Source organism: Lactuca serriola, chromosome 6 (genome assembly GCF_051521515.1).
Source record: "Lactuca serriola cultivar US96UC23 chromosome 6, Lser_US96UC23_V15, whole genome shotgun sequence".
NCBI lineage: Eukaryota > Viridiplantae > Streptophyta > Magnoliopsida > Asterales > Asteraceae > Lactuca > Lactuca serriola.
The window spans coordinates 85,515,221-85,587,309 of record NC_136413.1 but is presented as its reverse complement, the minus strand read 5'-3'; the positions used below and the strand labels follow the sequence as shown (position 1 = coordinate 85,587,309).

At 39.5% G+C, this 72,089-nt stretch overlaps 2 protein-coding genes across 5 annotated transcripts; both read right to left on the bottom strand.

Moving 5' to 3' along the window:
- Positions 1 to 32,728: 32,728 nt before the first annotated feature.
- On the bottom strand, positions 32,729 to 36,340 carry LOC145059463 (uncharacterized). 4 transcript variants are annotated; one of them, XM_079007311.1, is made up of 7 exons: positions 35,339 to 36,340; positions 35,136 to 35,213; positions 34,476 to 34,561; positions 34,293 to 34,395; positions 34,151 to 34,206; positions 33,830 to 33,970; positions 32,729 to 32,928 (listed from the first exon to the last, which is right to left on the bottom strand). In XM_079007311.1, exons 1-6 carry the CDS (start codon positions 35,350 to 35,352, stop codon positions 33,951 to 33,953), a joined length of 357 nt encoding a protein of 118 aa, XP_078863437.1. In that variant the 5' UTR covers positions 35,353 to 36,340; the 3' UTR covers positions 32,729 to 32,928; positions 33,830 to 33,950. The 4 variants fall into 4 exon arrangements, 2 of the variants coding, with proteins under 2 accessions (XP_078863437.1, XP_078863438.1); XR_013686785.1 differs by lacking the exon at positions 34,151 to 34,206 and having other exon boundaries at positions 34,511 to 34,561; XR_013686786.1 differs by lacking the exons at positions 34,151 to 34,206; positions 35,136 to 35,213; positions 35,339 to 36,340 and adding an exon at positions 34,650 to 35,121 and having other exon boundaries at positions 34,511 to 34,561.
- Positions 36,341 to 52,724: 16,384 nt separating this feature from the next.
- On the bottom strand, positions 52,725 to 53,105 carry LOC145059977 (cysteine proteinase inhibitor B-like). Its single transcript, XM_079007726.1, has one exon. The coding sequence runs from the start codon at positions 53,103 to 53,105 to the stop codon at positions 52,725 to 52,727; it is 381 nt and encodes a 126-aa protein (XP_078863852.1).
- Between the last annotated feature and the right edge of the window lie 18,984 nt (positions 53,106 to 72,089).

Genomic DNA, 72,089 nt, shown 5'->3' with positions numbered 1-72,089 from the left:
ACTCGTGATAAACTCCATGAAGTGATTCCAATGAGCGCAGGTTGAATCCAATACTCAGAACTTATGAGCACTCATGAGTGTTGTAGCCCTTTGTCCAACACCTTAGACCTCTACAATCCAACCCATGAAAGTCTTAATTCATATCTACTTCCAACATATGACTGACTGTGGATGGTTTGAATAACTTAGTCATTCCGGAAGAATAACCTAGTTTATTCGGAAAGTCAAAACATGCAAAATGAAACACAATAATAATTGAATTCAATATGGTATCAAAACCTATGAACATAAATAAAACACCTTTTATTTATCACCATATGATTACACATTATTCATTATATACTGTTTTAGCTATCAACTTTATTCTTGAATTTAAAACAATAGTCCGTTGTCCCATGCTCCAAGCACGTACACTATGTTTTCTAAACACTAGTCATGTCACACACCAAGTATGCATACCATGTTTGTCTATGATCTTTACTTTGTGAAATAGATCAATTGAACATAACTCCAACGATCCTCTTTCACAGTCCCAAATCCTTACTGCAAATGCAAGAATTCCAAATTCATGCCTTTTACTGAAGTATGTTAGATTCTAAACTTATATGCATTGATCCTCTTGTAATGATTATGCAAAAAGTCAGAAAGACTTGACAACAACCATTACAGAGCATTCCAAAGGAGATTAGCTCCTTGGAAACATCCTTCTTGCATTAAGTCTCCTAATCTTACACAGATTGGATAATTTCTAACTTTGAAACATTTCCAGATTCCATTTTGACTATCACTTCTGAACAAGAGTTGCCTCCTTACAGATTATGTCAATATGGTCCTTCCAGAATTATCACTATACTTTCAACTGTCCTTGAGCAACCAATCTTTGGTAAACCTTAGATTGTCCTCGACAATTGTTTAATCCTTTTAGTCATATCCAGTTCTAAACCTTTTCCCTTCTTAATGCCCCAGGCATTTGGGAAATTTTAGAAAGGATGAATATAGCATATGTAATCGATCCTATATCCGAAGCATATGGGACACGATTCATGATGTCTCACATAAAGACCAAACCAGTCTTTTGCTATAATATTTCCATTTCTATTTGCCAAGTTCTCATAATTCAGATTATGAAAAGGGATGCCGTAATCATAATCGAATTTTAGAACGCAAATAATGGACCCATATACAGAATTTCCTTATGTTGAGCCATTCCAACATGAAATTCATATATATATCCTTGACTAAATACGATTAATACCTCAATCTAAGCTTTTAGATTTGAGATGAAGTATAATTTCCTCTCCCTTAATTATAGCAAAACAACTCTTTCCCAATTGAAACTTTTGATTTCTATAATTAACATTGCTAACTTGCAACCTTTATCATAATTATCATGCTCCCACTAACATGATGATTATTAGCATAACACTTATGCTCCCACTAGCTTTGATATGTACTTAGAAATTAGCTGACTTTCTTACCAAAGTTCAGATTTCTAATACTAGATTGTTTTGATAAAACTTTATCAAAATCATACACCTCTTTTAGATAGCTCACATGTGTGTCTAAACAATTTTTAAGAACTATGAAAAGGGATACCGTAATCATAGTCTCAATTGTTTAGACCTTTGCCACTTCTCACAAGTCCATGTTAGTGTGCCGGTAAACCACACACGCTCCACTAACGACTTTGAGAATGCAAATATCACAATTGCTATCTAGCTAAAATCTACTTAGTGAAAGTGTTTCCTCACCATCAGTTTCATGAATCGGAGAGAAACCTTATGACACTTAGATTTAATGGTGTATGTGTTCTTATCCATGTGAATTGTCAAAATCATAGTTGCAGGACAAGGATAATGACAAATCCAAACTCACATGGACTGAAATCAATCTTAATTTCTTGCCACCTGGCAGCTCAAGGGCCTGCCATTGCTTCCAAGTTGTTATGCACCCAATTGAAAACTCTAAGAAATCATATGCAAAGCCAACTTTAATTGGAATGGGCACAGAATATGTCAATACGATAGGTTATGAACCTCAAGTCGTGTGCTAGTGAAGAACTTCAGGTTTTATTCTTGATTACTTCTTGAGACTTTCAAGACCTTTTAGACTCCCACTGTCCTCTTGACATATAAGACTCCCTTATCAAACATCCAAGAGATAGTTTGGATTCTAATCAAGACAAACACTTCACAAAATTGGCCTTAGTTGGTCTTTGTTTTATCCAAAACATCACAACTTACCAATATCAGATGTAGAAGAGTAGAAAGCTTTTACTCTTACATTTGATAAGTGTTTTAAACCTTCTCTAAGACATGTCACTCAAGTTACCATCTTGGACTATGACTCTAAGACTTATATTGGAACGAAGTATGACTCATCTTCTTGATTTAACCATTTCAACAATTCAAGATTCCTCTTCTTAGTCATAAGAATGCACTAAGATTCCCTTAGAGAAATAATTGTGCTATGGTTTCTTAATCATTAAGATGATCACACAACTGATACTAAAGTACTCTCCCATCTGTTCAGATTTGAGAAACTTTTATCTTTCTGCCTAAGTTGATTCTTCTTATTCGCTCTGCCTTACATTGGAACCTTTTCCAATGTCTCAGAGTTACACTTAAGCTTGTAAGTATAATCATATTTACTGAGATTTAGTAAACTATGACGAATAGATCGATCTTTTGTGGTGGACTTGACCAATGCACAAGAATGTGTACTCGATCCCTTATTCCTTCACTTGACTCACACATCCATGTGAACAAGTAATTAGTCTTAATTTTCCAATACTTTAAAGTTCTCATTCATCATGCTATACAACTTGCATGATTCCAAGTTCCGGTCCAATTGAAACTTGGGTGATGAGAATTTTTCCTTATTTGGTAAATTTAGACATTACCACAAATGAAAGAATCAATTTCATATTTCCACTCTTGCTATTAATGGAATCATATAAGCAACAATTTCTCCTAAAATGCCATTGCAAGGATATTTTAAAATAAATAAAATCATCATTTTTCCTTTTATTTTAAAAACTTTGCAGAAAAACTATCCTTACAATCCATATGAAAACTTGTTGTTATCTATTCCTAAGCAATAGCTCATATCTTTTAAGAAGTAGCTCAAGAATCCGATCTTCAAACTATGCGATAGAAATCCATCTACGCGATCAGATTCAGCATATTCTTTCTTTAAGTTCCTTCACTTTTCTTTGATTCTTAAAACATCACCATGTGACCCAGTCACATCATGTATCAGGAATCTCAGAATAGAAACTTAACAGAGTTAGATAGTGGACTTTACCTGAAGTAGAGTCAAACTTATTGACTTTAACATCCTTAGGTAAATTTGGCAGCTTCGCAGCCAATGCCCCTTCCTTTGGCAGTATAAACATATGGACCCTTTGATAATGATACACGGGACTATCACAGACTTAGCTTTTCTCTTTACCATTTGGTCAACCCAATTGACTATGGTCGATCCTTTTCCACTGGGAAGAGAGAGCTTTACTAGATATCCAATGTCATCATTGTCAATGTCCATAAAGTTTTAGGAAGTTGATCTTATCAAATAGATAAGATCATTAAGGGTCTTTTCATAGTCTGTTTCATAGGTGTCCCAAAGGAACTCACTATGTGACTTAGAAAGTGATTGAACTACCAACGTTCTCAAGACTTTGACACCCAACTCTCCCGACTTGTCAATATGTGACTACATCTCCAAGATGTGATCACACCTAGACCTTTCCTTGCCAATAGGGATTGAGTGACCTTGAACTTGTGGGTTAGGGATAATAATTGGAGGAGGTGAATGAAGTATGATTTCCATGCGACATCATCTTCATTTAGGAAAGCTTGTTTCAAGAGATTTGGGAAGATCATAAATGTCTAAACCAGACATATTTTGGGAGATATTCAAGATAGTTGATCTAAAGTCCTTAATATAACATCCAATATGAAATATTAAGGTTAGGACCCAACAAACTATTTTATAACTTAGAAGAGGGATGCCGTAATCCAAGCTATAAAATATTTGAAGGTAGGTGAATGACGATTCACCAATTTCCACCAAGATAAATGAAATGTATTATTAGGTTTTAATTGGATTTGAAACTCCTAGATCTTTTGAGATTCATTGAACTATTCAATGGCATGTTTCAATCTCGAGTGTGCCCTTCAGGTTTTGTGACTGGGATGTCGAGGATCACAAAACAAGGTGTGAAGCAACCATGTAAATTACTTGGTACCCTTAAGTGTTTACCCCTCAATCGATGTGCCGGTTAACCACACATGCTCCATCGATACTATGATAAACATTAAATTACCCTTTGCCTACCTTGTTAAATACGAGTTAGTGTGCCGGTTAACCACACAGGCTCCACTAACCGACTTAAACAAAGTGCAAAGTGTAATTTCATGGATTAGCACCTTATTCACATTTTCCTAAGTAACTAAGATTAGGTATTATTAAGAGTTTAGTTACTTAGTATTTATCATTAATACTTTTAATGAAGGGAGAATTACAGTCCTGTCAAACCCGTTTGGCTAACGACCTTCCACCGGTCAAGGAAGCGGTGGGTGAGAGTGGACACCCATTAAACTGCCATTTTATAGGAAGTAACCTTATACCCCCCTTATAGACCGACTTCGTGAATGAGGCCTACTAACGGTAAGACTGACTTGCTCTTATACATATATATGTAAATATTATTAACTTATAATATTATAAAGTATAAGGGTTGAATTTTAACTTTTAAAATTCTAAGGGCTAACATGAAATTAAAGTATTCATAAGTGAAAACTTTTCAAATTCCAAAACTTGAGGGCAAGTTTTGAAACTATTCAAAACTAATTAATTCCATAACTTATGAGTTTAAAGTAGTTTTAATCCAAAAACTCTTCAAGTTCCATAACTTGAGGACAAGTTATGGAAGACTTTAAACTAATAAAAGAATTAACTTTTCTTTATTTTATAACTTATGGAATTAATTAAGGTTACACTTTTTTTATTATTTAATGAAGAGACTCTTGGTCCTCCATAACTTGAGGACAAGTTATGGAGTCATAAAACCATTTAATGAGGACAAGACTCTTCATTTTGTAACCTTTGCCAACTTTTATGAGTTTTATGAAACTTAAATGTGACTTTTCATATAACTTGAGGACAAGTTACAAAAACACATTTTAGAATCAACTCTTAGATTAATTTGGATTGAAAACAACTATTTCACTCAACTTTTCTATTAATCTAAGCAACTCCTAAGAACAAGATAATTCAAATCAAACTTTTCATGTAATTAGTCTAAACCTTAAACTAATACAAAACATGAATCTATTGACAATTATCCTTGAAATTGGATTAGCATGAACATTACCACATCAAAAAACAAGTTTATAAGTCCAAAAACATCTTAGGGTAATGTTCCTAGTCCAATTCTAGCCAAAAAAAGTCGAATTTATGCTGTCTGGGGGTCCAACTCGTCGAGTGCACGAAACAACTCGGCGAGTTGGATGCATTTTTCCTTGGACTCGGCGAGTCTACTGGGCAGACAGCATCAAAACTCGATTTTTCAGCTACTTTTGCAAGTATAACAAGAAAACAAGCCTAGGCTCTGATACCACTTTTGGGTTTTGAGCATTCTAACACTCCTAAGTGTACATGCAACCCTAAATACCTTGGATCTATGTTTTCTCTATTATACATACAAATATGAACATCCAAGGTATTATCCTAATCTAGCATACAAAACAATGAATATAACAAGATAGAATACATACCTCTTTGATGTAGAATGTCTTCATGAAGCTTGAGTGCCAAGTGCCTCAAGTGTGACACCTCAAATGGTTCACACAACACCAAATACACTTGGAATAACTTGAGAGAATTCTACACTTCATGAAAATCGGCTAGCCCTTCTATTACACTCACTAGTGGCCGATTTTGGTCAAGAATAAGATGCATATATAGTTAGGGTTACACCATGTAAACCCTAATTGACATGGCCTTTCATTTCCATGATCCATGGGTACAAAAAAACCATGGAGCATCATATGGGTTTTAGCCCAACTAGATAAACCATGGAGCATTAGCCCACTATATGGGTATGGATGATTTACATAATCAACCCATATATTTAATTAGTCTTCTTTTGATCACTTAATTAATCCTAGATTAATTCTTGATCAATACTAATTAAATAATCTTATTATTCTTATTATTAATATACTAGAACTTATAATATATTAATAACCATAAGTGTCTTATTTCTCTCATTTAGTCTATCCAAGTGCATGATGCCATGCAACCCAAATGGACCATGTCGGGTCGGGTCAAGTCTTACCAATTATAGTTATGGACTTAGACATTAATCCAACAGATTCGTTAACCAATTTCAGGGTCGAGATGAGTAGTTCCATATGAGTAATGACCAGTAGAGGGGGAGTTTCAGGTTCCTAACAACATGTTCTGAGCCATTGTCGATGCCTCGATGTTTCAAGTTGGGAGATGGAATACTCTGAAGGTTCAAGTGGTGCGAGAGGAATATCGGTTGAGAGGTTCCGAAAGAGCAATGCGGTATCTAAGCACGGGGTTGTGAGTATAAGTTCAGTGGATTGGGCAAAACATCGTGAGATTCTGTGTTGGTGTACCAAAGTATCCGGGGGAAGCACATCAACTAGTTGATGTTAAATGAGATTATTAAAGAATGAGGATTGCAGCGAGAAAAGGAGTTGTCGTGTCGATTGCCGTTAGGAGTAGTGACACTTACTTTTGGATGGGTATGTGTGCACCTATCTATGTTGGGCCGTGGAACGTGGGTTAATGGATGCAGCGTGTGGAGCTGACTTGAGGTTGAGACCGTGGGTGGTAAGAGAAAGTGAGGTAAGGCTGCAGGGAACTGCAGCATGCACGAGATAGCAAAGGGGTGTGGTGATATTACGGGGAGCCGTAGTATTCACCAACTAGTCAGCGAGAGGGTGTTGTGATACTGCGGGGAGCCGTAGTACTCACTAGTCAGTGAGAGGGTGTTGTGATACTGCAGGGAGCCGTAGTACTCACTAGTCAGCAAGAGGGTGTTGTGATACTGTAGGGAACCGTAGTACTCACTAGTCAGCGAGAGGATGTTGTGATACTGCGGGGAGCCGTAGTACTCACTAGTCAGCAAGAGGGTGTTGTGATACTGCGGGGAGCCGTAGTACTCACTAGTCAGCGAGAGGGTGTTGTGATACCACGAGGAGCCATAGTACTCACTAGTCAGTAAGAGGGTGTCATGGTGCGGTAGGGAGCCGCGTTATTTGTTGATCAGAGCATGACGCGGGAGAGTTCTTAGGCTTGAGTAGCCTTATTGGATTCAGTATTCGGGAGCCTGGGGGCCAGATCAGGAAAGAGACGGAGGTCTCTATATTTTTCAGGAATCGTTATACTCTGATTTGAGTTGTGGTTGTCGCAACCCAAGGGAATTGGAGAAGAGGTATACGCCCGGGTTGCAGGTCATGAGTCATGAATGGAGTGCTTCATTGGATCGAGCGGTTCCAACTACGGGTCTGACCAAAATCTCGAGTCTGAGTTTGGCTCTGGTGGTGCGTTGGGTAGGCGGAATGAGATTCTGGATTCTAGGGTGGATTCCATGTTGAGGGGAATTGTTTATCATCTGAAGTCTTAGACCTGTGTAGGTCAGTACTCGGGTACGGGAGGTACCGCGATATGCATGGAACTATGAGCAGTAGACGACAAAGGTCGGGGTTGAGTTGATTTTCAGTTGGGGCGTAGCATTCGCTTGGGGTAAAGCGAACTTCGTGACTTGTGTGTCACAATGGGCCGGTGTAGTTATAGGGAGGAGGAAACCATTGAGACGGTTGAGATAGTGCAATGGATGGCCTTTGAGGTCCAACTGATGGGTCGAGATCAGACCTGGTACTCAGTGTTAGAAAGGAGTATCATAGCGGCAGAAGGGTTGGTCTTGTTCCGGTCTTGGGATTTTCGTGAGGATTCAGGAGCCCATAGAAAAGATATCAGTGTAGTACGAGATCCTTTCAGTGGCGCCTTCGGGTTGTTGGATTCAATCTATGTGTGATTAAGGAATGGTTTCGAGGACGAAATCTAATTCAGGTAGGGGAGAATTGTAACATCCTGACATCCGAGGTATGACATTTGGATATATAGGCATGAGTTTGAGTGGGGGACTCGATGAGTTGGCTCCTCAACTCGTCGATTTGGGTCGCAGCTTGGAGGCGTGTCAAACGGATGGACTCGATGAGTCAGGTATCTGACTCGCCGAGTTAGCGCTGTGGACATAAACCCTAAATACTTGGGCCTGACACTTATTTAAAGGCCCTTAAGGCCTCCTATTGCGGATACTCTTTTAGAAGGAAACCCTAAACCGTGTGTGAGAGCTTGGAGTGAAGAAGAAAGCTATTGTGAACCTTTGTGGTCATTTTTGAAAGGAAGAAGTAAACGGCCAAGCTAGAGGATCAAGAAGAGGTGTTGGAGCTACTAAGGTTTCATCCTCAAAGCATCAGGGGAGGTATAAATCTTGATTCCTAACCTTTCCTTAGTGTAGATTTCTCATTTGTGGATCATTAGAGCTTTTCTTCTTCATATCTTTTTGGGCCTTTTTGGATTTGAGAGTTGTGAGGAAGTTTAACCTCAGATCTGGGTCCTAGGAGGTCCCAAACGCCTTATGACCCATGCTTTTCTCAATTTTGTTGAAGCTTTTGGTGTGTACAACCCTTCTAGCTCATGTTTATGGCATGTATTACTCTAGATGCCATGCATGGGCGTAAAGTTAATGACTTTACGTGATTTCTGAGCCCCATGAGTGTAGATCTGGAGTTTGGGAAGAGATCAAGCTCTAAAATCGTCTGTATGTATGAGAGTCTGAATAGACTCGCCGAGTCCAGCTGCTGACTCGGCGAGTAGCCTAGGGTTTGTCCCGAATAGCTGAGTCGCATAATGACTCAATGAGTCGGAGGGTTGACCCGTCGAGTTGGGTCAGACAGAGGGATCCTGAGAGTCGATGAGACTCGACGAGTCACTATATGCACTCGACGAGTTAGGTCAAAAAGGACTGTTGACCAAGTTTGACTTCTGTTGACCTTAGGGTTTGGTCAACACTAGTAATGGAGATTTCAGAGGGACAAAATGGTCTTTTATTCTCTCCAGGAGTTAAGAAGGAAGAGAGAGTGGTCCTTGGGGTATTTGAGTAGGATCAAAGTAATAATTAGAGATGTGTAATCTAAGGGTTTTTTGCAAAATATTTATAAACTTAAGGGTTTTTTCGCAAAAAAAAAAAATTATGGTAACCTGGAAACCTTCTATTACAGGTAAAAAGGGAAAAAACGACAAAAAAAATGACAAGTTTGCGGCATAAACAAACCAAAAATTTATCGCAGGGTAAAACCGACATTTCTGCCAAACTTAAGGTTTTTTATGACATTATCCCTTATACATATTTAATCAAGGGTTAATATCATTTTAATCTTACAAATTTTTCATTTTTGTTTTACTACGTCCTTAATGTTTTTTTGTTTTTTATAATTTAAGGGCATAAACTTGATATTTATGGTTTAAAAAACGTCATTGTTACATCTATGTTGAACTCGGAAATTTTCCTTTTGTCTTCAAAAAATTGTCAAACTTCATTTCTTGTTACATCTTTGTACAAATAAATTGTTTCTAAAAACTAATCTATTACGTTACAAAAATAAACAATAAAACTAATATATTTAATTTATTACATACCATATGAATAAATAAATTATTAAAACCATTTTATAACAAAATAACCAACACAACAACATAACAACACAATGGTCATTGATTAGTTTATGCACATTATATACACCAATATACATATCAAGCAACATTTGTTTTTCTAAGACAACTTTAAATGACAAAATATACATGAAGCTTTTGTCACATAACATAACAAAAAGTTGTCAAAGAAAATATGTATGAACTTATTTTTATACAAAAACAAGTTATCCATATTCTCCAAAAACTAAGATTTCCAAAAATCAAAAATCTAACCAAACTTGCAAGATGGCTCTGATACCAATTGTTGGGTTTTTAGTTCAAAAATAGTTTCATAAACTAGAAAATTATGGCAACGGAAGACTTTAATTTTGAAATAACATAAACATTTTATACCCACCAAGGATCTTCTTGCAAATCATAGAAAGATTAAAATACAAACCAAAGAAGTGGTGAAGAAATAATTGTTGGATTAGTGTCTAAGGCTGTAACTATATTTGGTAAGTAGTTGAACCGATTGTGCATGGTCCTTTTGGGTTGCCTTCACCATAGCAACTTGACAGGATGATTTGTAAAGAGAGAAGAGATATTATTGTTAATATATTGTGAGAATAATATATTAAAGGAATAATAATATTATTTGATTAATATAAGTCATATATTAATTGAGAATTAATTTGGTGACTTAAAGAGGTTAATTGAATAAAGGGGCATAAACTGTCAAATGTGTGATAGTTGTGTTTTGGGCTATGTATCCTTATGGATATAAGGGTGGACGGATTTTAGGGTTAGGAGACCATAAAATCGTCCAAGCCTAATATCTAAGAGGATCTTGGATTGCTTAGGGCCTAAGTTATTCAATTAGGGTTAAGGTGAAACCCGAGTAACTCATAGTATAAATAGATCCCTTGGGTGAGGGAAATCGGCACTCATGCAAGGCAAGAAACCCTAGAGCCGATTTCTCACCCTCCTCTCTTTCTCAATATCATCCTCTTGCTAGTTGGTTTTTGTAAGCCATTAAAGGAGTGACAATTGTGACTCTAAGCTCCTAGAAGAAGAAGTTTCAAGCAAGCAACTTAAGGTATTCTTCTAGATCTGTTTTATATGATATGATTCAATTGTTTACACTAGATCTACAATTGTAAGCCTTGGATACATTGCATGTTCAATTAGAGAAACCTAGATCCAAGCATTAGGGTTTGCATGTGCACATAAGAAAGTTCTTATGGCTCAAACCCATCAACAACAACCTTTTTAGTTCTTTGGGTCCTCTTGGGAGGCTTGGAAGTTGATGAAGAATGTGGAACCTTTGAAACACCAGCAATGACTCAACTTGATGTAGATGCTAATCCAAAACTCTTAAACTCTTAAGCTTGAAGTTCATAACCAATATGAACTTCAAGAGAGCAAAAGATATGCAAGTAATCTTCAATAACTCAAAGCAAAGAAGAGACGGGGAGTCTCCCATGGAGCTCTCGACCATTAGAAGAAAGAATGGGGCAAGAACTTCAAGAATTGAAGCCTCATATTTATAGTGCTTTAAAGTGAAGTTGTTAACCATTAGCCCTTAGTACTTTAAGCAAACTTGTCCACATTGTCATAAGCATGTCTCCCTTGCCTTTAAAGCATGATTAGACAAGTCGTACGCTTCTTCTTTTTATGCAAATCTCGAAAATTGCATAAAGAAGATGAGTCTGTTTATATTTTATAAACTCAAAGTTTATAAGATATAAACTTTGTCTTTTCCAAAAACACAAAAAGCTTAACTAGTCCAAAATGCAGTACATGACTTAATAAATCATACCATATGATATATTATATTACTTGCTAATAGAAATTAATTATTTCCTAGACACAAATAATTCCCAATTTAATTATAAGAGTTTTATTGAATATTTATTAAAATCATTTTCTAATAAATAATCAATTGTATCATGTTGTTGTAAATGTGACCCATTAGTATCATATGTTATTTAGCAATATCACTTTAATATGACTCTTGAGCATACTAGATCTTTCAGTATGACGACACAACGGATCCTGACGCACACATAGACACCTACGAGTGAACCATGACATCCCTTCGGATGGACAAGAGATTCACTTGCACCTACTTTTTGGTCACACTATCGGGAAATGCTAGCAAATGGTTCAAGGCACTACGTCCGGGAAGTATCTCCAACTTCGAACAATTGGGGTACCTTTTCCTCCACAACTTCATGCAATTGAGGAAAGTCAATGGATATGCCAACTTTATCATGGAATACAAGCAAAATGAGGGAAAATCCATTCGGGCATACTATGATCGGTTTACCCTAGCGACCCTGTGCGTCCCTGGCCACGAGGAATTTCTAGTCATGGGCGTCTTCGCCTAGGGGCTACTCCTAGGCCCCCCCTGTCAAGGAAAATGCAAGGAACAGCGCCAAAATCTAGGGACGAGGGAGAAGAACGCAAACAAGCCAATCTAAAAGACGTAGCGAACACCTACCTTAAACAAGAATCATCCAGCTCCTACGAACTTCATAGCCATAATGAGTGAAACGATTGAAGCCATGATAATCATCACATACATTCGAGACACTCATCTCGTACACTCCGCCCGTTCGTCAAGGATGAGCCAAGGATCCATAAGATGGAAGTGCACACGGTGGAAAAAAAAACCCCTCATTGGACAAAAAAAGAGAAAAGCAAATATTGTGAATATCACAAGACCAGAACCCACCACACTAGAGAGTACGTGATCCTCAAAAAACAAGTAGAAGACAAGCAACTGAGTGGAGACTTTACGGATATCGTGAATACACTACGATCAAAGTTTGAAGCCGAACGGAAAGACGGGAGAACCTGGAAGGAGACGAACAAACAATCAATCAAAAAGGAAGAAATCTTCGCAATCGTAAGCCCCAGGAATAGAGTCGGGCGTCAACTACCAACCAATGGCACCGACGGCTTACCCAACAATACTCTCAACATAAGTTTCTCATCGGAAGACCCACGAGCACCCAACTGGGACCCCACATATCCAATCATAATCCTCGCCCACGTACAACAACATCAGATCTAGAGTGTCCTGGTTGACTGAGGTTGCAGCACCGACGTCCTCTACAAGAACTGCCTCGATCGACTCCTGCCATCCTAGAAGAGAAGCCTAAGACAACCAACCCGAGCTCCACTCGTTGGCTTCACGGGACATAAATTATGGCCACTCGGAACCATAAACCTCCCGTTGACACTACTCAGCCATGACGAAAAGGAAAGGGTAACAAGGATAATCGAGTTCTCGGTAGTTAAACACAAGTCAAAAGACAATATGATTTTAAGGCGACCTGCTCACTTCCGGCTACAATCCATCCCATCAACAATACATGGTATAATTAAGTTCAGAACGACAAACAGCTCGACAACAGTGATAGCTCTAAACACACGGGTAAAACCACTCCGGGTGATTGCCACTTGGGCTACTACACATATTGGAATGTATTATGTGATGTTGTGAATTTTATGTATTAAACTAAAAGTGGAATGTATTACTGCATAAGGAAATGTATTATGTGAATTATTGCATTCTTTAAATATGTGAATTATTGCATAACAGATTGTATTATGTGATGTGAATTTTATGCATTAAACTAAAATTGGAATATATTAAGTTGTATATTTTATATAAATTTTGGATTAAAATGAGAATAAAGGTATTCATAAAAATATTAAATTGTGTATTGGTGAATTATTATGTTTTTTAAACTGTGAATATGGTATTTTAAACAGTGGTTTCTTTATACACGATACATTTCTTTTAAAGAAATCTACAATTTAGAAAAAAGAATTGGATTTTTCAATATAAAATTCTATTTTTTAATAAAATTTTGTACATTTTGGTGGGAAAAATAAAAAGTATTACCGAAGAAATATGAGTTACAATGTTTGTTCTATTAAACTGTGAATACGACAAGAAAAATGTCATTGAATTTAACGTTAGTCCGGCTGCTGTCCGACGACGGTATGACAGTTGTCCGACAAGTGGCGAGTAGTTTGTAAACACGAGTATGGAAAAGTTTGGTTAACATAATATAAATGTTGGATTTATACTAAAACTAGGCGAATGCCCACGCGTTGCGTGGGATATAAAAAAATATTTTATATTAAAAATAGTTAAACCATTGTTATTAACAATTAAATAATAATTTCATAAAAAATATAAAAAATGATTTTTAGTATTGTTATTATGTTGAACTATATTATAAGAGATAAGGTTGGAACTTGAAGTTGTTTTGCATATACAAAGTTATATGATTAATATAGAAAAAAAATTAATTTTAAAAAATAAATAAATCATTATTGTTATCTATTAAATAATAGTTTCATATTAAATTAAAACATTTATAGTAAATATTATCATTATGTAGAAAATACGATAACAGAGACATCTTTTTATCTATCTCAAATTTTATCATTGTGTACAACATATGATAATAGAGACAACTTTTTATCTTAAATAGTAAAAAAAAATGTTTTGTATCATAAATATTACCATAATTATGTAGAACATATGATAATAGTGACGTCTTTTATAAGGTTAAAACTTTAAATTGTATTACATACATGGTTGTAAAACTTGGCTAACACAACCAAACACTCGACATGTTACTTAAACTCGGCCTCCAATGGAAGTGAGTTTGCCTAACTCAGCCAGAAGACACTCGAATCCTTATTAAACTCGATCCAAATCTAAAAGATACGATCCAAAATCATTTTCAAATGTATGTGCTGAAAGGAAAATGCTTCCTTTATCGGTCCAAATTGATCAAACTCAGACCGATTCAACTCAATATACCAAACTACATAACAGTTTTTCAACTGAAACTCTGTTTGAACCTAAAAAAATCTTGTTCAAAACCATTTTCGGGATTCTAAAACTTAAATGGACAGTTGCCAATAAAGACAATCTCACCAAAGAATACCCTCAACATCCTAAAAAGGTAGGCACAAGGAAGTTCTCATGGTTTGGTCCCTTTGAAACAATTCACAACCTTTCCTATTTATAGAAGAGGAAACGTTCTCTTGTTTACTCTCACCATCGATGTTGGATGAAGACATTGTAATAAAACATGCTCTCTTGTTAATAAAACATTATTCAACTTATTTAGTAAAACACCGTTTCTCTTGTTTACCCTTTCTTTATTGTTCAATAGTTCCATTTTTCTATAATCTTATAAGTTGCTATCCAAAAAAGTAAGTTCTTATTGAATAACTTTTTGTTCAATTCTAAAATCATAAATTCAGTTAAGTACTTATTATAGAAAGCTTGTTTATATGTATTTTCAAGATTCAAAAGTTCATTATAACAAAAATTCATTTATAAAATATAATCTGCGTATATATTTCGTGCTTTTGATCGAATCGAATTTTCAAACAATTATAATTTTATTTTTAGGTAGATGTTTTTTTTATATTTATATAACATTATGTAGCTTTTTTAAAATATCATTGGAAACAATTTGAAAAATCATGGGAGTTTCAAATGTATGTAGTGAAAGAAAAATGCTTCTTTTATGGTCCAAATAGATCAAACTCGGACCGATTCAACTAAATATACCAAACTACATATTTTTTTTCTAGTGAAACCCAGTTTGTATATATTTCGTGCTTTTGAATCAAAGTGATTTTTCAAACAATTATAATTTTAGGTTTAGGTAGATGCTTTTTTATATTTATATAAAATTATGTAACTTAGTTATAATATTATTAGAAATAATTTGAAAAATCATGGGAGTTTCAAATGTTTGTTGTGAAAGGAAAATGATTCCTTTATCGATTCAAATTGATCCAGCTCCGATTCAACTCAATATACCCAACTACATGATTTTTTTCTAACTAAAACACGGTTTAAACCTGAAAAAATTCGGTTCAAAACCAATTTTGGAATTCTAAAAGTTAACTGGACACTTGCCAATATAGACAATCTCACCAAATAATACCTTCAAAATCCTACAAAGGTAGGCATGAGGAAGTTCTCATGGTTTGGTTTGAAACATTTCACAACCTTTCCTATTTATAGAAGAGAAAACATTCTCTTGTTTACTCTCACCACCGATGTGGGATGAAGACATTGTAATAAAACACCATTTCTTGTTTATAGAACATAATCTAACTTATTTATAATATTATTATAAAGAAATTGAAAAGTCATGGGAGTTTCAAATGAATGTTGTGAAAGGAAGTTAAAAAAAGGGGGGTTTCATGTGACAACCCGAAATTTCCATTCTAAACAAACCATATCAAGCCAATAGAAGTTAGAACAGTTACAGAGAAATTCCAGACTTTAGGTATAAGTTTTACAGTTTTTCAGGATTTACACTTAAGGAGATATCAGGAGAGTGGATGCACTAAGGTTTTGTGCAACACTGTTATTCCAATACTCTATGATATTAGAGTTCATTCCGGGAATAAAATATTTTTCTGCCAAAAATCTCAGGACTATATATAGAAATGTGAACCATATTTATTCATTAGTTACATTTCCAACTAGAGAAAACCTGAATTCTCTCTCACGGATCTTCAGGTTTTTATCCCAAATCGTGATTACTTCTATCTAGTTGTATTATATAGCTTAGATTGTGTTTAGAAACATCAAAATCATGTCAAAACACTAAGATTTGTGAGTTTACCGCCCAAGAACACCTTGGGGAGTAAACTCCATTTTAAGGGCCAAAAGTGTGCCCAATGTCCCTCAAAGCCTTGGAACTCAACCTAGGGACTACCATTACATTTTTAGACCACCAAAACAATTAAGAATCAAGGGTGAAAGTGAGTTCATGTCCAAGGAAGTTCATGGGCCGTGAACTCCATTTTTATGTGCCAAAGTGCCCTAAAAACCCTCCTTAAGCCAAGAGACTAAATGGGACATGTACCTAAATGAGTTTAGGACTAGCTAACACACTTAGAACAATAAGAGTAAGGTGTTCACGTCCCAAGAAGTTCTAGGTCCGTGAACTCCATAAAATGGTGCCAAATGGTGTCATAAACTCTTCTAATGCCTAGTACAAAAGCCTAGTTTAGTTCCTAGTTAATTTAGGGACTTGAAAACACCATAAACATCCTCCTAAGGGAGATTACGGCCGTAATATCCATGGGAATATGGTCCCAGGGTCGTAAACTCCTAAAAGGAGTTATATTATGCCCTAAACTCTTCCCTAGACCAAGCCATTAAGTAGAAATGCTTATTAGGGCCTTATAGAGCATAAAACATCAAATGGTAACCTAAGTATGAGATTACGGCCGTAAAATCATGAGTTTATTACCGTAAACTCATTTGGTAGTGTCTTTAGGGTCGTGAACTCCCTTATGCAGTTTTCCTTGAGCCCTACACACAATAGCTTCCCCTACAAACACTTAGATGCAATCCTAGAGGCTAATAACACTTGATAAAGGTATTTAGCATGTCCTAGGGTGTCTTGACTTGTTTATTAGTTGTTTATAGACTAATTTGTTGCATATATGTGAAAGTATATGTTAACTAGGATCATAGAGTGTGTTCAAGACTTCACTTGACACCTAGCGGTCCTACCTCTTCAGTTCATCCGTATCACTTACTACAGGTGAGTTCATACCCCTTAATCAATTTTTTTAACTATTTTTAAATGTTTTATGGGGGGATACAAGTAGAATCATGCTACTTATTATATCAATCACATGTGATTAATAAGCAGCATTCAAATGATTTTCTACTCATTAGCCGTTTTACCAAACAGTTTCCTTCAAATGATTTTCATAAACACTTTATATGTTTAAAACTCCTTATTACACTGTACATTTTACTCTGTATGTTTTATTTCAAACTTATTTACAATTGTGTTTCAAACAAATGTTTCTTTATACTAAACTATTTTATCAAACCCATGCCTTCAAACCGTTTTATAGATTGACATCAAGTCGATCTTTTCTTAGATGATAATTGTGTTCAAAGGTTTTACAAAACTTATTTTATGCTTTTATATTATAAATTGCATGCCTCTATATGTATGGTTATATAAGAAATGTTTAAAAGACTTAGGAAGGCTATCCACCCTATTTCCTTTTCGCGCTTGAGATGTGGTCTGGTGGGATATCGGGTACTGTCCGAAGGTCATTTAAATATTAGTTATATATCATGTGTACATATATAGTCATAAATGACTTTCCAGTTCATCCAATGCCCTTGGGTAGCAAGGGTATACATCCATGTTCATACGTACCAGTTATATTACTAGTAAGCTACCATATGGGTAGTTTAGGAAGATACTAGAACTATTACTAGAACGCGATACCATACAATGAGTCAGTTCATTCATGAGTCAATACTTGCTAGATAGAGAGAACATACATTACAACTAGTACACACAGTACATTACTATACAATTACATGATTACGTTTACATAGAGATTCTGTTATAAGAATGCCTATATATGTATAGTTATATAAGTAATGTTTAAAACACTTAGGAAGGTTATCCACCTTGTTTCCTTTTCCTCGATTTGGATGTGGTCTGATGGGATATCGGGTACCCGTCCGAAGGTCGTTTAAATATTAGTTATATATCATGTATACATATATGGACATAATAGTTCCTTTCAGTCAATTCATTACCTTTGGGTAGCAAAGGCATACGTTCATATACTTTTACATGATTACGCTTACATGAGTACATATACATAAATACGTTGACAAAATTGTGATCCACTGTATCGGAGCATGCCTTAAATGTCATGGACCGAGTTGTAGCTAGAGTCTCTTGGAGGGAGAGCGTGAGTTTGCGTATAGATCTATACTGGATTGACTATCCTACACCTTGCTGCTAGCTACAGCCGGACCTGCAGGTATGCGGGTGCCAAACATCATTTCTCTTTATGACCATACTTATGTCGTTGTTACCAGTCAATAGTATGGTGCAATTAATCACATGATACCTTAATATAAATCCGATTTAAGGTAGTTAGTACATTAGTAGTTCCTATAATAGAACACTACAGTACTACATAAATTTTCCCTTTACATATATTTAGTGATCTTTTCACTTAAACATTAAATGTAAAAACTATATTTTGTTTATGATAGTTACACTTGGAAAATTACACACTTTTACAAGAAACGAACATTCAGAGCAGTTAGGTCTTGGTAGAAGACTACATTCAGAGCAGTTAGGTCTTGGTAGAAGACTAAATTCATAACAGTTAGGTCTTGGTAGAAGACACCCTTATATAATAGTAGGAATCATAGGGATTCCTAGGGTTTTTCAAACATTTACAGTTGTTTTACAAACATTTTCATACTTACAGTTCATATACACTTTCAATACTTACAATTCATATACATTTTCAATACTTACAATTTATATACATACAAATTCTTACATACAAATTAAGACACTAAAATACTTATGATCTCACCAGCTTCAAAGCTGATACTCGCTTTCAAAATTACTTGTATCCTCAGGTCATCAATAGACAGGTACAGATGCAAGGTTTAGAGAAGATGGAGCCCGTTCAAGACTCATCTTTCATTTTGATTTATGCTTTAGTGTCTATTATAATTTGACAGAACACATTTGTATAATAATTATATTATTAATGAAATGGATGATGTTGTTGCTTGTTTACTACTTTACATTGTTGTGATACTGTACATGACATCCTCCGCCCCAGAACGTTTCCGCCGTTCTTGGTTTTGGGGTGCGACATTTCAAATGCATGAGATTCAAGAAAAAATGCTAGTTTTATAAGTATGTATGATGTCCTTAATGAAAACATTTAATATATAGTTCTTAGGTTGTGTTTGGCGCGCCACAACTAGCTGATAAGCTAGATTATTTTTCGAGTTTTTTATGTTGTCGTGTTTAGTAAGCCAAAAAGTAGCTTATAAGCTAGCTTTTTGAAAAGCTACTTAGATTAACTTTTTATGAGTTTTTTTTTTATAAATTTCCAAATACACCCCTTAATCAATTATAGAAACACATACTCTTACATGTAATTTTATGTAGTTTTATATATTTTAGCTAGCTTTTCAGCTATTAACTAGTTTTTCAGCTACTATGCCAAACATAGCCTTAGTGTTCTTAACCTTTTTAGGTTCTCATTTGAACCTATATATATATATATATATATATATATATATATATATATATATATATATATATATAAGTTCATTTAAGACCATGCTAATTTTGTGAGACCGTGAGACCAAATCTAAAAATAATTTTTAAATGCCAAATAAAAGGAAAAATCCAAAAATTCTTAATTTAATTATTATTTTCGAAACTTTAATTACCTAAAATAATTACCGTTTTTTTTAAATTTACTAAATGAGTGGCTAGGATTGCGTCACGGTCTCACAAAATTAGGCCGTCTCACATGAACCTAAACCTATATATATATATATATATATATATATATATATATATATATATATATATATATATATAAATTGTAACATCCCGAGTTCAGGAGTGCAAGTTCAGGGTTCAAAGTGAAAATGTATAAGGGCAACTCGGCGAGTCCATGGGTGGACTCGGCGAGTAGAGTCGCGACTTTGGTCGCATGTTAAGTGGTCAACTCGGCGAGTCGGCGGCTGGACTCGGCAAGTTGGTGCTGGGCGAGGAAAACCCTAATCTTCAGGGTTTACCCCTATTTAAAGGATGTTATGCCTTCTCTTCAGCCTCTATTTACCCTGAGAGTTCCAGAGAAAATCCAAATCATGAGAAACTCCATTATTGAGAGGATTGAAGCTTGGAAGAGGGAATTTGTGAAGAGAAGTTGGAGGAATTCGAGGATAGCACCAAGAGGGCTTGTGGATCTGAAGTCTACATCAGTTAGGCTCATATTTGGGGTAAGAATCCTCTGTCTTGAACCCTTCTTCCCTTATTGTCATCCATGGTGGTTGTTTTGGGGTTTTGGAGGATTTCATGAGTCATTTCAGGATTAGAAGATGGATCTGAGGATGCTACCTCAAATCTGGAGTAGTGGTGATCCAAAATCGCATAAAGTCCCTGTTGATAAGTGATTGGTGAAGCTATCTTGTCCCAAACCCAAACCCTAAAGTGTAAAATGCCTAGATCTCTTTGGATTCACGTAAAGTGTGATGAATGGGTTGTAGGAGGCTAGATCTACGTTTTGGATCAATTGCATGGCCTGGAAGGTTCTGTTTGGAATGAGATCTAGAGGCACTCGGCGAGTCACAAAGGTGTACTCGGCGAGTTGCTTGAAGATGGACTGGAACTCAGCGAGTTGGAAGAACAATTCGGCGAGTAAGTTGAAGATATCCTTAGACTCGGCGGGTCTGTTCTTGGACTCGGCGAGTCTGGTCGTGAGGTCTAAGTTTCTTCTGGTTGAGCTGTGACTCGGTGAGTCAAGGTATGACTCGGTGAGTTGAGTGAGGAAGGACTCAGAGTTGTTGGACTCGGCGAGTCTCGGGGTGACTCGGCGAGTAGATTCAGTCAGGGGTTGACTTTGACTTTGACCAAGGGTTGACCAGTTGACTTCCAGGGGCATTTTGGTAATTGTTGGATATTGTTTTGAGTTCAGTGTTTTCGTGGTTGGCCAGTGGTGGAGATCGTATCAGTGATCGGAGCAGCTTGGGTTATCTGTTCAGTTGGCAGTTTCGAGGTGAGTTATCCTCACTATATCAACAGGGTCTAAGGCACCAAGGCCGACCCTTTATCAGATTGAGATTCGGGTATTTGTTGTTATGATATTGCTTTGATATTTTGCATCCTGGTAGCTAGGGGTATATGTTAGAGACCTGGTTGAGGTCGGTATCCTGAGATATAGGGTGATGCTATGCTAGTGACCGATTAGGTTGTCATCCTGGTTAGGATGATGATATGTTATGTGATCTGTTTGATCGGTTTGTTGACTGTGAATTGTTATATGATTGTATGTTTATGTCCACATGGTTGTTTGGACTGGAGTTGGGTTGAGGCGGGTCCTGCTTTGTGCTGTAGGCCAAGATACCCAGGGCGGACCGGTTGTCCCGAAGGCCCAACGAGCAGTCCGGATAGGTTGTAGGCCCCAAGAGTGCGGACCAGACGTGCCGAGGCTTGGAGAGTGGACCAGGTCGACTGAAGGCCTGATGCGGGCGGACCAGTCATACTGTAGACTCAGAGAGTGGACCAGGTGGATTGAAGGCCCGATGGGGGCGGACCAATCACACTGCATAATCGATGTATATGGCTAGACTCGGAGGGTGGCCTAGGTGGACTGTTGGCCGGTGCGGCGAACCAGTTACACAGTAGACCCGAAGTGCATGGTTGTTCTGTGATCGGATATGATATGGCATGTTATGCGTGTATGGTATATGCGGTTGGTATTTTGGGGATATCTCACTAAGTTTTCGGGCTTACAGTTGTGGTTTATGTTTTTCAGGTACTTCAGGAGACCGTGGCAAGGCGAAGGCGTGATCGTACCGCTCCTCATGTTTATGTTGTGCTGAGATTCTGGGAATACTCTAAATAAATTGTATTAAAAACTTGTTTGTAATAATTTAATGAAATCGGGTTGTTTTTGAAAAAATTTAAATTGGTTGGAATTTTTCGGTCGTTACAAGTTGGTATCAGAGCCTTGGTTTGAGTGAATTGGAGGAACACTCGTGTGACTCCAGTCTCAAATCGAGGAGGGTTTTCAAAAGAGAATTTAAAACGGTTTTCAAAATGAGTAAAAGGAGGACGTGGAGGTACGTTCAGCCGGAGCCAGGAAGTAACCCAAAATACCATACATGATATTTTTTTTGAGCTTTGATAGAACAACATGCTAGTTCTAGGCTAGGGATCTTCAGGATTTCCTGATAATGTTGCCTGATTTATGATGTCTGTTAGTCTAGGGTTTCTTTGTGGGAGATTTCTAGTGTTCCTCTAGTAGTGAGGGTTGAGCGCTCGTTTTGTATGTTTTCGCTAGGGTGTTGTGGTAGTACTTCATATAAATATGGGTAGGTGTGGAAGGTAGTATGGGCCCGTACTACTGAAAGCACAGGACTCATACGCGTATCAGGGAAACCATGACCTCTAGGGTTGGGTTGAGAGTTGGTTCCCGGGTTAGTGGGAAGTGTCTGAGATTTTGTGGTGTTTTTCTTTCAGTATGGAGATTCCGAGTCATGCTGGGAATGGATCCGGGTCAGGATCGGGAGCAGGAGAGGGAGTTTCGGGCGGGTCAGTACCGCCCGAGGTTATTGGTCAGATGAGCACGTGCGAGTTGGATGCGAGGATTCGTGAGATCCTGCATGATGAGGTTGTTGCATTGTTCCGGGCCGAGTTGCCAGAACTGTTTGGGTCGATCAAGACCGACATGGTTGAGTATTTTGATGAGCGCTATGCAGCTCTCACAGAGACAGCTGCCGCAGCGGCTACATCGGCTGTACCAGCGGCAGGGGGAGGAGTTGGTCGGGGTTTTCAGTATCAGGACTTCGATAATACAAAGCCTCCCACCTTTGACGGAGTTTAGGACCCGATTGTTGCTATGAGATGGTTATCGGACGTGGAGGGGTGTTTCTTCACGTGTTCATTCCCTGCTGATCAGAGGGTGAGGTGTGCTCTGAACCTGTTGAGGCTCGGGGCGAAGGATTGGTGGAGATTGACCACATGGTCATTTTCGGATGCACAGAGGGCTGCGGTTTCATGGGATCAGTTCAGAGAGATGTTTAGCACTCGTTATGTCCCGCGGGTTAAGAGGGAGAGATTGGCTCAGGAATTCCTTGAGCTGAAGCAGGATTCGGAGTCGGTGACGGAGATCACCAGGATGTTCACTGAGAGGGCGATGTTCTGCCCTGAGTTCGCTTCGGAGCAGGCTCAGATGTCTCGATATCTGAGCATGATCAAGAGGGATATCAGACAGTTTGTGTCTACGCAGAGGTGCGAGACCTTGTTGGAGTTGCAGGAGGCCGCCAGGCGGCGTGAGTTAAAGATTGAGTTGCAGTTGCGTGAGCTGAGGCAGGCCCCGGTGCAGTCGCAGCAGGTGCCGAAACGGTCCAAGACCGTTGATTCTAGGGTGGGAGATCTGAGCAGCCACACTTGTGGGAAGTGTGGGAGGGGTCACACTGGAGTTTGTAGGTCCGGTGGTGCATGTCGCGAGTGCAGAAAGGAGGGGCACTATGCGAGGGATTGTCGGTAGACAGCGCTGGTTCGGGATTTGAGGATGTGTTATCATTGTCATCAGGTTTGGCACGTGAGGGTCAACTATCCACAGCTTGCTGCAGGACCGGTGCAGGCTCCAGCACTGGCCACTTGAGGATCACGGGTGGAGGTCAGGGTGGAGCGGAGCCCCCAAGGGCTCAGGGTCGTGCTTTTCAGCTTACAACAGAGGAGGTCAGAGCAGTGTCGGATGCAGCTGCGGGTATGTTTCTTTCTTGATATCTTGTCATCTTGTGATTATTGTGGAGTATTGTTTATCTGTTAGTCTCTTTGTGTGGTTTTCGGTGTGGTATTCGTTGTTCTTTGAGAGTTATGGTTTGGTTATGGGTTAGTAATGGGAATTTCGTTGGTTATCATTCGTGGGGATTATTAGTGGGAATCTGGCGTTGGTCTGAATGCCGGGTAGCATCTGCTTTCTGAGGAGTGGTTAACTGCAGATTGAGTTTCTTTCGCGCGGGATGATTAGTGTGGAAATGTGATTTTTTGCGAAGGTTGCTAGTGCTAGTGGGAATCAGTCCGCGTGTAAGTGTTGGTCTTGTCCAGGGTTGTTTCGGGAGGTCGGGATAGCGACCAGTGGTTGTTAGTCAGTTCCCTAAGTGGGGGAGAATTGGAAAATTCTCCGGAAGGTCGATGGACATGAGAGGTTGTTTAGCTGCTTGGGATTCAGCAGTGGTTTTGTCAGCCAAGAGTTTAGGCTGGGATGAGTAAGTGACAGACGTGCGGGGCGGGATACAGACCTAGGGCATTTGGTTGTGGAGGGCCTGGGATCAGGCCGGGATTGAGTATGTATGATGGAGATAGAGTTCGGAACCCCTAGAGGGCTAGAACAGTATGCATGGTAGGATTTCCCGGAGAGATAACTCGGAATGATGAATGTTAGTTGAGCGGTCCGGAGAGACTGAAGGCCAGTAGGCGTACCAGTCAGGCCGAAGGCTCGAAGAACGGTCCAGCCAGACTAAAGGCACTGGAGGGCGGTCCAGATTGGCTGAAGGTTATGAGAGTGGTCCAGATTGACTGAAGGCCTGGTAAGGCGGTCCAGTCATGCTGAAGACTCTGCAGGTATTGTTAGAGCGGTTCGAGGAAATGGATTGAGTATGTTGCGATGTGTTAGCATTAGAAGGTCTGGCCCCGGGTATTGATCTTGATTAGAGGAGATAGTGCATGGACTCAAGGGTCCTTGCGAGCAGATTCAGAGCATGTGTGCTGCGTGGATAGCGGTTATGCTAAAGGAGTAGTGTAGTGTTGGGCGAGCACTGTAGCACTTGTCATAGTGACAAGGCGGCCAAGTGGATTTTCTTGGTAAAGGAAAGAAAGAGGAGTGTAACTCCAAGAGGGAGTGCAAATTCACAGAAGTGAAAGCAGTAGAGCAGAGTTATGATTAGAGTGATCCAATTATGGTCTTTGAGCAGCATGATTGCGGCAGTGGCATGGAATCACATCCGGATGGGATGTTTGTTGAGGTCGCGGAAGGGATTCCGCGGGTGTAGAGCCAAGAGACTCGGAAGGGATGCAGGGATGGAGTCTTGGACTCCCAGCTTTATACTGATCAAGGAGTTGTGTATGTAATGGTGGTTCATCCGGGGGATGTTTAGAGGTGTCGTCAGTGTGTCGGGTTTTCCCAACCCGAGGGTACTAGGGCTAGTTCAGCATGTGCGTGTGATTGCAAGAAGAGAACTCATGGGAGTTGCTCTGAGACTGAAGGATGTGTCCTTCTGTCAACCTGGAGTGGTTAGAGATGGACTCAAATCGGGATTCTGGTGGTTCATGGTTATTTCTAGCTCATATGGGCCGAGTGATTGTTGTAATTTGGAGCAGTGTTGCATTATGGGTAGTACTCAGTTGATAAGTGTGGTTATCAGAGGTCGAAGCCGGTGGCCGGCTTGAAGCAGTGGTCGGAACACCGCAGGAAGGAAAAGTGAGTTTTGGGTTTCTATGGTTGTGCTTTGAGGAACCTGGCTTGGTTAATGCCAGGTGGTGCGTTGCGGGAGTATTTCTGGAGTTGAGTTATCGCAGGCTTCGAGGACGAAGCCTAATTTAAGTGGGGGAGAATTGTAACATCCCGAGTTCAGGAATGCAAGTTCAGGGTTCAAAGTGAAAATGTATAAGGGCAACTTGGCGAGTCCATGGGTGGACTCGGCGAGTAGAGTCGCGACTTTGGTCGCGTGTTAAGTGGCCAACTCGGCGAGTCGGCGGCTGGACTCGGCGAGTTGGTGTTGGGCGAGGAAAACCCTAATCTTCGGGGTTTGCCCCCTATTTAAAGGATGTTATGCCTTCTCTTCAGCCTCTATTTACCCTGAGAGTTCCAGAGAAAACCCAAATCGTGAGAAACTCCATTATTGAGAGGATTGAAGCTTGGAAGAGGGAATTTGTTAAGAGAAGTTGGAGGAATTCGAGGATAGCACCAAGAGGGCTTGTGGATCTGAAGTCTACATCAGTTAGGCTCATCTTTGGGGTAAGAATCCTCTGTCTTGAACCCTTCTTCCCTTATTGTCATCCATGGTGGTTGTTTTGGGGTTTTTGGAGGATTTTATGAGTCATTTCGGGATTAGAAGATGGATCTGAGGATGCTACCTCAGATCTGGAGTAGTGGTGATCCAAAATCGCATAAAGTCCCTGTTGATAAGTGATTGGTGAAGCTATCTTGTCCCAAACGCAAACCCTAAAGTGTAAAATGTCTAGATCTCTTTGGATTCACGTAAAGTTCGCCACTTTACGTGATGAATGGGTTGTAGGAGGCTAGATCTACGTTTTGGATCAATTGCATGGCCTGGAAGGTTCTGTTTGGAATGAGATCTAGAGGCACTCGACGAGTCACAAAGGTGTACTCGGCGAGTTGCTTGAAGATGGACTGGAACTCGGCGAGTTGGAAGAACAACTCGGCGAGTAGGTTGAAGATAGCCTTAGACTCGGCGAGCCTGTTCTTGGACTCGGCGAGTCTGGTCGTGAAGTCCAAGTTTCTTCTGGTTGAGCTGTGACTCGGTGAGTCAAGGTATGACTCGGTGAGTCGAGTGAGGAAGGACTTAGAGTTGTTGGACTCGGCGAGTCTCGGGGTGACTCGGCGAGTTGGATCGCGGATTGAGGAAAGTTCTAAGCATGGGGACTCGGCTAGTCATCGGGTTGACTCGGCGAGTAGAGTCAGTCAGGGGTTGACTTTGACTTTGACCAAGGGTTGACCAGTTGACTTCCAGGGGCATTTTGGTAATTGTTGGATATTGTTTTGAGTTCAGTGTTTTCGTGGTTGGCCAGTGGTGGAGAACGTATCAGTGATCGGAGCAGCTTGGGTTATCTGTTCAGTTGGCAGTTTCGAGGTGAGTTATCCTCACTATATCAACAAGGTCTAAGGCACCAAGCCGGCCCTTTATCGGATTGAGATCTGGGTATTTTTTTTTATGATATTGCTTTGATATGTTGCATCCTGGTAGCTAGGGGGTATATGTTAGAGACCTAGTTGAGGTCGGTATCCTGAGATATAGGGTGATGTTATGCTAGTGACCGGTTAGGTCGTCATCCTGGTTAGGATGATGATATGTTATGTGATCTGTTTGATCGGTTTGTTGACTATGAATTGTTATATGATTGTATGTTTATGTGCACATGGTTGTTTGGACTGGAGTTGGGTTGAGGCGGGTCCTGCTTTGTGTTGTAGGCCAAGATACCCAGGGCGGACCAGTTGTCCCGAAGGCCCAAAGAGCGGTCCGGATAGGCTGTAGGCCCCAAGAGGGCGGACCAGACGTGCCGAGGCTCGGAGAGTGGACCAGGCCGACTGAAGGCCCGATGCGGGCGGACCGGTCATACTGTAGACTCAGAGAGTGGACCAGGTGGATTGAAGGCCCGGTGCGGGCGGACCAATCACACTATAGACTCGATGTATATGGCTAGACTCGGAGGGTGGCCCAGGTGGACTGTTGGCCGGTGCGGCGAACCAGTTACATAGTAGACCCGAAGTGCATGGTTGTTCTGTGATCGGATATGATATGGCATGTTATGCGTGTATGGTATATGCGGTTGGTATTTTGGGGATATCTCACTAAGCTTTCGGGCTTACAGTTGTGGTTTATGTTTTTCAGGTACTTTAGGAGACCATGGCAAGGCGAAGGCGTGATCGTACCGCTCCTCATGTTTATGTTGTGCTGAGATTCTGGGAATACTCTAAATAAATTGTATTGAAAACCTTTTTGTAATAATTTAATGAAATCGGGTTGTTTTTGAAAAATTTAAATTGGTTGGAAATTTTCGGTCGTTACATATATATATATATATACATATACATATATATATATATATATACATATACATATATATATATATATATATATATATATATATATATATGTATGTATATATATAGGGAAATGATCAAATGAGAACACCTAAAAGGTTGAGAACGCGAGAACAATTATACACCAATCAATATATAAGGGCGTATTAGTAATTGTAAATATGAGTTGACTAAAATTTAGGGATTCTATTTGACTGTTTCCTAAATAAACGAATTCATTGATTTTTTTAATTTATACTTAATGTAATATTTTTCGTTCAAATTGAATAAAAAAATCCTATAGTCATGATTCAAACGACTTTTGATATAAATGAATAAAAGCAAATTTAATTATATAATTTCCTAGATTTTGATTTTTTAACTATATTTTATTATTTTTATAAAGATTGAAAAAAAAGCATTTTTTCTGGTATATTCATAAATGAACAAAACATACATTAAATTAAATCTTGTTAAGAATTTTATTTGATTTGATTATGTTGATTGCAAATGATTATATGTAACAATAAAAGTTGGAATGAGTAAACTACCATCCCAAAAAAATAAAATAAATAAATAAATGAATAAAACACCTCAATTCAGTCATAATCATAAACGTTGAAGTATATTTACCAATATAGTAAACCAATACATTTGAAATCATTAATGACTAAATGAAAATGTGAAGATAAAGATAATATAGTTTGGTTGTAATCACAAATGACTGAAGAAGATAAAAAAATCTGATTTGTTGTGATTTTTCTTGTTGCTACCAGCACACACAAAAACAAAGAAGGGTACATGTGATCATTGTTATTCTTGGGTTCACACCTGCAAAATCAAGTTCAAAGATATAAAAAAATATCAGATAATAATGTTGTGCATACATCTTCACTGATTCACAAATGAATACATGTTTCTCTTTTGATGGCAGAGAAAGGAAAACATAAGCCATATACCTTTCGTTTTTGTTGTAATCATAGTGAACCTTATAATGAATAAAGTGTTATTCATGTATGACGATAACTATAATCATGTATGATGATAACTATAAACATATATGGTTTATAATTATATTTAAGTATGACTAAAATCCTTCTTAAAGAAAATTAGAGTTAAAAGAATTTATATATATATATATATATATATATAAATGATAGGTTACTTGTAAGGTACAATAATAAAAAAAGAATGAAGATTTTAATTTAACAAAAAAAAAAGAAATTCAAGAGCATGGAGTTGACTTGAAATCGATATTCACCCCTTTACACAGCTCAAAACTTGAATAGAGCTGAAAAATCATAAATGATTAACAATGATGAAATAAAGTCTATTAGTTTTTATCTCCAATTTATAATCATTAACAAATTTTGACATATTCATAATTGAATAGGACTGAAAAAAGAATATAAATTCTACCTTTTTAATATCTTGATGTGGATCATTTTCATTTGAATCTCTAATACTAACGAGATTCAAAAGCTTGTAACAATTGGCATCTTTCATATAAATCTCTAGCATCTTCTTTGCAAGGCGTTTCCTCCACTCTGTGAATTTTTTTTACACGGGAGAGTATAAAAGAAGAGTATTTTAAGTTAACAAAAATGAATAAAGGAAATTAGGAAGCATGGAGTCGAATCTAATGATCTATTGTGACAACAAGAATAACAAAAAAACACATTCAAAACATGAAAATCTATATCCTTTGGTTTATAACAAATCAATGTAATCTAACTCTATAAATTTTTTCCCTTTCCAATATAAAGGGAGTGTATGATTTTAGTAACTTACTAGGATAAAAATGTGAGCATTTAATTTTTGAATTCTCATATGATAGAATCACTACGGTTAATTTTTTTTTTCGATAAAAACAATCAAATCAAATCAGATAAATAACGAGTATCTAAGATAGACGTGATATTAGGAAAAAAATTGAAAATGATGAATGCGTACACGAGAGGAAGAACGTAAAGAGAGCTCCGCCATTGAAACCTCGTGGTTCCTTATCTGCGATGTGAGCAATTCCAATCAAATCAACACATATCCAAAAGACCAAAACAAACGAGTCAATAGCATCTTCATCATCTACAACTATTAAACCAAAATTTAGAAGAACAAGACGAACCTACTTAAGATGTGATTTAGTAGAATCACCCGTATCAGCAATAGCCATGGACGATGCAGTTGATGGAGTCCCCGACGTATTCCTTATACTCCTTGCTCACTCCTCGACCATTGCTTGCCCGTGAAATACTTGATGATGCTTCCAAAAACAACATGATTCCGTCTGCGGAGAAGCTCTCGGATTTGCCGAAGGAACCAGATCTGGACTTTTCCGATATCGCCGACTTCGAGTTCAGACTTCACCATCTCCATTCTCGATCTCACTGCGAATTAAACATTACCTAAAACGATGCCAACAGTGTCGATGATGGCGGCATAAGCTTTTGATTTCTATGGAGACACAGATGAAATTGAAAAGAGGCGTGCCCTAGAGAGAGAGAGACACGAAACTGAACGAATAGAGGGAGAAGTTATAGGAATTAAATAAATAATCAATTACTAATATACCATTTTCATTGTTTCAAACTTACACTTTAATACCAATATTTCATAATTTACATAAATGACCCATATGATAATAACCTTAGATTTGAATATTTGGATGGTCTAGATCTGTTCTCGCGTTCTCAACCTTTTAGGGGTTCTTATTTGATCATACTCCTATATATATATATATATATATATATATATATATATATATATATATATATATATATATATATATATATATATATATATATATATATATAGGGGAGGGTTCATGCGAAAATGCAAATAATTTGCGAAAACGCGAAAACAAGAAAAAACTATTAGATTGTGTCACCTCAACCTAATATTTTGGACAAAAATCCATCCAAACATTGAACTACACGATGATAATCGATTATAAATGAGAAATTATTTCATATTAACAAAATATGATTTTTGACATTTTTATTATGAAAACATTAATTTAAAAATGGTCAAGAACGTGAAAAAAATATAGTTGATACAATCGTCTTTAAATCTATATTATCATAACACAATCCAATATAAACTTATTAACTTTAATTTATTGCTAATAAATTTAATTTTTATAGTACTTGTGTTTGATTTTTATAAGATAAAATATGTTTTCGCGTTTTTGCAGGATATTTATGTTTTCGCATGAACCTACTTGAATATATATATATATATATATATATATATATATATATATATATATATATATATATATATATATATATATATATATATATATATGGAAAAGTTCAATAGATATCATAATTATTGGTTATCCAAGAAACCAAATTCTTTTTTCAAGTTCTAAAGTTTATTCTTTATCGAAAAAAAACTAAAAATATCTAAATTCATAATGTAACATTGAAAATGTAAAACATATTTTTCGGATTTATCTCGAGAATTTAGATTCACATTGTGAATTTTCAAAGATTCACATTGTGAATTTGACGATTTTTTTCGAATTTGATATCATTGGAAAAAGGATAAAAAGTTATAAATTTATGTATTTGTAGTTTTTTTATTTTTATAAAAAATAAGTTGAAAAAGTTGAAAAAAAAGAATGGTTGTTGGTTCCTTGGTTGATTATGGTTTTCTATTGAACTTCATCCGATATATATATATATATATATATATATATATATATATATATATATATATATATATATATATATATATATATATATATATATATATAGGGGTAAGATCGGATGAGAACTCATATTTTCCCGAGAACCCGAGAACTAAAAGTGGAGCGTTGGATCAAAAATAATTCATTAAGGACATGATTGTCATCTTACCAATCTCATTTAATGTTTAGTTTTTTTGTGTTATTTAATATATTAATACAAATGTCCAAAAATTTACATTATCAATCAAATTTTTAGATTTTTTTAAATATAGTATTTTTTGTTTTTTTTAAATGCAAATTTTTTAATTTTTTATAGAAAACATGAATTTTTGAAAAAAAATTTAAAAAAATGGTAATTTTTTATAAAAAAAAAACTATAATTTTTCTATAGAAAACTGCATTTTTTTTCAAAAAAAAACTGCATTTTTATATAAAAAAACTGCCATTTTTTCAAAAAAAAACTGCAAATTTTTTAAAGAAAGTTACATTTTTCTAAAACAAACTACATTTAAAAAAAACTACAATTTTTTCAAATGCAGATTTTTTTAATTTTTTATATAAAACATGAATTTTTGAAAAAAAAATTAAAATAAAAATGGTAATTTTTTATAAAAAGCTACAATTTTTGTAAAGTTGTATTTCTTTCAAAAAAAAAAGCTGCATTTTTATAAAAAAAACTGCCATTTTTTCAAAAAAACTGCAAAATTTTTAAAGAAAGTTATATTTTTTTTAAAACAAACTGCATTTTAAAAAAACTACAATTTTTTCAAAAAAACTGCATTTTTTTTAAAAAAAAGTAAATTTTTAGGTGCATATATGCATATTTTTTCAAATGCATATATGGATTTCTTATACTATAATATTCATAAGTAAATCACAACAAATCTCATTTTTATTAATTAATCTATAAACATAATAGTACAAGTATTTTATTCAATACAAAATAAAATATAAAAAATAAAAAATGCTACAAATTTCAAAGCGTTTTCATGTGTTCGTGTCAATATTTCCTTATTTTCTTCAATTTATCATTTTCATCTCGTCAATATTCACCACAATTTCTTCGAAATCTACAAGAAAATTAAAAAAAATGATTGATGCAAAAACACTCATAAAAATACATGGTGATTAACATATGAATCACATGCGATTCAAATGTAATTTATATGTGATTTACATGTGAATCACATGCAATTCATATGTGATTTACATGTGAATCACATATAATTCGTATGTGATTCACATGTGAATTACATGTGATTCATATATAAATTGCATCTGATTTACATGTGAATCATATGTAATTCACTTGTGATTTACATGTGAATCACAAATAATTCATATGTGATTTACATGTGAATTACATGTGATTCATATGTGAATTACATGTGATTTACATGTTATTTACAAGTGAATCACATGTAATTCAAATGATTAAAAGTTGTTATGCTGTGAACAAAAAGAATTCAAATTAACCATTTACATGTGAATCACATGTAATTCATATGTGATTCACTTGTGATTCATATTTGAATTACATGTGAATCACATGTAATTAATATGTGATTCACTTGTGATTTACATATGAATCACGTGTAATTCATATGTAATTCACTTGTCATTTACATATGAATTACATTTGATTCATATCTGAATTACATGTGATTCACAAGTAATTTATATATGATTCACTTGTGACTACAAAATAGACTTGAATATTGCATAAAACTTATGAAAAAACTAGAACTTGAGACTGTTGTTTATATACTGTTTCCAATGTTAAATTATATCCATAATTGAATTAACCTTGTATTATAAAACTATAAATAAACATTTGAATAAGAATTTGAAAATAAAACATTTGTTGTTATTTTCAAATATTATCAATTTGAAATTAAGAATTTTCACATTTGATCAATTTGAAAATAAGACATTTGAAAATAAGAATTCATATGAAGAAAGAAATCTAACCTTTTATCAGTAGCAGCTACTTGCATGTCTTATGTTCTTGAGTTAGGAATTGCCAAGAAAATAAGAACACGGGTACAGGACCTGGTTTGGGAAATGTTGCTGCTAAATTGCAAGCTTCAACTCAAATGGTGGTGTCTAAATCTATGAATGATTAAGAAGAGTTAAACGTTATTGAAACTGTTGATGAAGATGAAGAGTTTGATAATAATAATAATAATAATAATGACAATACAATGGAAGAAAAAAAAGAACAAATTGAGTCAATTTAAAAATTTTACATAAAAAAGACAATAATTTTTTTTATTAAAAAGTTTTTTTTACACTCATATGAGTCCTCCACCGGTAAGAATTGGAAATCTGGTTTTGGTGTGGAAAACCTATGGCACGACACAAGTAACCAAAACTTTAGAATTTGAAACACCAACTTCATAAACTTTTTAATAAAAAAAGGAATCAATCGTACTTGTCTCCAGGGAGTTTTGAACATTGAGGATCATATTGCACCCCAACAGTTAATCTCCCTATCTTGCTCACCAGCCATGCAGATTTCGGGACATCATCTCCCACTACATTCAAGAAATAGTTTTTTTTTAACTCAAAGAAATATATATATTTATTTTTTATTCTTTTAATGCATGTAACATACATGAATATGGCAAAAGTATGGTTCCAAATGATAACCTTGATGAGCCATATCTCAAACCCATTGTTCCATAGTCTTCTGGAGATACTCTATAAGCGAGATGAGGTTTATGAGTGAATACAAAATTCATAAATAAGAAAGTGTAATCGGATTAGAACTAAAACAAGATGAAAAAACCTCTGTTTTTTAAGCATCGGAAAAATGCCAAATGCTTCAAAACCATATTTCGGGTAGTATGCACATGCTCTCATTAGTAAAATCATGAAAGATACAGACATGTAAGAACATAAGAGGGGGTTATCATATAGTTTTCAATAAGTTTGTAGAACTTACGACTATACTGTTCTGCTTAGTTTCTACATCAATTTTACAGTTTTACCTTAATTCACTACTGAAGTGATAAAAGTGCCCAAACTAGAACCAATACTGAATCAGTCAAATCCAAGGCTACTTGTACATGTGTGATCAAATGGTAAATTAACAAGGTCAGAAATGTCCTGAAGCAAGTTTTAGAACCAACAACCTGATTTAGCAATTTTTTAATTTATAAATTTCTCATTTTGACTTTACGTCCAAAGTTTTTCATTTCTTGTTGGAATATATCAGGAGTACTAATCATACCAAATCTCAAGTTGAACAATTAAAATAGTTCAAGAGACTCACTTTTGACAGCCAGAACCCCTGAACCAACAATCAATCCACTGTAAGCAAACGGATGTGCAACAGCAAAGCAAACACCCTCTGTTGACATGTAGGGGTAAAATATAAACAATGTAGAAATTCTAAAGTTTGTAAGCAAGAACAGGTATCTGGAAGCGCATCTGAAAACTTAGGCAATAAAAGTTTAACTAACTTAAGAAGTTTACCTCATACAATTCATGAAAAAAGAGCCAGAAGAACGCAAACCAAACAATAAAAATATCAACAAACTGTTGTTTCCTGTTATTCCCAGTGTTCCTCCTCATGCTATAGTCAACAATATAAAATCCTTGCACTCTTAAAATCTTGATGTTTCCAATAATGTTGTTCCTAGTATTGTCAAAGTGGAGCATCCAGCATGGGACATTTCCAAAAATCACGTGAATTGTAATGATTTGGTATTCCCTATGACTATTAACACATGCTTTTCATTGGACTATTCTCTACCCTCGGGTTTTAATCCTTCATAAACACACGTCCTTTGGAAGAAGAAAATGTTCTTTCAGGGAGTAATGTGAATCATGCTATTATTACTCCAATACAATCAACCGAGAATGATAATCTTAATTTATCACTTGTCACTGTGGCCTCTCTAGAAAATGAAGTTCATCGAAGTGGAACTAATTTTGAAGAAGATGATAAAACTAAGGTCCAAAGATTAATTAGTGGATTCTTTAAGATTGGCGATTTGGTGAGAGATATTGTCAATTCTAGGGTTTCCGCTATGGTTTTTTGTGTAATCACCGCTTGTTGAACAGCGTATTCGACCCATTCAACAGCAGAATCACCAGCAAATGGCTTGACTTTCTCCAATACACCGAAATCAGCCACGGATGAAGACAAATCGGGTGATATGTTCGATTTGTTTTCTGATGATTCCTCCATATTTCGTCGAAGATCCGAGTAACAATATACAATGATAATCAGGAGTTGCAATGACAAAAAGCTAAAGGATCTGTTGAATCGCAAACGAGATAATTCGAGGGGGGGTTATACGATAACAAAAACAAAATAGCGATAATGACGAAAGCATTGCGATAAGACGATGGAGAAATTTTTTGAAGCTTCTTCTTCAATTCTTCAGGGATTAGACGATTGAGACGACATGAAGGGAATATAATCGATATATCGATCCAAATCACATTGTCGGGCTGTTTCTTCGATTCATCATCAACGACCTGGACATTTTTTTTTTTTGAACGGGCAGGCTTAAATTAGAAAAACTAGCCAGGGCTAGGAGGTACAACCAGGAAAAACATAAAAAAAACATAAAAAAAACAGCAATAAACATACGAACAGACAACAAATTCACGACCTAAGACAACATTCTAGAATTGGGTCGCAGCACCACTCGATCCATCTTAGCTTTTGCCCTCTCCTTTTCCTTGCATTGATCCATAGGTGAGAGTAGGCTTGTACCTCAAACGCCAGCTTCGTTCTTGAGATTGAGCTTGAGATTGTATTTGAGTTTACGGCATGTGCCTTGCTGTTTCTGAATCTCCAAATTACCCACATGAAGACTAGCACTATGGCTTCGTGGAACTCCTGCAGACTCTTGGTTCCATTAAGACGATTTTTACACTCCAGCAACTCCCGACAGGAGCTAGGGTAGGGGTCTAGAGCTTGCCACCATCTACACACATTCGACCAAACTTCCCTTGAGATAGGACAACCCACAAAGATGTGATCTTCTGATTCAGGAGATACTTGACACATCTTACATCCATGTGAGGAACTAATGCCAAGGTTGAAAAGGTTCGACATACATGGAAGCTTCCCGTGGCAGGTTCGCCAAGCTAGGATGTTTACCTTACCCGGGACCAAAGGATTCCACTTCCAAACATTGCCACTGTGAGGGAGGACCTGGTTGTCAATGAGAGAGCGCATAGAAGATACCGTATATACCCCCGAAGGTTCAAGAGACCAAATCTGTTTGCTTGAGCCGTCAATATTTTGAACTTGCTGGTAAAGATTCAAGAATGGAACCTGAATTTTTTCTAAAGATAAAGGGAGGCAGGCTATTGATCCCCAGCAACCACTTCTCCTTTTTGCCGCCAACGGACGAGAAAGACCACCATCAGGACCATGGATGGCTTTTATCACCAAGGCCCATGTACTGTTAGGATGAGAATTGAACCGCCACCACCATTTTCCTAACAGGGCGAGATTTTGCGCCCTCAAACTGCCAATGCCCAATCCGCCTCTCTCCTTATCTGCGAGGGTTTTTTCCCAAGCAATCCATATCATTTTCCTTGATTCCATTGAGCCACCCCAGAAAAACCTCTTCCGAATCCTTTCAAGGCTATCGATCACCTTAGCCGGGGCCTTATAAATTGAGAAGAAGAAAGTACCCAGGCTGCTTAGGACTGCTTTAATTAAGGTCAGTCTTCCCCCGAATGATAGTGTGGAAGCTTTCCATCTAGATAATTTTGACTGAAATCTTTCAATGATAGGTTTCCATTGGGCAACCCTTGCCATTGAAGCACCAACTGGAAGCCCTAAATAGTTGAAAGGAAAAGTGTCAATTTTGCAGTTGAAAGAACGAGCCACCAGCTCCAGTTCAGAATCTTGAACACCAAGACCAAACAATTTACTTTTCGCCATATTTATCTTGAGTCCTGAAGACAACTCAAAACATCTAAGGATCCTAATCAGATTTTTTAGATTTTCCAGCGACCAAGAGCCCATAAATACCACGTCATCGGCATATTGGAGGTGGGAGATTACTGGGCCATGTCGGGGGAGATGGATACCTGAAAAAATGCCCTTATCTTTCGCCGATTCCATTGCGACATGAAGACCTTCTGCTGCAATGATGAACAAAAACGGAGATAGTGGGTCTCCCTGACGAAGCCCTCGCTCCATGGCAAATTCTGCTGTTGCTGAGCCGTTTATAATCACCGAGACCCTAGCCGACTGTAGACAGCCACGAATCCATGAACGCCATTTCCCCCCAAACTCCATTTGCTGCATGACTGAGTCAAGGAACTCCCAACTGAGACTGTCGAAAGCTTTTTCAAAGTCTACTTTGAGAGTGAAAGCTTTCCTTTTATTCCTCTTAACCCAGCTTATAACCTCGTTCAAAATAAGGGGCCCATCGAGAATATTCCGGTTTTTAATGAATGCCGACTGTGTTGAGCTGACCACCAAGTGTACTACCTTTTTTATTCTTTCAGCTAGGACCTTAGAGATTATTTTGTACAAGCAACCAATTAAACTAATTGGGCGGAAGTCGTTTATTGTGATCGGGTCTTGAATCTTAGGGACAAGGGTAATGAAGGAAGAGTTGCAGCCTTTCTCGAAATGCCCCGAAGCTTCAAAATGTTTCACTGCGAGGTATAGGTCCATCCCAACATCCTCCCAATATTGTTTTAAGAACGCAAAGGTGAAACCATCAGGGCCTGGAGCTCGGTCTGAACCACAAGCCCAAATGGCTGATTTCACTTCATCGAGGGAGATAGGCTCTTCTAAGAACAAGCTCGCATGGAGAGGTAATTTCTTAAACTGAGGGCTGATGAATTTAGGACGCTGCTTGAGAGGCTCAGCGAATCTCCTGGCAAAATGATTAACGGCCAGCTCTTTTATTGTAGCGGGGTCACTTATCCAGAATCCGTTCTCCTTGATTCCATTAATCCTCTGAGATCTTTGGTGCTTGTTTATCACGCCATGGAAGAAAGCACTATTTTCGTCACCTTCTAGGGCCCAAGTGGTTCTAGATTTTTGTTTTAAATCCTCGATGCGCCTGGATTCAATTTCCATAATTTTTTGGTATGCGGACTGTCTGCTTAAAAGGAGATCTCTGTTAATTAAGCCCTGCTCCGCCAATTGGTCGATGTCGTTTATTCTCTTTGTGAGCTCTTCCATCTCTTTTCTGGCTTTCACAGAAACGGCCTTTCTCCAAGCTTTAATGTGTTCCTTTAAATTCCGCAATTTTCCTGCAACCATGGAGAGGGGAGATCGAAGCAACAGATGACTAGGATTGTTGCTGATACACCATCCCCGTCTTACGACACCCTCGAATTTTGGGTCTTTAAGCCAGGAGTTATAGAGCTTGAATGGGGTTGGGCCAAAGTCAAGTTGGGAAGCAGATAACAAGATAGCACAATGGTCGGAGTGCACCCTAGGCATGGCTGTAACATTTAGGTTTGGCCAATTCTCGAGAGCGTTTAGAGAGACAAGGAACCTATCGAGCTTGCTATGCTTATCCCCTGCTGAGTTCATATACGTAAATCTGCGACCCCCCATTTTAATCTCCATTAGCCCTACTGAGTGTATAAATTCATTGAAATAAAAGGCGCTATTTTGACAGAATATGGAACCGAGTCTTTCTTCCGGCAGGCGAACGACATTGAAATCGCCAAAGACAAACCAACAGGAGTCTGGATCTGAATTGATGAGATCACTTAAATTGTTCCACAGGGATCGCTTCCTCATAGGATCTTGTGGGGCGTACACATTTACGAAACAACACTTTTTTCTTAGCTTAAGCCAAATTCCCTTTATGGCAAGAAAGCCGATACCTTTTATTGATTCGAAGACCTGGAAGAGGGAGGGGTCCCATATGGAAGCTATGCCACCAGATAAACCCACCGGATCAATAACCTCGCACTGGAAGTTTGGAGAGCCCCAAATTTGTCTGTCTAGTTTATTCTTAACCTCTGTGGATTTCGTTTCTTGTAGTCCAACAAAAAAAGAGTGATGCTTGAGTCGGCAGTCTCTGAGCCAACTCCTCTTTATTTCACACCCGATTCCACGAATATTATTGGAGAAAATGTTCATTGATCGATGATTGTCACTCCACGAGATTTGATCATCTGCTTGAGTCGGTCAGCTTGGCTACTAACCTGGAAACCTACAGATTCACCCACTGCGATTGTTTTGGCGACCTCCCAGGAAGTTGCATTTGACTCAGCTGATAAGGCCTGTGAGGGTGATTGGAGGGGCAACTGAGGAGACCTATTCGAGATTCCTTGTAATTGTTGATCGTCGCCATTGGGGAGGGAGTAGGAAGGGGGAATTCTTGACGGAGAAGAGGGAGAATGGGGGCGAGACTTCGAAGGAGGAGGATGGAGCCTGATTTGGTCAAGTGATACGGATGGGAAAGAACGAGTCGGGGCCCTGTTTAGGTCCAAGGAATGGGTGGGCCGATGTTTTTTGATTACAGGGGAAGGGAAAGCCCGTATTCTATTTAGGCCCAAAGGGGAAAGCACGCCAGTCGGGGCGCTACCTGCATCAGATGCCAAACTTTTTTCACGCGTGACTTCCGGATCTTTATGAAGACGAGGAGACGCCTTGGATCCCGAACCTGGAATATTTGCTTGTGCCTGTTCGAATTCCTTCTCATGCGACTGCTGCTCTTTCGCCGGAGATGCTACCGGCGACATTCCGCCGACCTCGTGGAGAGCAGGGGCATCACTGTTGAAGCTGCCATTTTCCCCAATGCTATCTTCATCCCACCATGACATTTTCTGGTAGAAATCATTGGCCGCAAGCACCGGACTGAGTTTGAGAGATTCGAAAATGTCTTCCATGATATTTATTTGATATGGCTTTCCATCCACCATGATTTTGATAGAGGAGCTGATGATTCCGGGGTGGGATGTAAGAATCCCGACCCTTCTGAAAGCCAGATTAGGAGAACTTGTGTTGCATTCTTCTGGGATGACCACAGATCCCCACTTGCTTGCAATGATACTAAATGCCTCTTCGCACCATGCATGTTGAGGCACACCTTGAATAATAAGGGATGCAATTCTTTCGTTGAAGTTTATACCCTCTTCCCAGGCTGATACCGATTTGAACCAGGGTTGCCAAATCTCCCTTCCTTCGTTCAAAAACTTTTCCTTTACTGCTATATCTTCGAATTCAATAAGCATTTTCAGGCCTCCTAAATATCTTAGTTGGATCGTCGGGCATCCCTCCACTTCCTGGAAAGCTTTCACATTCATGAGAGCTTGAAAGCTTTCTACTTCCCCCACTAGAGTATTTTCCATGGCTTCTTTCGAGTCGTGGAAGGATATCAGCTTTATAGTTTTCCTTGTATGTGCTTCTTCATCCGCCTTACTTGATTTCCCAGCTCCCATAGTGTCTATTGGCAAAGGTCCCCTGACAGCATCAGCAAAAGATTTGACGAACGGTTGTGGTTGTGATGTTTGGACTGCATGCTGGCTTCTCAGGGCTTGGTGATTTTCCTTTCGAGACACCTGTTCTTTTCTTTCAAATCTCGCCACATTGACTTCTATCTTCTGTGTTCCAATGATGATCTCTTTTAGCCTCTTCTCGAATGATTTAGGATCATGAATCCTTAGGAATCTAACAAATCCAAAGATCTTGTTTGAACGGTTCAGCTTCTTGGCAATATACACATCAACAACAGCCCCATATCGACTGAACATCCGCCATAGCGCCGCTTCACTCTAATCTGAGGGGAAGTTTTGTACGTAGAACGTAACAGCTTTCCCATTTATGTCGAACTCTCTCCCGTATTTCTTTCTTCTTCGAACTTGGTTCCATTCCTCTTGATCCGCCATTTTTTAGCAACGAGCTGGACATTAGGGAGTGTTAATGGCTGGAGGTGGGATGAAGGTAGGAGAGAGGCGAGATGATGAGATAGAGAGAGAACGGGGGAAGGGGAAGGGCTTGACATTAGGTATCTCTAAAATGTCCCTAATTCATGTGAAATAAGATGCCCCGCCTTTTTTTCCCTAGTTATTTACAAAAGTGCCATAAATCATCCTAACCTTCAATTATTTTGATCTAACGGCCTTCGTTTGGTTCTCGGGTTCTCGGGAAACTTTGAGTTCTCAAATGATCTTTCCTCTCTCCCTCTCTCTTTCTCTCTCTCTCTCTCTCTCTCTCTCTCTCTATATATATATATATATATATATATATATATATATATATATATATATATATGGTTAGGTTATTTTGTTTTTACTAACTATTGTGTGTCAAAATGCACAAATCTGGACCACCGGATGGAATAGAATCAAAGATCATAATCTGAGGGTCTATGATATCACAATAGGGTAACATGTACCATATAATCACACAAATTTCAGCATTAGGGCATTTTAATCAATTAACCTATATTAAAAAAGGAAATTTTCGGGTTTTTAGGGATAATGAATTCCTTTATTTTTTAAAATCTGAATATTTTAAAATAATTCAAATTTAAAAATCCGATTTTATTCTGTCAGAATGTCAAACATTAATTAGTAAAGGTATTTTCGATTTTATTCTTGCGGAATATACTTCCAATGCATATATTTTTGATAATTAACCTGATTTAATAATTCAATATATATATTCTTCATATACATTCGAACGTGAATACAAAATCATACATATTCTTACAAACTAATAGTCTTATACAATTTAATATAGTTATACAGATTCTAATAAAATATCATCAAAAATGAATAAAAATATTAAGAAATAACATTCTTAAATATACAATTATTAAGCAAGTACACATGATCTTCATTAATGATCCAAATAATGCACTTGATTCAAACTATGATGAAAATGTGATATATTACCGTAAGAATGTAATCCTTCGCAAAATATACTTGTTGTTGACCTCGATTCCAAATCTTTCTCTTGTATGATCAATATTGAATTCCTTCTTCGAAGCCATTTTGAAAGAATAAGATGCATTATTCGTTAGTATTACCAATGAAGCTAATGTACTTGTTGTTAACAAACATTCTCAAAAGACATTCTAACAGAATGCATTTATACAATTGTTATTCTAATAACATGCATTACTCGTAATTCTGCTAGAATGCAGTAGACATCAAACAATTGTAATTTATTCTAACAACATGCATTACTAGTTATTCTGTTAGAATGTACTATCGTTATTCTAATAACATGCATTACTCGTAATTCTGCTAGAATGCATTACCAGTTAAACAAAAATACTTGTTGGTCCGACTGGAGGGTTATGGTAGCGAGATGATAAACATCTGGCTACTAGGTGGGAGACGATGGAGGAGAAATAAGGAAGACGACGTATGTTGTTACCCATATATAGATTGTATAATGAAACACCATACTTCTAATCGACATTTCATCGAACACCTTTTAGGCACACACTGTATCATCACAGATTCTATCAGTTGTTAGTCATTAGTCAAACATTTCATATAACATAAACACACATTTATACAGATAAATGATTGCAGCAAATTTGTATCCTACAAATTCATATTCCAAATCAATTAGAAAGTATTACTTAAAAAAATCGATTTCAAATAATCAATGGATTTCACAGATGAGAAGAGAAGCAATAAAATCGACTTCAACAAATTAATTTTTGCGAAGAACTCGATTTCAAATAATTAATGGATTTCACCATGAAATTTAGTCAGATTTCAGTGAAATAAGAATATTATCGTAAATTAGACACTAATCTAACACGTCCACGACAAGAACTCGTCGACATATTCACAAAAAAGGTGAAAATAACAACACACACGAAACCAATGGAATAGAGAAATTGAATAGAACTACCTAACCAGTAGAGAGGATAACAAGATCTCTCATGAGTTCTTTAGACAGAGGGCAACGAAATTCCTGTGGACAACAAGCCCAAACCGACGTCGAACTTTCATTGTTGTTACGATTGTTATCTTTGAGCCTTTTAATCGAAGACGGTCGTTGTTTCCCTCCTCCTTCTTTCAATTCCTTCAAAGCTTGCAAAGTCTGATTCGCTCTTTCAATACATCCAAATCCATTTTCATCCTCCGATGATGAATCTTCAATAATCGCTTTCACAAGTCTATGCAATTCCTTCTTTTTCATAGTAGTGAAACACAAAGAAAAAGGAACATGACTCAAATTGAGTCTTCATGGTCGATCGATTATGAAAAAGGAATAAAAAAAAGTTTATATGTACGGCGGTGGTGCTTGATACGAGCTAGGTCAAATATATTTACTTTATTTCCTTAATTGCAATATTTCAATTAAATGATTTCCTTAATTAAAAGTACAAAAGGTCCAAAATACCTTTTAATGATTTATTTAATGATTTATTATTTCTTGAATTCTCATTGGTGCATTTAGGCACACAATAGTTGCTAAAAACATTTGAACCTAAGTTTATATATATATATATATATATATATATATATATATATATATATATATATATATATATATATATATATAGGTAAAGGTTCAAATGAGAACCATTAAAAATTAAGAACCGTAAGAACCTCATTTTATAATCAGATTTACACACACTACATACATTCTTACATGTTTATTTTCTCTCTCATCTCAAACTTGAAGAACACACAAACATTACCACCAGTTAGCCACCAGCCACTACCCTTGACTACCATTGCCGGCGAACCGCCACCACCTCCTACCGCCGATGAACCACCGCCATCAGATCCACAAGTTCCGGTTGGCTCCAAAACTACAATTTCAGCTTCAGATCTATGCTTTTCCTCTTCAGATCTACAATTTCAGCTTCAGATCTATAATTTCTCTCTTCAGATCTATAATTTTCGTCTTCAAATCTACTACCGTAGGTGTAGTTCGACTGTTATGTAAAGAATAGAAGTATGTTTTCGAAAATTTGACCTACATCCCTATGATACAGTCCTAGTACAGAATGGAAGTATGTTCGCGAAGGTTTGACCTACATCCCTATGATGCAGTCCTAGTAATGAGTAGAAGTAAGTTTGTAGAATGGTCTCAAGACGTTTGTCGTTCAAGCCGAGGTATCGATGGTTGGCGAATAACATGATCCAACCACTAAAAGAGACTTGGAATTGTCTCCAGATCTAACTTGCTATAGTTCAATGACTTGACTAAAGCATGTTTCAGATAGACTCTAATGAAAGAATGATAAGAGTACTTGAATGAAGAATGACACAGAAGTTAGCCGGCTGTCAATATCTTTGATATTCACGACGTAAAGATTCGGGAAAATGACCTTGTAAAGGTCTTACATCATATCCACAGAAGATAGTTCCTGACAGCATAAGGACCTAACTAAAAGTACTTACAGTACTAGATAGTTTCATAGGAAAATGCCACTTTGGGCAAAGACAGAAAAACGATTCCTTTTAACAAGGAAGACAAAGTACAATATCTACTACTGGGGACGGTCATCCTTCTGGTGAACTCTCAGTTCAGCCAGTTGGCGTTCCACGTCAAGTAGGTGTCTTTCGTACACCCTTTGGTGTACTCGGAGCTCTATGACTTCGGCTCGAGTTTCAGCTAGTGTTTGCAGCAGGGTTTCATGGTTTCTCTCTGATCTCTCGTGAGCATCTTCTAAACGAATGGTGCGGAGGGTATGCATTCTCGCATCGGCGACAACTTCGGTAATCTGATGTAAGGTTGTCCTGCCTTGAATCTCATTTCGGGCCACTCTGCGGACCAAGATTGGCAAGATTCTGCATGCTGAGCCCCCATTGTTCAGGTCGTCAAAGCTTCGGTCGCTATTAAATGGCATGGGCTGATCTTGTCCTTGGCTCCTTGTTTCCAAGCATTCCACCCACTCAGGGGTCAGGCCATGAAAAGTCGGACGAGGGTTAGGAATTGGAAGGGAGCTGCTCGGGGTAGGTTCTCAACCTCTGGTTCAGAGTTAGAATCATACGAAAGGTCTTCATCATGGTGATCATTTAAGGGGATAGGATGATCATTCTCTGGTTCTTCTCCAAACCAACCAGCTATGACTTCGTTCGGAAGATACTGGTTGCCGTGGGGATGGAGTCCAGCCATGTTATCTATGTGAGAATTTGGGGGTAAGAAAATAATTATTAGACGAACTATCTAGATAATTATTTAGAAAATCTTCATCAGTTACATCGCTATTTGTGAAGTGCATACCAGTTATCTGTAATCTAAACAGGATAGACCTTCGAATAAGTGACCTTAACTCCGTATTCACACAGAATAGGGGTGAAGTAAAATTTCCACATATTCTAAGTCTATAACATCCTAATTACATATAGCCTTAGTGTATCCACTTAGCAACTATCAACTTAGTAATGAAGATCCCGTTTTAGTTCTCAAGTATAAAGTACTTATAGAAACACCAAATACTCCTATAGTATTTTAAGTTTAATGTTATGTTCTATTGTTCTCATTGTGGTAAGGTTGGTAAGATTTTAGCATTGTTGCAACCACACAATTAAACTTAGGCACATGCTAGTCAACCCTCGGATAATATAGGTGATCAGGCTATATCTTCCCAGTTTTGACCATATGTCTCTAAGCCCACTTGTGTTGCCCAACAATCATAATTCTTTTGTACTATCCTAGTGACACTGATTTTAGTATGAATGCAGCACGTATACTTAATTAAATATTTTATTATTTAAAGTATAAACAATGCTCTGATACCAATCTGTCACACCCCAAAACCAAGAACGGCGGAAATGTTATGGGGCGGAGGACGTCATGTACAGTATCACAACAATGAAAAGTAGTAAACAAGCAACAACATCATCCATTGCATTAATAATATAATTATTGTACAAGTGTTCTGTCAAATTTTGATAAACACTAAAGCATAAATCAAAATGAAAGATGAGTCTTGAACAAGCTCCATCTTCCCTTCTCCTTGCATCGGTACCTGTCTATGATGACCTGAGGATACAAGTAATTTTGAAAGCGAGTATCAACTTTGAAGCTGGTGAGATCATAAGTATTTTAGTGTCTCAATTTGTATGTAAGAATTTGTAAGTTTGGAAAATGTATATGAACTGTAAATGTAAGAATTTGTAAATTTGTAAACTGTAAGTATGGAAATGTTTGTGAAACAACTGTAAACGTTTGAAAAACTCTAGAAATCCCTATGATTCCTACTATTATATAAGGGTGTCTTCTACCAAGACCTAACTGTTCTCAATGTAGTCTTCTACCAAGACTTAACTGTTCTAAATGTTTGTGTCATGTAAAAGTGTGTAATTTTCCCAAGTGTAACTATTATTAACAAAATATAGTTTTTACATTTATAGTTTAAGTGAAAAGATCACTAAATATGTGTATAGGGAAAATTAATGTAGTACCAAAACGTCGCGCTATAAGAACTACTGTTGTACTATTTACCTTAAACCGGATTTATATTAAGGCATCATGTGATTAATTGTAACATACTATTGACTGGTAACAACGACATAAGAATGGTCATAATAACGGAATGACGTTTGGCACCCGCAGACCTGCAGGTCCGGCTGTAGCTAGCAGCAAGGTGTATGATAGTCAATCCAGTATAGATCTATACGCAAACTCACGCTCTCCCTTCAAGAGACTCTGGCTACCACTCGGGCCATGACATTTAAGGCATGCTCCGATACAGTGGATCACAATTTTATTAACATATTAATGTAAGTGTAATGTACGGAAATGTTCTACGTGTGCTAGCTGTAATGTGTGTTCTTTCTCCATCTAGCAAGTATAGTAATGTAATTGTTCTAGTATCGTTGTATATGTTCTCTTTCTAGTATAGTTGTATATGTTCATCTAGTAGTAAGTATTGACTCATGAATGAACTGACTCATAGTATGATATCGCGTTCTAGTAATAGTTCTAGTATCTTCCTAAACTACCCATATGGTAGTTTACTAGTAATCTAACTGGTACGTATGGACATGGATGTATACCCTTGCTACCCAAGGGCATGGGACGAACTGGAAGGACCTTTTATGACTATATATGTACACATGATATATAACTAATATTTAAACGACCTTCGGACGAGTACCCGATATCTCACCAGACCACATCTCAAGCGCGAAAAGGAAATAGGGTGGATAGCCTTCCTAAGTCTTTTAAACATTTCTTATATAACTATACATATAGAGGCATGCAATTTATAATATAAAAGCATAAATAAGTTTTGTAAAACATTTGAACATAATTATTATCTTCAGAACAGATCGACTTGATGTCAACCTATAAAACAGTTTGAAGGCATAGGTTTGATAAAACAGTTTAAGTATAAGGAAACATTTGTTTGAAACACAATTGTAAATAAGTTTAAAATGTACAGTGTAATAAAGAGTTTAAAACATATAAAATGTTTATAAAAATCATTTGAAGGAAACTGTTTGGTAAAACGGCTAATGTGTAGTAAATCATTTGAATGTTGCATATTAATCACATGTGATTGATATAATAACTAGCGTAATTCTACTTATTAATCACATGTGATTGATATAATAACTAGCATAATTCTACTTGTATCCCCCCCATAAAACATTTAAAAATAGTTTAAAACATTATTTAAGGGGTATGAACTCACCTGTAGTAAGTGACTGGAATTGAACGGACTGTTATCATAAGGAAGGATCGGGCAAGTGCTTGGTGTCAAGTGAAGACTTTAGACACACACAATGATCCTAATTACATATGAAGACATATGTATATAAATAATTAGTGATTAAAACACTAATTATACAAGTATAAACATTTAAACGCGAGGAAAACACTTTTGGTCAAGTGCTAGGAGGCTAATGGGTTGCAACAAAGGAGTGTAAGGCCTCTAATGGGAGTTTAAGGTCTAATGACCATATGTTTTGGAGTTTACGGCCCAGGGGAGTAAACTCCTGGCCGTAAACTCTCCTTAGGGTCACTAAATGAAGCTTAGAATTACTACAACTCTAGTGGTGAATTGTTTCAAGGCTAAATCAAGTGTCTGGGCTTCCTATTAACTCCTTTAAGGAGTTTACGGCCATAAACTCCCTTGGGAGGGTGTTTATGGTGTTTTCAAGTCTCAAACATTTCAAGGTTATGATCTATGTTGGGTTTTAGGCATAAGGAAGGAGTTAGGGTGTCATTTGACCCCTTTGTAGGGGTTTACGGCCCAAGAACTTGTCTTGGCCGTAAACTCCTTAATACTTGTGATTCCTTATGTTTTCTAGGCTTTAAACACTTTAGGGTACATGTCTAAAATCAAGTCTAAGCCTTAGGTGCCTTAAAAGCACCATTTGAGCATGCTTTTTGGAGTTTACGGCCTAAGATACTCTTGGGCCGTGAACTCCCAAACTTGGGTGATTCTTGGTTGATTTCATGTCCCTAATACACTCCTATACAAGTCCAAGGTAGTAGTATATCACGGGGGACAATCTAGGCTTGGTTTCGGGAGTTTACCGCCCAAGAACACCTTGGGGAGTAAACTCCTAAATCGAATGATTTAGCTACGTAATCTATGTTATGAACACATTTAAAGCTTTCTAACACTACTAGAAAGAGTTACTCACAATTTGGGATAAAAACCCGAAGATCCGTGAGAGAGAATATTGACTTTTCCCTAAATGGAATTCAACTAATGAACCAATTTGGTTCAGAATTCTATTTATAGTCCTGAGATATTTTTGGCAGAAAATATTTTTATTCCTGAAACAAATTCTAATGTCCTAGAGTATTGGAATAACAGTGTTGCACAAAACCCTAGTGCATCCACTCTCCTAATATCTCCTTAAGTGTAAAATCCTGAAAACTGTCAAACTTATACTCGAAATCTGAGTTTTCACTGTAACTGTTCTACTTCTATTGGCTTCAAATGGTTTGTTCAGAATGGAAATTTCGGGTTGTCACAGTGTTTTCTCAAATAATGTGAATTTAGGCTTTTTAAGTTGTGAATTGTGAATTGTGATGAGTGTGTGAACTATAATCTAATATAACCTCCAAGCTCCAAACATCATCAGATGTAACTTTTAACCTGTAAATATCTTTTATTAAACCGTGAATTTATGTATTAAATTGTGAATTAAATGTATTAAGTTGTGAAATGAGTATATTAAGCTGTTAATTTTTTATGGGTTTTATTTTTGCTTCTAAAATATAAGATGAAAGAAGCATTATATATAGATTTTATTTTCTCTGATTTTGAATAACATGTAAAATTTAAATTGTGAATATTATATAAATTAAAATTTGAAAGAAAAACTAGCCCACATATCTGAAGGTATAAATACACCTACTAAGTACAGAATATGGATGTGAATACATGGTTTTTGTGTATTAAACTGTGAATTTAATATTTTAAGTTGTTAATTTTGTGTATTGACTGTATTAAGCTGTGAATTGATTGTATTAAATTGTGATTTTTTCTATGAATTTTATGTTAAAATATAAATATTTGTATTAATTTTCTTGTGAGTATTTTTTGTGAAGTAAATATGTAAGAATGTATTAGTTTTTATAATTGTTGCATCAAACTCTAAATTAGTGAATTAATATGTTTATTAAACTATGAATATATTCTTAAGTTAACAATGTATGATTTTATATACATATTTGGTTTGAAATGAATGATGGTTACGACGTTGACATATGGATGATGCTGATATGTGGTAGTTGGTGGTGGTGGTAGAGTTTGGGTTTGTGTTTCCTAAATTAGTGAATTAGTGATATTATGATTGCATTAAATTGTGAATTTTTTATACTAAGCTATAAATGGATTGTATCAAATGTTGTATTTTGTATAATTTTTGTATTAAAATATGAATTGATGTATAAATTAAAATATTAGACTGCAAAAATTACAATTTTGCTTTTTTCGTACCAAAATACAAAAAAATTCGGATTTTAACATGTTTAATAAGTATTGTGTTTACTTATAAAATGAGGTTCTTACGGTTCTTAATCTTTTGTGGTTCTTATTTGAACCACTCCATATATATATATAGAGGTGGGTTCAATTGAGAAAATAAAAAACGTTGAGAATAGGGGAATCATTCTCAGCCACTCATTTTATCTAAGCATAAAAAGACACGGTGACAAACTTTTAAATATGATAACAACCTTCAATCTCAAATATGTATCTGTAGAGATTTAGATTACAGTTCAAATCCATTCATCGTTCATCATCCAAATTTTTTCTCCAACTTTCAACAATCATCCAGATTTCTTCAATTAAACTATCATCAACATCATCCAGTGCTAATCAATCATCGATCTTTGTCGATAATCAACACGATTCAACAGTTAACAACAAAAAATCGTTTTTGGTTCTTTTAATTCAACCTTCAATTGTGCTTGAATACGATCAGATCTTCAACATCTATGATTAATTATACTCCCAACGTTATTAGATCAACATCATCGATAATCAACAAAAATTCACTTCATATCATTCATTCAACATCGATTATCAAATAAAACTTCAAAATTGAGGTTAGAAAAAGATAAAATCGTTCTTTTTAAATTTTTTATATAATTCTCTATCAATCTACTCTTTTGTAAGATTTAAATAGTCAAAATATCATGTTTTTAATATTTTAAAAAAAGTTAAATTGTATGCACTCCAACTGTTTGATGAAATGCATAAACTAAATTATCACGTTATATTCATATATGAATATGTTTTCTCAGTATATGATTATTAAAACAAAAAAACAAATATGCAAGTCTGTATGTTATTCATATGTGAATAACATTTAAAAATTATATATATTTGTGAAAATACCTTGTAATATTTATATGTGAATATACTGTGTAATATTCATAAATGAATATCATCTAATATTTACAAATGAATATACTATGTAATATTCATATGTGATATACAATGTAATACTATGTAATATTCAGATATGAAAATATTATCTAATATTCATAAGTGAATATACCATCTAATATTCACAAGTGAATATACTATGTAATATTTATAAGTGAATGCATCGTCTAATATTTAAATATGAATACACTATGTTTATTATATGTTATATTTATATAAATGATACTTAAATTGTAAAAAAAAAATTAATCATAGTTTTGATTCATAACTGAATAACGAATGTATTATAGTAAAAACCTGATTCATTTTTATTCACTTATGAATAACGATAGCTGAAAATATAAAAAAAAACAAATTTTTTATTTTATCTTAAAACTATATCAATATGGATGTCTATTATATATTAAGGTAATGATTAACATAGTTTAAGGAAACATGTTTTGTTGGAAAACATATGTCTATTCCTTTCTCATTTATGCTGGTACGACGGAGGCCTTTGCGGCAAAAATAAATGAGTGGCTTAAAATGATTCTTAAATTCTCAATCTTTTTTTTTTCAATTGAATACTCATATATATATATATATATATATATATATATATATATATATATATATATATATATATATATATATATATATAAAATAGTTGATTTATAAAGGTTAAATTACTAATTTAGCCAAACCGACTCGATCCATTTGACAAACATAAAAAAGTACTTATTTAGCATACCAAGAATAGTGCTCTTAATTTTATCGTAAAGCCCTATCGTTGCTATTGCGAGTTGAACGTGTGTTATTATCAGTTTCAGGTTCTCAAAATTTTGGTAAAGTTAAAAAAAAAAAAAAAAAAAAAAAAAAAAAAAGTCGACTGGCTATGGTTGCTTGGGTAACAATGCGTAACTTGAAGATGGGGTTTGAAGATTAAAAGCCCCAATCTTCACATCGACTGTGAATTTCAAATTATTTAAAAAGATCCATAGATTTTATTCATAAAACCGAGTTACAACTTACAAGAAAGCATGATCACTCAACAGATCTCAACAATTCCGAAGAAAAAAGGCTCAAGTTTACTTGTTCGCCGGAGACGGTTTGAAATTGAGCAACTCCTTCGAATGCATCCACGCTTTAACCACCACCTCCGCATCGAACACCTTCGAAACACCAGACTTGGAGAAGGCTACGATTTTCAAGTAGTACTTGATCCCTGAAACTACCTGCGTCTCCGCCTCCACCACCTGTGAAAACTTCAGAGATCCGACGCCACCTTTCTGGCTTCCTTCCAACCGATTGTACTCCTCCACTGAATACCTCCCGAGTTCCTGAACCTCTTTGTTCGTCTTCACGTTTTCTACCTTCTTCCTCCCTCCTGGAATTCCGTTGGCCACGAAATTTGAGATGAACAACACAAAAAACACGATGGATAATGTTAAGATCGTGCTTCTAGACATGGTGAGATTGCTATGAATAGATGAAATATTTCAGATTTGAGTCTTTGTTTGTAGAAAGAGTTGATGGATGAATGGATTTATAGCGTGTTGCGTGTGGAAAACAACAGGCATGGAATTTGTTTTGTTGATTGATTTTGGATAAAGAGGAGAGGACACGGGTTTTTGCGGGCCTGTTCCATTCAAATCCGATAGAGATGTCGATTTTTGTTGGTTTCTGTTGGCGGGTCGAAACGACCCAAATAATTTCCAATTAATCTTATGTTTACATTTTACACATTTTTATCTAAAGTTATTTCAAAAAATCAAGGTTTTAAATAACGTAAGAGGTGATTGGTAACAATGTCAATCCTCAAACTTTTTTGAGCCTTGGCGAGTCACGACGTTTATAAGGCGTGAGTTAAGACGATAATTTTCTATATAATTAATATTTTTATATGTATTTTCAACTATTATTCATCTTTATACATATATATGAGTTAATGCGGTGTTTTGATAAAGCTTGGTGGCAGGTGTAAGCCTTGGAGGTGACGCACCGTGGCGGAGCCATGACGAGCTGTTTAGAACCTTGCCAAAAATAAGATGCGGGAGATGTTATAGTTATACTACTAGAAAAGATTTTTAAAATTAGCCACCATCTCCGCAAACATGTCAACCCGACTCATATGAATGTTTAGTAAAAAAAAACCAACTTGGCGTGAAACCTGCGGTTTTATGGTCACGACCAGCTAAAGCTAAAGTTTTTAAAGAGCGTTTCCAAGGGGAGAATTCACAGTCTCATAAATTATACAATTGGTCCCTATAATTAAGAGTAACTTATGTAATTGGCCCTTAACTTGATTTAATGGTATGGTCTATTATATGTTTTTGTTGTATGTTTGCTTATTTTTCTTCTTAAAAATACTATTTTGCTTGAAATGATATACTTTTTAATTATATAATAATGTGATATGTTTTTATTATTTTAATTATTATTAGATAAAATAAATCCTTAATATGTTGTTTGAAACAAGACCACCCCACCATAATCATATTCCTTCACCAAATGGAAGGAGAATATCCGGATCTCGCCACCAACTCTGGTGATAATCTTTGACCACAGATCTAGTACCACAAAAATTGCCCCAAATACGAATTGGTATAAACTACAAATGACTGAGTGCCTACAAGTACAACTTTAAAGGCAATATAAGCTACAATTATTTGGTGACATATACGAATTTTATGGGGTAGTTGGGATCGTAACCATCAATATAAAAAAAAAATCCTTTTTTTCTTCACCCAGGAGAATATATTCTTGCTTAAATACTATAAGAAAGAAGTGATAAAAACCTATTGTTATTATTACTATGTAGTTTGTAAATCACAAGTGATTCACATATAAATCATATATAAATCATATATAACTCATATATGAATTGCATTTAATTCACATATGAATTACAAGTAAAATCATATATAATTCATATGCGAATTGCATTTAATTCACATATGAATTACAAGTAAAATCATATATAATTCATATATGAATTGCATTTAATTCACATATTAATTACAAGTGAATCACATATGAATTACATTTGATTCTAATGTAAATCACATGTAATTCACAAGTGAATCACTTATGAAATATATATTTTATATGTAAATAACAAGTAAATCACATATAAATTACGTTTATATGCACACATGCATTTTGTGTAAGTGTTATTCGTTAATTATTTTTAAAAACTTTTATTATGAGTTTCACATTTGAATCTTAAAAGATACAATAAAATATGAATATCATATTATATAATCACATGTGAATCTTACGAGATATATAAATATGCATTTTTGTGAGTGTTATTGCATTAATCATTTAAAAAAAATATCCTTATAAATTTGGAAGAATTTGTAGAAAATATTGAAGATGTGAAAAATAATAAAGTGAAGAAAATATGGAAAACTTGACAAAACGGAACGATAACACTTTGAATCTTTATAGCAATTTTTGTATTTTTTTTTTATATTTTATTTTGTATCGAATAAAATACTTATACTATAGATTGGTAAATAAAAATAGTTTTTTTCTTTAATGATTTACTTATGAACACTACGGTATAAAAAATATGTGTATACGCACTTGAAAAAATATGCATATATACACATGAAGCGTTAATATTTTTGGTTAAAAAATTATAGTTTTTTTAAAGTATTCCAGTTTTTTTTTATACTATAGCGCGGACCTCCTCCGCAGTCAGCTGAAAAGCTCTCCCCCGAGCCCTCGGGGCCTCGGCCTTCACCGGTCGAGTCGCAGTAGCTCCGGCAGCAGGTGCAGATCCCTGAAGAAGCTGAGGGCACTCGGCCTTCTTATGGCCAGTCTGGTTGCAATGAAAGCAAACCGTAAATCCCTTGGGACACTCCCTAGCAATGTGCCCCTCCTTGCCACACTTGCAGCAAGCACCAGATCGACACGCCCCCTCATGACCCTTGCCGCACTTTCCGCAAGTGCGGCTCTTCGAACCTCCCGTCCTCGCATCGGCGGACTTGGTCCGCTTGGCTGCCGGCTGGAACTGAGCCGGTCGCCGGTCCACCCGCTGAGACTCGGCCTCCTCCCTGGCCTGGGTCTCCAACTCGATCTCGCGCTTCCTGGCATTCGCCTGAAGCTCAGCAAAAGTATGGTAGGTGGAGTTCGACACAAACTCCCGGATATCCCTCCTCAACACTCCCAAGTACCGGCTCATCCTAGCCTGATCAGTGGACACCAGCTCGGGGCAGAACATCGCCCTCTCATGAAACTTCCGCGTAATCACCGCAACAGAATCAGTACCCTGCTTGAGGGTTAAGAACTCCTGCACCAATCGTTCCCTCTCCACCGGGGGAACGTACTCATCCCTGAACATGGCAGTAAACCCCTCCCATGTCACCGCTGTAGTCTCTGCCAAAGTGAAGTTCGCCGTCACGAACTTCCACCAGTCCTTCGCTCCCAGGCGGAGCTGGTTCAAAGCGAACCGTACCCTCAGGTGCTCCGGGCATGAACACGTGTAGAAGCACCCCTCTATGTCCGCGATCCACCTCATCGCAGCAATCGGATCCTGCGTCCCATCAAACTCCGGTGGCTTCGTGTTGCTGAACTCTCGGAACAGCAAAGAGTCACCTCCATGTGGCCTAGCAGCGACCACAGCTGCGGTAGCTGCAGCGGTTGCAGCCTCAGTCAACGCGGCGTACCGCTCATCGAATGTCTCCATCAGGGTGGTCTTAATAGACCCAAACATCTCCGGGATCTCAGCCCGGATCGCGGCCGCCACCTCCTCGTGAATCATCTGACGAATATCCTCGTCACTCACACCGCTCGTACTCGCTCCGTGGCGTGGTCTAACCATGATGTCTCTGAAATACAACATAAAACTATCAGAGACTCCTCCGAGTATAATCGTACTCGATACGCAACCCTACTCAGTCCCCGATATCCAGGGATTCTTACTTGAGTCTCCCACTGACCCGGTGTCCTCGGTAGTACGGGCCCAATACTACCGACCACACCGCATCAGTGTTCATCCCAAGTCTTCCTCCCCAAACTCCGGATAGTGAGTACTCTACTTCTGATATGCACTATCTACCCGCATACTAGCAAAGCATCTCATATAGGCAAACTTCCCTAGACTAAGGCATCACAAATCAGGCCACTCTAGTCCTATCATGAATACCTAGTCTTCTAGCATGCATAACAATTCATATCGTATAATATTGTAAGGTATTTTGGGGATCTTTACCGTTCGGGCGCTGACTGATCGTACACACTGCCTCTTTCTTGCTTACCACAAAACCATTTACAAAAGTTTATGCCTTTATTTAAAAAGTTTCCTCAAATCCTCGGTTTGAGTTCAGTTACCCCCGAAGGTGCACCCGAATCCCTCAAACCAAGGCTCTGATACCAATTGTAACAACGCAAATTTTCAAACAAATTTTTCTTTTTAAAAATATATTTATTTCCATTCATAACAAGGCATAAATAGTTTGAGTATTCCGCCAAATACTAATAGTCAAAATCCCAAGATCATAAAAGCAGTCTTCAGTGTGTATCGATCACGCCGGCGCCTTCCCACGGTCCTCGCTAGTACCTGAAATACATGTACAACAACTGTAAGCATAAATGCTTAGTGAGTTCCCCAATATACAACTTACGCACATACGCCTTTCCAGGCCCGACCTTCCGGTCCATGTGTCTCAGGGGACTTCCGTCCCTGCTGGGTAAACCTTCCGGTCCTACCCACGCCGACCTTCCGGTCCATCACACAACATATCGCCTTCCGGCCCATAACATATTGCCTTCCGGCCCATAATATAATCGCCTTCCGGCCCATAACATACATAGCACATATAACAAATAACTTACCACATATAGCATACATATCATATATCATATCCGACCTTCCGGTCACACAGTCAAACCCTTCCGGGTACAGTATAGTGAGAAGACTCACCTCGTAAAGGCTGAACGCTAGCAAATCCCGAAATGACTCGTGCACAACCGACGAGCTACAACCTCCCTATAACATCACATATCTCATTAATACTTATATCTTCTAAGTGTGACTATCCCTAAGAAGTCAGACTTAGGTCAACTCTGGTCAACGGTCAACGGTCAACTCGACCGGACTCGGCGAGTACCATGGCGACTCGGCGAGTCTAGACGTCCTCCAACTTTCTGAGATTCCTTATCTACTTGTCGAGTATCCTCCTCAACCCGACGAGTTACTCCTGGGAGAACCGCGGGGCCACCCCGACTCCACTCGCCGAGTCTGAAGAACAACTCGGCGAGTCCCAGTAAATCTTCAAGCTACTCGCCGAGTCTGAAGAACAACTCGGCGAGTCCATGCCATGCAGACGATCAACTGCTTCCTGAATTACGTATGGTCCCGAGATATACAATCATGGGACTTTCTGGACTTCTAAACACCTTATTACTGGGGTATAAACGTCTGGGTAATAACATAATAACCCATCTAATCACTAATTGGGTTTCATAAACCCTAGATTCGTATACACATCAAAATAACATAAAGGAATCCGAGATATTACCTGGAATATGCCCTCTCTGTGTCTCCAAACCACAGAACTCGAATCCCTTGCTGTTCCTTTAGCCAAAACCCTTCTCCTCCTTGCCCAACAATTTCTTCAAGCCCTAATGTCCTCCAATCTTGCTCTAGATGCCCACAGCCGTTTAGGGTTCCTCTCAATCGACTAAAGACGGACAATGACGGCATATAAGAGCATTATATACGATCCAAAACCGAACGGTTAGGGTTTCTGCTGAACAGCGTCGACTCGCCGAGTCCATATCTGGACTCGTCGAGTCCAGTCGCGGACCCGCGACCAAGTCTGTGATCCTACTCGGCGAGTCTAGGCTCCAACTCGCCGAGTCCCCTCTTAACTCACCCCAAAAACATAATTAAACAATACCTGAGATTTCGGGCTGTTACAACTCTCCCCCACTTGGATTAGACTTCGCCCTCGAAGTCTCACTCTGCAATTAGTTCCGGATGCTTCTCCCGCATCTCGCGTTCCGGTTCCCAAGTCATTTCCGATCCCTTACGGTGTTGCCATTGAGCCAACACCAGAGGTACCTCCTTGTTCCTCAGAACCTTGATCTTTCGATCTCTGATAGCCACTGGTCTCTCCGCGTAATTCAGGCTCGCATCCACCTGAATATCCTCCAATGGAACCACTGCCGACTCATCGGCTATGTACTTCCTCAACTGCGACACATGAAAAGTGTCGTGGATCTGACCCAATTCCGCTGGAAACTCCAACCGATAGGCTACCCGACCTATCCTTGCAATCACACGAAATGGCCCAATATACCGGGGCCCCAATTTGCCCCTCTTCCTGAATTGAATCACTCCTTTCCAAGGAGAGACCTTCAGGAGAACGAAGTCGCCGACCTGGAATTCAAGCTCGGATCGGCGCCTGTCTGCATAACTCTTCTGTCGGCTCTGGGCAGTCAATAACCTTTGTCTCACTTGCTGAATCTGCTCTGTCGTCTGGAGCACAATCTCCGTGCTGCCCACCACTCTCTCTCCCACCTCTCCCCAGCAAATGGGGGTCCGACACCTCCTACCATACAACAGCTCAAAAGGTGGCATACCAATGCTCGAATGATGGCTGTTGTTGTAGGAAAACTCTGCCAATGGTAAATACGCATCCCAACTACCCCCGAAGTCTAACACACACGCTCGGAGCATGTCCTCCAGCGTCTGAATCGTCCGCTCGCTCTGACCGTCTGTCTGGGGATGGTATGCGGTACTAAAATGCAATTTAGTACCCAGCTCCTCATGGAATTTCTTCCAAAACCTGGAAGTGAAGCGCACATCACGGTCTGACACAATCGAGATCGGCACCCCATGCCGAGATACCACTTCTCTCACATATATCTCTGCCAACTTCTCCGCGGAAGAACTCTCGCTGATGGCAAGGAAGTGTGCACTCTTCGTCAACCTATCCACAATCACCCAAATTGCATCAACTCCCCTGGCAGTCCTCGGCAATTTGGTGATGAAATCCATAGTGATCTGCTCCCACTTCCACTCGGGGATCTCCAATGGCTGCAACTTGCCATGCGGTCTCTGGTGCTCAGCCTTAACCCTACGGCAGGTCAAGCACCGCTCGACGAACCATGCAACGTCCCTCTTCATACAGGGCCACCAATACTCTTTCCTCAGGTCCAAATACATCTTCGTAGCACCGGGATGGATCGAGAATTTCGATCTATGAGCCTCTTCCATCAAATTAATACGCGTACCGCCCACAAACGGTACCCAAATCCGACCCTGAAACGTCATAAGCCCTCGCCCATCCTTAACGAACTCTGAAATTAATCCCACGACCCGCTCTTTCTTCTGCATTTCTGGTCGCACAACTTCGGCCTGCGACCCACGAATAGCATCCAATACTGGAGTCATCACAGTCAGTCTCAAGCATACATCTCGCAATGGAGTGCTCTCCGCCCTGCGGCTCAACGCGTCGGCTACCACATTAGCCTTGCCTGGGTGGTACAGGATCTCACAATCGTAATCCTTGACCACATCCAACCACCTCCTCTGACGCATATTTAGGTTGGGCTGATCCATCAAATACTTCAAGCTTTTATGGTCCGTATATATCGTACATCGAACCCCATACAGGTAGTGACGCCAAATCTTGAGAGCGAACACTACTGCTCCCAACTCTAAATCATGCGTAGGGTATCTCGCCTCATGAGGCTTCAGCTGCCTCGACGCATAAGCTATCACATGACCCCTCTGCATCAACACTGCACCCAATCCCGAAATCGATGCGTCGCAATATACCACAAAATCTTCCATCCCTTCTGGAAGAGCTAATACCGGGGCTTCGCACAACCTCTGGCGAAGTGTCTCAAAGGAGGTCTGCTGCTCGGGCCCCCATGAGAATGCAACACCCTTCCGGGTCAATCTGGTGAGTGGCACTGCGATCTTGGAGAAATCCTTGATGAATCTCCGATAATACCCTGCCAACCCCAGGAAGCTCCTGATCTCAGAAGGTGACTTCGGCACCTCCCAACTCATTACCGCCTCAACCTTGGCCGGATCGACCAATATCCCTTTCTGATTGACAACATGTCCTAGAAATTGGACCTCTCGCAGCCAGAAGTCACATTTGGAGAACTTTGCATAAAGCTTCTCCGACCTCAATACCTCCAGGACCTCCCTCAAATGCTCCTCATGCTGCTCTCTAGATCTAGAATACACCAGAATGTCGTCGATGAATACAATCACTGACCGATCCAACATCGGTCTGCATACCCTGTTCATGAGATCCATGAACACCGCCGGGGCATTGGTGAGTCCGAAAGGCATCACCACAAACTCATAATGCCCATATCGCGTCCTAAACGCCGTCTTCTGGACATCCTCCTCCCGCACTCTCACCTGATGGTACCCTGACCTCAGATCGATTTTGGAAAACCAAGTTGCCCCCTGCAACTGATCGAATAAGTCATCGATCCTCGGCAACGGGTAACGGTTCTTGACCGTCAACTTGTTCAACTCCCGGTAATCAATACACATCCGGTGTGAACCATCCTTCTTCTTGACGAACAGAATAGGTGCTCCCCACGGCGAACTGCTCGGCCGAATGAATCCCTTCCCCAACACCTCCTGGAGCTGCGAGGACAACTCTTGCATCTCTGGAGGTGCAAGACGATAAGGCACTTTAGCAATAGGCGCGGCCCCCGGAACCAGATCGATACCAAACTCTACTTGTCTCACAGGAGGTACTCCCGGCAGCTCCTCGGGGAAAACATCTGGAAACTCACGCACCACAGGGACCTCCTCAACTGATTTCGGTCTCTCGGGAACCTCCCGCGTATCCATCACATACGCCACAAAACCCTTACAGCCCTGCTGTAGACACTGCCTTGCCCTAGCGGCCGAACAAAAAGCTGATCCCGAACGGGTACCCTCGCCGTACACCGAAAGGACTCCCCCACTATGGTCTCGTATGGTCACCAGCTGACGCTCACAGTCGATGACAGCGCCGAATTGGCTCAACCAGTCCATGCCTACGATAACACAGACATCACTCATCGCAATAGGGATCAGGTCAATCGAGAATTCAACCCCGAAAATCTCTAGTACACATCCCCGAAGAACCTCCGTAGCACAAATCACTTTCTCGTCAGCTATAGAAACTCTCAAAGGTCGACTCAACGACTCACGACTAACGCTGATATGCTGACTGAAAGCTAAGGACACAAAGGACCTACTCGCACCCGAGTCAAATAACACTAAGGCAGGCACAGAGTTCACAAGAAAAGTACCTATGCATATAATAACATAAGCATAACATCTCGACATTAAAATAATTACATGAATTACAACATACCTGCCACAACATCGGGCGCAGCGCGGACCTCCTCCGCAGTCAGCTGAAAAGCTCTCCCCCGAGCCCTCGGGGCCTCGGCCTTCACCGGTCGAGTCGCAGTAGCTCCGGCAGCAGGTGCAGATCCCTGAAGAAGCTGAGGGCACTCGGCCTTCTTATGGCCAGTCTGGTTGCAATGAAAGCAAACCGTAAATCCCTTGGGACACTCCCTAGCAATGTGCCCCTCCTTGCCACACTTGCAGCAAGCACCAGATCGACACGCCCCCTCATGACCCTTGCCGCACTTTCCGCAAGTGCGGCTCTTCGAACCTCCCGTCCTCGCATCGGCGGACTTGGTCCGCTTGGCTGCCGGCTGGAACTGAGCCGGTCGCCGGTCCACCCGCTGAGACTCGGCCTCCTCCCTGGCCTGGGTCTCCAACTCGATCTCGCGCTTCCTGGCATTCGCCTGAAGCTCAGCAAAAGTATGGTAGGTGGAGTTCGACACAAACTCCCGGATATCCCTCCTCAACACTCCCAAGTACCGGCTCATCCTAGCCTGATCAGTGGACACCAGCTCGGGGCAGAACATCGCCCTCTCATGAAACTTCCGCGTAATCACCGCAACAGAATCAGTACCCTGCTTGAGGGTTAAGAACTCCTGCACCAATCGTTCCCTCTCCACCGGGGGAACGTACTCATCCCTGAACATGGCAGTAAACCCCTCCCATGTCACCGCTGTAGTCTCTGCCAAAGTGAAGTTCGCCGTCACGAACTTCCACCAGTCCTTCGCTCCCAGGCGGAGCTGGTTCAAAGCGAACCGTACCCTCAGGTGCTCCGGGCATGAACACGTGTAGAAGCACCCCTCTATGTCCGCGATCCACCTCATCGCAGCAATCGGATCCTGCGTCCCATCAAACTCCGGTGGCTTCGTGTTGCTGAACTCTCGGAACAGCAAAGAGTCACCTCCCTGTGGCCTAGCAGCGACCACAGCTGCGGTAGCTGCAGCGGTTGCAGCCTCAGTCAACGCGGCGTACCGCTCATCGAATGTCTCCATCAGGGTGGTCTTAATATACCCAAACATCTCCGGGATCTCAGCCCGGATCGCGGCCGCCACCTCCTCGTGAATCATCTGACGAATATCCTCGTCACTCACACCGCTCGTACTCGCTCCGTGGCGTGGTCTAACCATGATGTCTCTGAAATAAAACATAAAACTATCAGAGACTCCTCCGAGTATAATCGTACTCGATACGCAACCCTACTCAGTCCCCGATATCCAGGGATTCTTACTTGAGTCTCCCACTGACCCGGTGTCCTCGGTAGTACGGGCCCAATACTACCGACCACACCGCATCAGTGTTCATCCCAAGTCTTCCTCCCCAAACTCCGGATAGTGAGTACTCTACTTCTGATATGCACTATCTACCCGCATACTAGCAAAGCATCTCATATAGGCAAACTTCCCTAGACTAAGGCATCACAAATCAGGCCACTCTAGTCCTATCATGAATACCTAGTCTTCTAGCATGCATAACAATTCATATCATATAATATTGTAAGGTATTTTGGGGATCTTTACCGTTCGGGCGCCGACTGATCATACACACTGCCTCTTTCTTGCTTACCACAAAACCATTTACAAAAGTTTATGCCTTTATTTAAAAAGTTTCCTCAAATCCTCGGTTTGAGTTCAGTTACCCCCGAAGGTGCACCCGAATCCCTCAAACCAAGGCTCTGATACCAATTGTAACAACGCAAATTTTCAAACAAATTTTTCTTTTTAAAAATATATTTATTTCCATTCATAACAAGGCATAAATAGTTTGAGTATTCCGCCAAATACTAATAGTCAAAATCCCAAGATCATAAAAGCAGTCTTCAGTGTGTATCGATCACGCCGGCGCCTTCCCACGGTCCTCGCTAGTACCTGAAATACATGTACAACAACTGTAAGCATAAATGCTTAGTGAGTTCCCCAATATACAACTTACGCACATACGCCTTTCCAGGCCCGACCTTCCGGTCCATGTGTCTCAGGGGACTTCCGTCCCTGCTGGGTAAACCTTCCGGTCCTACCCACGCCGACCTTCCGGTCCATCACACAACATATCGCCTTCCGGCCCATAACATATTGCCTTCCGGCCCATAATATAATCGCCTTCCGGCCCATAACATACATAGCACATATAACAAATAACTTACCACATATAGCATACATATCATATATCATATCCGACCTTCCGGTCACACAGTCAAACCCTTCCGGGTACAGTATAGTGAGAAGACTCACCTCGTAAAGGCTGAACGCTAGCAAATCCCGAAATGACTCGTGCACAACCGACGAGCTACAACCTCCTTATAACATCACATATCTCATTAATACTTATATCTTCTAAGTGTGACTATCCCTAAGAAGTCAGACTTAGGTCAACTCTGGTCAACGGTCAACGGTCAACTCGACCGGACTCGGCGAGTACCATGGCGACTCGGCGAGTCTAGACGTCCTCCAACTTTCTGAGATTCCTTATCTACTTGTCGAGTATCCTCCTCAACCCGACGAGTTACTCCTGGGAGAACCGCGGGGCCACCCCGACTCCACTCGCCGAGTCTGAAGAACAACTCGGCGAGTCCCAGTAAATCTTCAAGCTACTCGCCGAGTCTGAAGAACAACTCGGCGAGTCCATGCCATGCAGACGATCAACTGCTTCCTGAATTACGTATGGTCCCGAGATATACAATCATGGGACTTTCTGGACTTCTAAACACCTTATTACTGGGGTATAAACGTCTGGGTAATAACATAATAACCCATCTAATCACTAATTGGGTTTCATAAACCCTAGATTCGTATACACATCAAAATAACATAAAGGAATCCGAGATATTACCTGGAATATGCCCTCTCTGTGTCTCCAAACCACAGAACTCGAATCCCTTGCTGTTCCTTTAGCCAAAACCCTTCTCCTCCTTGCCCAACAATTTCTTCAAGCCCTAATGTCCTCCAATCTTGCTCTAGATGCCCACAGCCGTTTAGGGTTCCTCTCAATCGACTAAAGACGGACAATGACGGCATATAAGAGCATTATATACGATCCAAAACCGAACGGTTAGGGTTTCTGCTGAACAGCGTCGACTCGCCGAGTCCATATCTGGACTCGTCGAGTCCAGTCGCGGACCCGCGACCAAGTCTGTGATCCTACTCGGCGAGTCTAGGCTCCAACTCGCCGAGTCCCCTCTTAACTCACCCCAAAAACATAATTAAACAATACCTGAGATTTCGGGCTGTTACAACTCTCCCCCACTTGGATTAGACTTCGCCCTCGAAGTCTCACTCTGCAATTAGTTCCGGATGCTGCTCCTGCATCTCGCGTTCCGGTTCCCAAGTCATTTCCGATCCCTTACGGTGTTGCCATTGAGCCAACACCAGAGGTACCTCCTTGTTCCTCAGAACCTTGATCTTTCGATCTCTGATAGCCACTGGTCTCTCCGCGTAATTCAGGCTCGCATCCACCTGAATATCCTCCAATGGAACCACTGCCGACTCATCGGCTATGTACTTCCTCAACTGCGACACATGAAAAGTGTCGTGGATCTGACCCAATTCCGCTGGAAACTCCAACCGATAGGCTACCCGACCTATCCTTGCAATCACACGAAATGGCCCAATATACCGGGGCCCCAATTTGCCCCTCTTCCTGAATTGAATCACTCCTTTCCAAGGAGAGACCTTCAGGAGAACGAAGTCGCCGACCTGGAATTCAAGCTCGGATCGGCGCCTGTCTGCATAACTCTTCTGTCGGCTCTGGGCAGTCAATAACCTTTGTCTCACTTGCTGAATCTGCTCTGTCGTCTGGAGCACGATCTCCGTGCTGCCCACCACTCTCTCTCCCACCTCTCCCCAGCAAATGGGGGTCCGACACCTCCTACCATACAACAGCTCAAAAGGTGGCATACCAATGCTCGAATGATGGCTGTTGTTGTAGGAAAACTCTGCCAATGGTAAATACGCATCCCAACTACCCCCGAAGTCTAACACACACGCTCGGAGCATGTCCTCCAGCGTCTGAATCGTCCGCTCGCTCTGACCGTCTGTCTGGGGATGGTATGCGGTACTAAAATGCAATTTAGTACCCAGCTCCTCATGGAATTTCTTCCAAAACCTGGAAGTGAAGCGCACATCACGGTCTGACACAATCGAGATCGGCACCCCATGCCGAGATACCACTTCTCTCACATATATCTCTGCCAACTTCTCCGCGGAAGAACTCTCGCTGATGGCAAGGAAGTGTGCACTCTTCGTCAACCTATCCACAATCACCCAAATTGCATCAACTCCCCTGGCAGTCCTCGGCAATTTGGTGATGAAATCCATAGTGATCTGCTCCCACTTCCACTCGGGGATCTCCAATGGCTGCAACTTGCCATGCGGTCTCTGGTGCTCAGCCTTAACCCTACGGCAGGTCAAGCACCGCTCGACGAACCATGCAACGTCCCTCTTCATACAGGGCCACCAATACTCTTTCCTCAGGTCCAAATACATCTTCGTAGCACCGGGATGGATCGAGAATTTCGATCTATGAGCCTCTTCCATCAAATTAATACGCGTACCGCCCACAAACGGTACCCAAATCCGACCCTGAAACGTCATAAGCCCTCGCCCATCCTTAACGAACTCTGAAATTAATCCCACGACCCGCTCTTTCTTCTGCATTTCTGGTCGCACAACTTCGGCCTGCGACCCACGAATAGCATCCAATACTGGAGTCATCACAGTCAGTCTCAAGCATACATCTCGCAATGGAGTGCTCTCCGCCCTGCGGCTCAACGCGTCGGCTACCACATTAGCCTTGCCTGGGTGGTACAGGATCTCACAATCGTAATCCTTGACCACATCCAACCACCTCCTCTGACGCATATTTAGGTTGGGCTGATCCATCAAATACTTCAAGCTTTTATGGTCCGTATATATCGTACATCGAACCCCATACAGGTAGTGACGCCAAATCTTGAGAGCGAACACTACTGCTCCCAACTCTAAATCATGCGTAGGGTATCTCGCCTCATGAGGCTTCAGCTGCCTCGACGCATAAGCTATCACATGACCCCTCTGCATCAACACTGCACCCAATCCCGAAATCGATGCGTCGCAATATACCACAAAATCTTCCATCCCTTCTGGAAGAGCTAATACCGGGGCTTCGCACAACCTCTGGCGAAGTGTCTCAAAGGAGGTCTGCTGCTCGGGCCCCCATGAGAATGCAACACCCTTCCGGGTCAATCTGGTGAGTGGCACTGCGATCTTGGAGAAATCCTTGATGAATCTCCGATAATACCCTGCCAACCCCAGGAAGCTCCTGATCTCAGAAGGTGACTTCGGCACCTCCCAACTCATTACCGCCTCAACCTTGGCCGGATCGACCAATATCCCTTTCTGATTGACAACATGTCCTAGAAATTGGACCTCTCGCAGCCAGAAGTCACATTTGGAGAACTTTGCATAAAGCTTCTCCGACCTCAATACCTCCAGGACCTCCCTCAAATGCTCCTCATGCTGCTCTCTAGATCTAGAATACACCAGAATGTCGTCGATGAATACAATCACTGACCGATCCAACATCGGTCTGCATACCCTGTTCATGAGATCCATGAACACCGCCGGGGCATTGGTGAGTCCGAAAGGCATCACCACAAACTCATAATGCCCATATCGCGTCCTAAACGCCGTCTTCTGGACATCCTCCTCCCGCACTCTCACCTGATGGTACCCTGACCTCAGATCGATTTTGGAAAACCAAGTTGCCCCCTGCAACTGATCGAATAAGTCATCGATCCTCGGCAACGGGTAACGGTTCTTGACCGTCAACTTGTTCAACTCCCGGTAATCAATACACATCCGGTGTGAACCATCCTTCTTCTTGACGAACAGAATAGGTGCTCCCCACGGCGAACTGCTCGGCCGAATGAATCCCTTCCCCAACACCTCCTGGAGCTGCGAGGACAACTCTTGCATCTCTGGAGGTGCAAGACGATAAGGCACTTTAGCAATAGGCGCGGCCCCCGGAACCAGATCGATACCAAACTCTACTTGTCTCACAGGAGGTACTCCCGGCAGCTCCTCGGGGAAAACATCTGGAAACTCACGCACCACAGGGACCTCCTCAACTGATTTCGGTCTCTCGGGAACCTCCCGCGTATCCATCACATACGCCACAAAACCCTTACAGCCCTGCTGTAGACACTGCCTTGCCCTAGCGGCCGAACAAAAAGCTGATCCCGAACGGGTACCCTCGCCGTACACCGAAAGGACTCCCCCACTATGGTCTCGTATGGTCACCAGCTGACGCTCACAGTCGATGACAGCGCCGAATTGGCTCAACCAGTCCATGCCTACGATAACACAGACATCACTCATCGCAATAGGGATCAGGTCAATCGAGAATTCAACCCCGAAAATCTCTAGTACACATCCCCGAAGAACCTCCGTGGCACAAATCACTTTCTCGTCAGCTATAGAAACTCTCAAAGGTCGACTCAACGACTCACGACTAACGCTGATATGCTGACTGAAAGCTAAGGACACAAAGGACCTACTCGCACCCGAGTCAAATAACACTAAGGCAGGCACAGAGTTCACAAGAAAAGTACCTATGCATATAATAACATAAGCATAACATCTCGACATTAAAATAATTACATGAATTACAACATACCTGCCACAACATCGGGCGCAGCGCGGACCTCCTCCGCAGTCAGCTGAAAAGCTCTCCCCCGAGCCCTCGGGGCCTCGGCCTTCACCGGTCGAGTCGCAGTAGCTCCGGCAGCAGGTGCAGATCCCTGAAGAAGCTGAGGGCACTCGGCCTTCTTATGGCCAGTCTGGTTGCAATGAAAGCAAACCGTAAATCCCTTGGGACACTCCCTAGCAATGTGCCCCTCCTTGCCACACTTGCAGCAAGCACCAGATCGACACGCCCCCTCATGACCCTTGCCGCACTTTCCGCAAGTGCGGCTCTTCGAACCTCCCGTCCTCGCATCGGCGGACTTGGTCCGCTTGGCTGCCGGCTGGAACTGAGCCGGTCGCCGGTCCACCCGCTGAGACTCGGCCTCCTCCCTGGCCTGGGTCTCCAACTCGATCTCGCGCTTCCTGGCATTCGCCTGAAGCTCAGCAAAAGTATGGTAGGTGGAGTTCGACACAAACTCCCGGATATCCCTCCTCAACACTCCCAAGTACCGGCTCATCCTAGCCTGATCAGTGGACACCAGCTCGGGGCAGAACATCGCCCTCTCATGAAACTTCCGCGTAATCACCGCAACAGAATCAGTACCCTGCTTGAGGGTTAAGAACTCCTGCACCAATCGTTCCCTCTCCACCGGGGGAACGTACTCATCCCTGAACATGGCAGTAAACCCCTCCCATGTCACCGCTGTAGTCTCTGCCAAAGTGAAGTTCGCCGTCACGAACTTCCACCAGTCCTTCGCTCCCAGGCGGAGCTGGTTCAAAGCGAACCGTACCCTCAGGTGCTCCGGGCATGAACACGTGTAGAAGCACCCCTCTATGTCCGCGATCCACCTCATCGCAGCAATCGGATCCTGCGTCCCATCAAACTCCGGTGGCTTCGTGTTGCTGAACTCTCGGAACAGCAAAGAGTCACCTCCCTGTGGCCTAGCAGCGACCACAGCTGCGGTAGCTGCAGCGGTTGCAGCCTCAGTCAACGCGGCGTACCGCTCATCGAATGTCTCCATCAGGGTGGTCTTAATATACCCAAACATCTCCGGGATCTCAGCCCGGATCGCGGCCGCCACCTCCTCGTGAATCATCTGACGAATATCCTCGTCACTCACACCGCTCGTACTCGCTCCGTGGCGTGGTCTAACCATGATGTCTCTGAAATAAAACATAAAACTATCAGAGACTCCTCCGAGTATAATCGTACTCGATACGCAACCCTACTCAGTCCCCGATATCCAGGGATTCTTACTTGAGTCTCCCACTGACCCGGTGTCCTCGGTAGTACGGGCCCAATACTACCGACCACACCGCATCAGTGTTCATCCCAAGTCTTCCTCCCCAAACTCCGGATAGTGAGTACTCTACTTCTGATATGCACTATCTACCCGCATACTAGCAAAGCATCTCATATAGGCAAACTTCCCTAGACTAAGGCATCACAAATCAGGCCACTCTAGTCCTATCATGAATACCTAGTCTTCTAGCATGCATAACAATTCATATCATATAATATTGTAAGGTATTTTGGGGATCTTTACCGTTCGGGCGCCGACTGATCATACACACTGCCTCTTTCTTGCTTACCACAAAACCATTTACAAAAGTTTATGCCTTTATTTAAAAAGTTTCCTCAAATCCTCGGTTTGAGTTCAGTTACCCCCGAAGGTGCACCCGAATCCCTCAAACCAAGGCTCTGATACCAATTGTAACAACGCAAATTTTCAAACAAATTTTTCTTTTTAAAAATATATTTATTTCCATTCATAACAAGGCATAAATAGTTTGAGTATTCCGCCAAATACTAATAGTCAAAATCCCAAGATCATAAAAGCAGTCTTCAGTGTGTATCGATCACGCCGGCGCCTTCCCACGGTCCTCGCTAGTACCTGAAATACATGTACAACAACTGTAAGCATAAATGCTTAGTGAGTTCCCCAATATACAACTTACGCACATACGCCTTTCCAGGCCCGACCTTCCGGTCCATGTGTCTCAGGGGACTTCCGTCCCTGCTGGGTAAACCTTCCGGTCCTACCCACGCCGACCTTCCGGTCCATCACACAACATATCGCCTTCCGGCCCATAACATATTGCCTTCCGGCCCATAATATAATCGCCTTCCGGCCCATAACATACATAGCACATATAACAAATAACTTACCACATATAGCATACATATCATATATCATATCCGACCTTCCGGTCACACAGTCAAACCCTTCCGGGTACAGTATAGTGAGAAGACTCACCTCGTAAAGGCTGAACGCTAGCAAATCCCGAAATGACTCGTGCACAACCGACGAGCTACAACCTCCTTATAACATCACATATCTCATTAATACTTATATCTTCTAAGTGTGACTATCCCTAAGAAGTCAGACTTAGGTCAACTCTGGTCAACGGTCAACGGTCAACTCGACCGGACTCGGCGAGTACCATGGCGACTCGGCGAGTCTAGACGTCCTCCAACTTTCTGAGATTCCTTATCTACTTGTCGAGTATCCTCCTCAACCCGACGAGTTACTCTTGGGAGAACCGCGGGGCCACCCCGACTCCACTCGCCGAGTCTGAAGAACAACTCGGCGAGTCCCAGTAAATCTTCAAGCTACTCGCCGAGTCTGAAGAACAACTCGGCGAGTCCATGCCATGCAGACGATCAACTGCTTCCTGAATTACGTATGGTCCCGAGATATACAATCATGAGACTTTCTGGACTTCTAAACACCTTATTACTGGGGTATAAACGTCTGGGTAATAACATAATAACCCATCTAATCACTAATTGGGTTTCATAAACCCTAGATTCGTATACACATCAAAATAACATAAAGGAATCCGAGATATTACCTGGAATATGCCCTCTCTGTGTCTCCAAACCACAGAACTCGAATCCCTTGCTGTTCCTTTAGCCAAAACCCTTCTCCTCCTTGCCCAACAATTTCTTCAAGCCCTAATGTCCTCCAATCTTGCTCTAGATGCCCACAGCCGTTTAGGGTTCCTCTCAATCGACTAAAGACGGACAATGACGGCATATAAGAGCATTATATACGATCCAAAACCGAACGGTTAGGGTTTCTGCTGAACAGCGTCGACTTGCCGAGTCCATATCTGGACTCGTCGAGTCCAGTCGCGGACCCGCGACCAAGTCTGTGATCCTACTCGGCGAGTCTAGGCTCCAACTCGCCGAGTCCCCTCTTAACTCACCCCAAAAACATAATTAAACAATACCTGAGATTTCGGGCTGTTACAGTGCCTAAATGCACCAATAAGAATTCAGGAAATAATTAAATCACTAATAAATAATAAAAGGGTATAAGAGTAATCTACACTATAATTAATTATGGTAAAAGAAAACAAAATCAATCAATATCCCCCTAATTAAGGTTATCAGTTTCATA

Coding starts and splice junctions, on each gene's coding strand:
- LOC145059463 (XM_079007311.1), bottom strand. Junction 34,562..35,135: donor AGGGGTTCTGGCTGTCAAAA/GTGAGTCTCTTG, acceptor TCTCGCTTATAG/AGTATCTCCAGAAGACTATG. Junction 34,207..34,292: donor TCAAAACTCCCTGGAGACAA/GTACGATTGATT, acceptor GTCGTGCCATAG/GTTTTCCACACCAAAACCAG.
- LOC145059977 (XM_079007726.1), bottom strand. CDS start 53,105: ATGTCTAGAAGCACGATCTTAACATTATCCATCGTGTTTTTTGTGTTG.